At 39.4% G+C, this 72,089-nt stretch overlaps 1 protein-coding gene across 2 annotated transcripts; it reads left to right on the forward strand.

The window, feature by feature from the left end:
• Positions 1 to 3,941: 3,941 nt before the first annotated feature.
• SLC36A4 (solute carrier family 36 member 4) lies at positions 3,942 to 58,659 on the forward strand. 2 transcript variants are annotated; one of them, XM_082682685.1, is made up of 11 exons: positions 3,942 to 4,129; positions 21,320 to 21,443; positions 22,707 to 22,754; positions 24,076 to 24,164; positions 25,211 to 25,306; positions 27,152 to 27,236; positions 32,183 to 32,410; positions 34,380 to 34,478; positions 41,301 to 41,470; positions 50,198 to 50,367; positions 54,461 to 58,659. In XM_082682685.1, exons 4-11 carry the CDS (start codon positions 24,124 to 24,126, stop codon positions 54,766 to 54,768), a joined length of 1,197 nt encoding a protein of 398 aa, XP_082538811.1. In that variant the 5' UTR covers positions 3,942 to 4,129; positions 21,320 to 21,443; positions 22,707 to 22,754; positions 24,076 to 24,123; the 3' UTR covers positions 54,769 to 58,659. The 2 variants fall into 2 exon arrangements, with proteins under 2 accessions (XP_082538811.1, XP_082538812.1); XM_082682686.1 differs by lacking the exon at positions 22,707 to 22,754 and adding an exon at positions 22,560 to 22,650 and having other exon boundaries at positions 3,947 to 4,129.
• The last annotated feature ends 13,430 nt before the right edge of the window (positions 58,660 to 72,089 follow it).

Consider the following 72,089-nt stretch of genomic DNA (forward strand, 5'->3'; position numbering starts at 1 on the left):
CTTTCACCTGATGGACTGTTTGGCTAGATACAGAATACTAAGTTGGACATGTTTTCCCTCAGAAGTTGTAATGCAATGTGCTCCCTTATCCTCTAGCTTCTGGTATTGCTACTGAATTTTAGTATTGAACTGAACGTGAGCCCCTTCCTTTTAGTTTTTCATTTCAGGAAGATTTTAGGATATTTCTGTTATTCTCAGTGTTCTAAAATTTTATAATGATATATCTTTGGCATAAGTCTGTTTTCATCTGTTGTATTGCTCATTCAATCAGTGGATCCTTCTAATCAAACGTCCTTCAATTGTGAAAATTTCCATTGTATTATTACCTTGATTTTTTCGCCTTCTTTGTGTTAGCCCTTACATTTCTGAATTAAGATCATAGATCTGCTGGATGGATCTTTAATTTTCTTACTTTTTCTATCTTCCTTTCATTTTGACTCTTTGTTCTATTTTCCTTCCCTAAACATTTCTTTTTCTATGGCATCCTATTCTTGTTTTATGTTTATTCATGTTTATGTCATCATGTTTCCTAAGCTCATTAACAGAATAGAGAAGTCATTCAAGCACATGTTATTTAAAAGATGATGAGAAACTTGTCTCCCTATCCTCTGAAAGCATAGGGCTTAAACAGCCTTAAGATAATAATGGGTAATATTTTAAATAGAGGGGAATCAAAGTAGGGCAGACACCCAGGATTTGGTTTGCTCAACTTCTCCTTTTGAAAACCGTTCCCGTTTCTGCACTGTCATCCACATGGTTCTATCAGCACCTACTGTGACCCTGAGGTATGACTTTCTCCACCACTCACTTGACTAGTCTGGGGTAGGGACCTGATTCAGAGTGATGAAAATTTGCACATACATAAATTTAAAGAAGTATGGAGCAGTGTTTGGTTAAGTGAGTATGTTTTAAACCTATTTTTACACAGAGAAAAACACAATTTTTCCTCTGGGAAAATTTTAAAATCAGAACTGAGAAAAAGAGGCCAGTATTTCTCTAAACCATAAGATATAGAAAATGAGAGTTCTTAGGAAGCATGTTTGCTGTCAGGCAAACCTGAGAAGCAGTGGAATTCTGCTGCACAAACTAACGCAGATGCCCAAGCAGCTGCACAGAGAAAGGTGATTAGTGGAGAAGGAGGTAAGAGTCCCAGAGCAGGAGGATCTGCTGTTTCTGAGCGAAGGCACATCTCTGCCCTAGGGATTTCAGTATCCCCATTAAATTCTTCTTTTGGCTTAAGCTAGTTTGAGGTGGCCTTTCTCTCCATGGTAACAAAACCTTCCTAAATCACACACTTGGCTTATTGACGCTTTTATGAACTAGGCAATGTATAAGTGCTTTATATGCTTTATCTCATTGAATCGTCACGACAATCTGTGAGGTTGGTAAAATTTTACACATAAAGAAACTTTATACATTCAACTGCTGTATAATAGACAGCACTAGCTAGATGTCCCGTGGTGTAAATCAGCATGTCAAAAACATACCACTTCTCCATCTGTAAAATGGGGAAAGCTGTTCTCACAGCCGGAACCACTCATTTTCCCTACATACACCTAGCCAAGTCCTTCTTACCTTGAGATTCCAGCTTAAATATTCTCCGAGGAGACTGTCGTGCCTCCCCAGTCTGCAGTACGTTTCTCATTAGCACTTGATGTCCTTCTTCAACAATGTAATTACACAATATTTTGTGTAGTTCTTTTCCTTTGCACTCTCCTGCGTTGAACTATGAAGTCCAGGATGGTGGGGGCTATCCTAGAGTTGTTTGCCATTACAGCCCCTACATCTAGCACCATCTCCCTGGCACATGGAAATTGCTCCATCAACACGTTTGGAGACATTAAATATTTCTAAATATTTTCTTTTATGTATTTATGAGGCTAGAGTCAACAACTTTCAATACCAAACGTGCAGGGCACTCTGCCAGCCCCTAACTGAGCCAAAAACACATACAAAGATATGGCCTCTCTCTTGCAGGGGTTCACAGTATAGCTGTGAACTCAAACTGAATTTGACTTATTTGAGCTGAGACTCAAAGAATTATAATACAAGGGGAGATGATTTATAACAGAGATATAAACAAGGTGCCATGGTCATAAGGGAGGAAATAATCAAGATATAACCTAGGAAGTTAAAGTGAGGAAAGAAAAGAGAAAAGGCCAGGGCTATTCAAATGGTTAGATTCTTTATGTCTCTATCCAGATACAGCTTTCCCCCATAACCTCTTCCAATCTGTAAGACCTGGAGAAGAAGTGACAGTATCTTCTCAAGTAGTGGTATATGAAAACCATCATTTTCTTGAGTCTTGGGATCACCCTGTCATTGGCTGATCTCCATATCACTCTGCAAAGACACCGAGTCTAGCTGCCTGCCTCAGCCCAGTCTTCTTCAAAGAAGCCCAGGTCTGTATTACGGGTCAGGCCTTCTCCCCCGACTCCCCCCACCCAATCAGATCTGCTTTCCTGATGCTGAGATTAGAGGACAATGGCTTTGAGCCCCCCATCCCACCTTTTTTTTTTTTTTTTGCTTTGATTCCTTTTAACACTCAAAGAATAATGCTTCTCTGTCACAACACTGTCCCAAGTATTCTCATCACAATGGGTGGTTTTATGGACAATTACCGGTCTAATGACTGTTTTATTTTCCACTCATCTCTAACCTAGTCCTTCATCAATGCCGTTTAGGGACTATTCCTCTAGCCATGACCTAGAATAGAATTCTTATTTCTCTGCCTTCATCTGTGTTACTTGTCAGGGACATTTCAAATCAAACCTCTCTTTGGGGTTTGCATGTGGATGTGTGTGAGTGATTGGGGTTGATGTGAGGGAAAACAAATATTTGTGGCAAATCATCGTTATCACTAGTAAAACCTACAAAGGATGCAGCAAGGAGGAGAAATTGGATATTATGTAACTGTGTACCTTTTTAATATTAAAATTTTAAACATTTAACACTGTCACCATGTACTTACAGCAGTGGTCTTAGAAATTAGATGCCCCCCCACCCCCTGCAAAAGACTTTCCCAAAAGACCCCACTGAAATGGAACAGACCTATAGAAAAAGTTTGACTGACTTTAAAGAACAATGAAATGAAAAAAAAAAAATTGAAAGCATTTTCGAAATTAAAATATTTTCCTTTCAAACCCAAAGCTTGCTTCATCTATTATTCATCAAAATGAACTGGTACACACCTGCGAGGTCAGCTTTGTGTATTGGTTGAGAGCCCTTTCTCTGGCTGCAGTTAGAATTCCCTCTTTGCCATTTATTAGTTCACCGTCCTTGGGCAAGTTACTTAGCTTTGTGTGCCTTTAGTTCCCTCATCTGAAAAATGGATATAAATACTAGAATTATCTCACAGGATTGTCATCAGAATTATGTATAGTGCTTAAGGATATTTGACAGCACATCAATATAATTCTTAATCTTAATTTTTTTTCAGCCCCGAGTGAATGTCAAGTATTTTTGAAGGGCACTGAAAAATCCTTGAAGTGAAACTATTTGATTAAATTAAATCCTAAATGGGAGTGCATCCTGCATCTCTTCTAAAAAGGGGCACCGGAAGATGGATAACTAAGGAACAGTCAGAACTCCAACACGGAGAGGGGACAGTCTCCTCCTACTCTGCGTTCTCCCAGGTACCATACAGAATGCTAAAGCCTTGCAAGTAGATGGGCTCCTCAAATTTAAGTTCGTGGTCATCTTTAAAGTCCTCCAGGGAACGAGAGGCCTGGATTCCCGCCAGCTCTAGGCTCCCATCCCGGAGATCTCCGCAGCGCCCCTTCTCTCCGGTTATCCCACCCCGCTCCGCCCCGCCTTCCGTCACTCGGGTCTCCCTCCCCAATGCTGCTCGCCCGCAGCGCCCCGCGAGCCCCAGGGGGGCCCTTCGCGCCCCAGCTCCGCGGCGGGCCGGGCCGCGTCACTGCGCATGCTCCTCGCCGCGCGGGTGGGGTGCCCGGGGCCGGGAGGCGGGCGCTGGGCGTGGGTCCCGCTCGGCTGGGAAGGCCTCCGCCTGTCGCGGGCCACGCAGCGGCGGGGGAGCGCGCTCCGGGGCGACGGCGTCCTGGAGACCCCGGCGAGATGGAAGCGGCGGCGCCGGCGGCGGCCGAGGCGGCGGGGCGCGAGGAGCTCGGTGGGTGCTGCGTGCGGCCCGGACGCGGGGCCGCGTGTCCGCGGGATGCGCCCGGGACTCGGTGCAGGCGCTCGGCCTCGGCCGGGGAGGCTGCTGCTGGCGCCGGGCCGCCGCCGCCCCTCCCCCTGCGCGTGGCCGGGCCGCATCCGGCGCCGAGCGGCTGGTCGCCGGACCCCGACAGGGGCGGGTGGCCTTCTCGGGGCCACTGGGTGTTTCTGGTCGGGGCTCTTGGGGTCGTGGGTCGGGCACGGGTTTGGAATAAAAACCCAGCCGAGCAAACCTCCCCGAACAGGGGGTGAGTTGAGGCTGGGGAGGTGACCGACCTGGGGACCGCACCCGCGCAGGAACCCGCTGGCTGGGGAGCTGGGCCGGTGACGAGAGGGGCCTACAAAGGGCATCAGATGGGCGCGCGCGCGCGCGAGTGTGTGTGTGTTGGGGGCTGGGGTGCGTTGTGTATGCAAAGGCAAGCGAGAGTCTGCGCTGTGACTCTCACTGTTTTCTCCAGGGGTGCTTGACGGCTTTCACACGCCGCAGCCCCATCCTGAGTCCTGGGTGACTCCTTCATTTACCCTATGCCACCTCCGAAGTGGCGAGCGCGTCGTGCGGACCGGACCCGACGGGAGATACCTGTAGCTACCTCACTAGCCGAAGTTTGTTTTCCTGCCGTCCTGCGGGCTTATCTGGTCTTATCTTCCTGGCCCCTGGGAATGCAAAAGCTTGTTTATGGTTTCCTGCCATCAGCAGGGAAACAAAAGCAAGGGTCAGGGCAGTACAGTCCTTTCCCCAGCCAGTGATACGCATTCTATTTAGGAATATTTTGAAATCGGCCCTGAGTGTTCAAATGGTTTTTTAAAAGTTGAGCTTTTTAAAGCAACACTTCATTTTAGTGACTAATAGGTTGGTGGTCCCGTAATAATGGGCAGGGCACTCTGCAGGTAATTTCTTTCAAATCGTAATAAGGGTAGAAATAAACTTAGCATTTTCTTGATTGCATACTGTGTGTCAAGCAGCCAGCTAAGTGCTTTACATATGCATTGTTTCTTTTAATCTTTAACACGATTGGGTGAGGTAGATGCTGTTATTATCCCCATTATGGTAATTTTAAGTTAATTAATAGCAGAACCCAGATATGAACCCAGGTTTATCTGACTGTTTGAAATTCCTTAAAAACACATCTTAGGATGTGGAGAAATGTGCATTCTCCTGCGTTACTGGTAAGAGCAGTGTAGTGTCTTTATCCTTAAAAAGGCACATATCCTTTGACCCAGCAATTTTACTTACAGAAGTATTTCCGAAGGTAATAAGTCAGGTAACAAATACTTAACATTGAGAGATGTTCACCACATTCTTTGTAGTTGAGAAAATATAGTAACTATCTAACTGTCCAGTTAAAGGAAGATGGGTGAATTGTGATAGAGCCGTATGGTCATGTGCTGAATAAACATTAAAAGTAGTGTGGGAGGGGGCGCCTGGGTGGCTCAGTGGGTTAAGCCTCTGCCTTCAGCTCAGGTCGTGATCTCAGGGTCCTGGGATCGAGTCCACATCAGGCTCTCTGCTCAGCAGGGAGCCTGCTTCCCCCTCTCTCTGCCTGCCTCTCTGCCTACTTGTGATCTCTCTCTGTCAAATAAATAAATAAAATCTTTAAAAAAGATTCTAAAAGAAAAAAAAGTAGTGTGGGAGGATGTTTACCATATATGTTTTTATTAACTGAGAAAGGTTCCAAGTTATTTCTTAAAAGTTATGTCTGTTCATTCAACACATATTCAACAAGCTTCTCTTATGTGCCAGACGCTGTTTTAGGCACTTGGGATACATCTGTGAACAACACAGATGTATATATAATAAAAGATCAAGATTCCTGTTCTTGTGGGTTTGTATTCTAGTAAGAAGACACAGACAATGAAGAGTAAAGACAATAATCAACTAATTATATATTATGTTAAGTGAAAAGTGCTGTAGAGAAAAGGACAGAGTAAGAGAAGTCAGAGTCAGGGTGGAGGCTGGACAGTTACTGTATTTTATGAAATGGACAGAATGGATCGTATTGAAGAGGTGAGGTTTGTGTAAAGACTTGGAAGAGCTGAGGAAACTAGTCAGGTGGTATCTGGGGAAAGACATTCCAGGTAGAACGAATGGCTGAATAAAGACAAATAACACAGAGGCTAAGATGGCTGAAGTGGGATGATCAAGATGGTGATGTGGCCAGGTTATGTCAGGTTTTCAGGGTTGTGTAAAGACTTTGGCTGTTACTCTGAGAGAATGGGGAGCCAGTGCAGGGTTTCGGCGGAGAAATGACATGATCTGACTTGAATTCTAAAAAGATTACACTGCTGCTGTGGGAAGAATAGACTGTAAGGGGCAGAAGTAGCAGCAGATGGGTATTTCTGAAATGCAAGAAAGAAATGCACATGTTCCTCACTGAAGTATGCTCGTAGCAGTGGGAGTGGAGAGAAATGGTTAGACTCTGGATATACTTAAAAGTAGAACCAGCATGATTTCCTAACAGATTGGGAAAGGGTTGAGAGTGAAACAGGAAACAAAGATAACTCCAGGGACCCGAGTATCCAGAAGAATGAATTTGTCACCAACTCAGATGTTACGGTGGTTTTGTAGATACTTGTTTTTGATACTTGTCTCATCCAAAGGAAGAACTTGATTTTCTTCCCTTGGAGTGTTGATTGGATTTAGTAATTTGCTACTATTGGATAGATTATGGTGGACATGATAATGTGTGACTTCAAAGCCAGATCCTAAAAGACATTGTGCCTTGCTCCCTTTTGGATCCCTCACTTGGAGGGAAGGCCAGCTGCCATGTTGTGAGGACACTCAAACAGGTGTTGAGTGAGCAATGGGATTGATTTCTTGAGTTAGTGAAAGGTCTGGTCTAGAGATACAAATTTGGAAGTCATCAGCATGTAGATAGTATTTAAAGCCATGGGACTGAATGATAATGTACAGGAGGTGGGTGTATTTGTGTATATTCTAAAATGTTACCAGTGGTTATTTCTGGGTGGTGAGGTAATTTTAATTTCAGAAATGTTACATATATATATATATATGTATATATATATATATATATATATATATTCTGATCTTCTACAGTGACCAAATATTATTTAATTTAAAAAAGATTTTTTAAAAATTGAGCATGTGTGTAAAAGGCACTGATAGAAATGTTAAGATACAGGTTTCCTTAAGCTATACAAATGTTATTTGTATAGCATAAGAACTATACTTTATTTCATAGGCAGTGAGGACCTCTGGAAGTTTCTTGCTGTGCATGTTTTTCAGAAATGAATAAAATAGTTACTGTTACTATCTTATATATGTAGTAGTTTATAGATTTAGATAGCTACATTATGTTGTATTAACAAAAAACTTTTCTACTTTTAATTTGTCCATTGTCAAAATAGAAGTGATTTCCTTTATTTTGCTATAATAAAAGTAATATGTTTATTGCTTTTTTTTTTTTTTTGATTAGCCAGAGAAAGACAGTAAAAAGTACTCATGATCCCTTTGCCCATCTCCATCCTTGTTAACTTATTCCCACTAAAAAAAAAAAAAAATGTTTATTTTAGAGAAAGTGAGAGAGAACAGGGGGGGAGGGCAGAAGGAGAGGGAGAGAATTTCAAGTCAGCTGGGCACTAAGTGTAAGCTTGACACAGGCTCACATTGATGTCCTTGAGATCATGACCTGAGCTGAAATTAAGAAGCCCGTGCTTGGGCGCCTGGATCGCTCAGTGGGTTAAGCCTCTGCCTTCAGCTCAGCTCATGTTCTCAGGGTCCTGGGATGGAGCCCCACATCGGGCTCTCTGCTCAGCGGGGAGCCTGCTTCCTCCTCTCTCTGCCTGCCTGCCTCTCTGCCTACTTGTGATCTCTGTCGGTCAGATAAATAAATAAAATCTTGCCCATTCACCCCTTATTCCCATTTTTGGTATATTTCCTTGCTTCCATTTTAAATTGACTTTTTAAAACATCATTGAATTAATACTGTTGTTATCTAGCACTTTTTTTTTTTAAGATTTTATTTATTTATTTGACAAAGAGAGAGAGATCACAGAGAGACAGGCAGAGGGTGGGGGGGGGAGGCAGGCTCCCTGCTGAGCAGAGAGCCAGATGTGGGGTTCAATCCCAGGACTCTGAGACCATGACCTGAGCTGAAGGCAGAGGCTTAACTCACTGAACCACCCAGGTACCCCGTCCAGCTTTTTCACACTCAGTATGATATACCTTTCCCTGTTTTACTCAGACTTCAAAACTATAATTTAGCATCACTGTAATACTTTATAAAGTGGAGGTCTGTAGTTAATTTTGCAATTTCCTGATTGCTGCACATTTTGGTTGTTTCCAAATTTTCAACATTTATGATGTTTCAATCAACATCTTTGTGCAGAAATTCTTTTTTTCTATATATTGGCTTGTCAGAAGTGGAGTTAGTAGGTGAAAGGATAAACATTTTTAAGATTTCAAGACCTGTTGCTAAATTAACGTGGTTTTCTTGAATTCTAACTACAAATAAAAATTTAGGTTGATTTTGGGTTAGGAGATTGAGGTTGAGACAGTTGTCTGGGCAGGCAGTAGAAGAGATGAAACAAGTACTGTCTAACCTAAGAATGTTCCAGTTTTATGCCACAATAATGTATATATATATGTTATATCATGTATGGTATATAATATTAAATTAAGCTAGTGTCTCTTATTCATCTGTAATTTTTCCATAGAAAATAGAATATAAATAGAATAGAAATAACTGTGTTTAGGTGGTTTGGTGGTTTGGTTTCCGTTGCTTAATAGTGTTTTATCATATAAGGCATTCATTATTAATTCTTACCTGTAGTGATCACATAGCACTTTTTAGAACTGCCGGTTCAGTACTAAGTACTAAGCGAAAAATTACAGCAAGACATGGACAAATAGTAGACTTTGTGTGTAATGTAAATTGTATTTTGTAACTTTTAATTATGTTGCATAAGTGTTCAGATTTTTATTCCAAACCTTCTTAATTTTGTTAAAGGTTTTACCATGCTAAGTTTTTCAGTGTTTGTGTCTTCCCCAGTCTGTGTTTCCTTCTGGCTGGTGTCACACATTTTGCCTACTCAAATTTTGCCTATTATAGCAGTTTGTAGGTTCATAAATGCTCAGAATTATTAATCACTGACAACTTCTTGTCAACAGTTAAAATCCTATACAGCATCATTTGCTTATGATATGTCATCGTGGGGGCGCCTGGGTGACACAGTTGGTTAAGCATCTGACTCTTGGTTTCAGCTCAAGTCTTGATCTTAGGGTCCTGAGATTGAGCTCTGTACTGAGCAGAGTCTGCTTGAGATTCTCTTTCCCTCTGCCCCTTCTTCCTGAACCCCCTGCACATGCATGCACTATCTCTCAAGTAAAAATAAATAAATAAATCTTTAAGAAAAAATAATCTCTCAGGGTACCTGGGTGGCTCAGTAGGTTAAGCCTCTGCCTTTGGCTCTGTCATGATCTCAGGGTTCTGGGATCAAGTCCCACATCGGGCTCCCTGCTGAGCGGGGAGTTTGCCTCTCTCTCTCCTTCTGCCTCTCCCCACTGCTTGTGTGCTCTCTCTCTGTCTGTCTCTCAAATAAATTAAAAAAATCTTAAAAAATGAGGTGCCTGGGTGGCTCAGTGGGTTAAAGCCTCTGCTTTTGGCTTGGGTCATGATCTCAGGGTCCTGGGATCGAGCCCCACTTGGGCTCTCTGCTCAGCAGGGAGCCTGCTTCCTCCTCTCTCTGCCTGCCTTTCTGCCTACTTGTAATCTCTGTCTTTTAAAAAAATCTTAAAAAAAAAAGCCAAAAAACTCTCTTTGTGTAGGAAGAGGAAGAAAACTAGTATTTATTAAAGACTTACATCCCAAGGATTAGGCTCTGTGCTTCCTGAATATAACCTCATTTCATTACTATAAAACCCCTGTGAGGTAGAAGTTACTACTCCCATTTTACACATGAGAAGATAGGCCCTGGTTAAAATACAAATCAGATTGCATCACTCCTCTGCCCAGAACTCTCTATTTCTGTGTTGTCCAGTGCCATTGTCCTTAGCCCTGTGTGCATTTGAAATGTGGTTTGTCCAAATTAAAATCTGCTGTAAGTGTAATGCACACGGGATTTCCAAGACTTACTATGAAAAATAGAATGTAACATTCTGGTTAGTAATTTTTTATGTTGACTGCATTTTGAAATGATAATACTTTGATTTATTGAGTTGCATAAGACCTGTTATTAAATTAATTTTACCTGCTGCTTTTCCCTCTTTTTAAAAATGTAAATATTAGAAAAAGTTACTTCCGGTTCACATGATGTTTCTGTTGTACAACACGGCTGTAGGTGGCTTTCCTATCACTCGGAATGGTCTGCAAAGTGGTGTGCCGTCTGTCTTCTCTAACCTCACGCCTTCCTCCTCCTCGTCCTCTCCTCTCTGATTACTCTGGACTCCTTCCTACTTAAACACACTGGGCTCTCTACACCCGTGGGGCTTCTGCCTTTGTTGTTCCCACTGCCTAATTGCTCTTCCCCTAGATATCCACAATATTTACCAGATCTTCGGGTCTTCTTTAAAATCCTTCTTTCTCCAGGAGAGCTAATTTGACTGTCCTAACTGAAACTACGGGCTCTCCCTCCCAATCCCTAGTTTCCTTGTGAGTATCGAACACTAGCATGCTCCCTATTTACTCACTTAACTGTCTCTTCCATTACTAGAATTTGAGCTCCATGAGGTTAAGAATTTCTCTTAGTTGTAGGAATTGCTTTTTTCCCAGCATCTTTGAATGCCTGACACATAGGTGTTAATACTTGTGAAACTGAACTGGAAAGGATGGCACCCTCTCGCGTGAGTATGTTCCATCAGGAGGCACCGGGCTTCTGTGATGGGGGCTCCTGGCAGTAGATGTTGGGGAGAGGCCATGCCATTCCATTCGTGGAGCCTCTTGAGTGAGCCGTGCTCGTGCCTCTGCATGGCCCCTGCTCTGTGCTCCCCCGGCGGTGCTCACATGCGCAAAGCTGTCCTTGTGTTCACCACCACTCCCTTCTCTAGCAGACCCAAAGGCAAGGCCTTCAGAGTTTATTGTGCCAAGAAAGGCAACTCCCTTGTCTTACTCAGCTCAGGCTTTTAGAACAAAATACCTTCAGTTGGGTGACTGAAACCACAGACATTTCTTTTTCAGGGCTCTGAGGGAGGAGGAAGTCCAAGAGCAAATGCCTGCTGATTCAGTTCCTGGTGAGAGCCCTCTTCCTGGTTTACTGATGGCCATGTTCTTGCTGTGTCCTCACGTGCTAAGAAGTGTCCTCTTCTTAGAAGGACATGTTAGGATTTTATCTAACCCTCATTACATGCCAAAGGCCCTATCCCCCAATACTATCCCATTGGGGGATGGGGTTTTAATGCATGAATTTTAGGGGGACACAAACATTCAGTCTAAAACATCCTGCTGATGGCTTCCACATACACATCTTTCTGGTTTTCTGCAATGGAATGGGTCCAGGAGCGATGAGGGACATGGTTCTACCCCCTGTCCCCCCCTCTACCTCTCTGACGTGGAGTTCAGAGGAATGAGCGGTGGGAAGAGTAGTAGGAGATAAGATCAGAGAGGGTAACAGTGACACCACAGTGTGCAATAAGCCAGGGAAGGACATGGTGGGTGGGGGTGCCTTCCTTGACCCTGAGCTAGAAGCTGCTCACTGGAAAGGGGTTGCAGATCTTGACAAGACTGATTTGAAAATTTTAATCTTTTGCTTACTATTTTGAATATCTCTTGTACCAAACTCAGTGCAGCCTTTGATCATTCCTTTTCAGTTGCTTTTGCCAACTTTTTACTTGAATTTAAAATGTTAGTGTATCTCTATTATTCGGTGTTCAGTTCTGTTCTCCATACAATCTCTGAGTGACGTCATCCTGCCTTTTGATCCCAGTTATTTCTTAACTACCTTCTGATGTAATTCTCAAATCTTTATATTTAGCCCCAGGTTTTCTTCTTACTTCTAGACCCTGTTCCTGACTGCTCATTCAGGATATAATTTCAGTTTACATGATTTAAAAATTCAACTCGTATTTCCTCCTTAACATGCTGCTTTCTCTTTTATGCATTTATTTGTCCCTCATCTCCTGCATTCCAGATATCGAGGGTCCACTAGCAGACAAGTCGAACATCACTGCTGTCACTTCATGGAGAATGCAGACAAATAGAATGGGCCATTACAATACAGTGTATTACAGGAGGGTTGTAGGGTGCTGTGGGAACACCCACAGGAGAGACTTGAGCCAGGCTTGGGGTGAGGGAGGCTACTGGGAGATGGTGGTGTCTAAACTGAGACCTGAAAGATGAGCAAGGAATAGTTAGACTAAGTGGTTAGACAAAATTGGATGGGAAGAACAGGGAACGGGAAAATAGAGTATGATTCAGGAGGGAACAGCATATGTGAAGGCCAGAAGCAAGAGAAAAAAGGCCACGGAGGGAAGAGAAATCATTCCTTATGGCAGAACTAAAGTCACCAGACTAGCTTAGATTCCCAGAACTAGTGCTGGTAGGATTGGGATTCAGCTCAGGCTTCTAAATTTGAGATCAGGGCTGTGGATCACACGACACTGTCTCCCTGTGTTTCTTTTCTCAGGGACATTAGCATCCATTCCGTTTTCTCCACTGCGGTCACCTAGGAAGCATCCTCTGCTCCGTTATCTTCCACGTCTAGTTGGTTAACAGTCTTGTTGTGTCTCTCCTCTGAATAACCATTCTCTTCTCTTCAACCAAGCTAGCTTAATTCATGCCCTCACCGGTCTCTTGCCTGCACTGTGTGCTGACTGGTCTTGCTGAGACCAGTCCTGCCGTTTTTCCAGTTGTTGCTGACACTGCTGCCAAGGTGATGCTACCCAAATGCACATCTGACCGCTTCCCCTTGAATTCTTTCTCTGGCTTTTCACAGCCTCTGAGATCAAGTCCAGAGTCCCTAGTACGGTTCAGAAAATCTTTTCGAGCTTTCCAGCTGATCTTCTGCCATCTACATATGCATTCAGTAACTCTGAAGATAACCAAGCAGGTGCATATGCTCCACTCGTTCTCATGGCTTATGCCAGTGTTAAAACCTCTCGCAAAGAATTCAAGAGTTAAATATAAGAAGACAGTATTACTGCATTTTCCTATACTGTATGCTAAACTTTGGAACAAAAATACAATTTCTTATTTTTTATTGAAGTATTACCTGGAGCTTCTGAAAGTCATAAGTGACTGGTTGAGACTCTATTTATTAATAAATCTCAGCCTCAGAAATCCAGGCCTCAGTGGGCTCTTGTCATTTAAAGATGCAACTTCTTGGGTAGTTAGGTGTCTTTGAATATATTCTTTAGAGTCAGTAACTATTTTATATCATTCAAGTTAATGTAATCAGGCCTAAAACCCAATTTCTTCACCTACTCTTAGTTTACTTCGTTTAACAGATGTGTATTTCTTAGTATGTAATGTCAACTAAATAATATAGGTGAAGTCGCAGAGAAAAACTTAGAGAGTTTTTTTTTTTAAATGTAGTTTTAAAAAATACGTTTAAGCATATACTTAGAACTTAGCTAATAATGTTTCACAATGCTTTAATGGTCTATTCGAAACAGTTTATAAATGTGTACTTCTTAAATTCCTAACATTGTTAAGAATTATTTTTATTTCAAATAGTTTCAACTTTAAAAAAATTGACTCTTTAATCTCATTGTTGTAGTTCAAGAAGCTTCCTGGAATTATTAAATTTTATTAAGGCTTTAAAGGTGAAAGGTGAGACAAATGGATTTAGACCAAAGAAAGAAAAGTTACTTTTCAAGTAAGTCATATTTAATGTTTCCTAGAGCACATAAAGTTGGGAAATAATGAATTTAAGAAGTGAGGAAAAGTTTAAACCATAAGGCATTTACACTGTTAAAATTAAACAAGACAGTTGCTACTCAGTGTAAATTTGTTAAGAGTGACTGGGAGCCCAGCCAACTTTTAGTTGGGAATTTGAGGACACCTTATAATCCCATTTTAAAAACTTGATTCTGGGGCACCTGGGTGTCTCAGTGGGTTGGGGCCTCTGCTCAGGTCTGCTCAGGTCATGGTCCCAGGGTCCTGGGATCGAGCCCCGCATCGGGCTCTCTGCTCGGTGGGGACCCTGCTTCCCTTCCTCTCTCTCTGCCTACTTGTGATCTCATGTCTGTCAAATAAATAAATAAAATCTTAAAACAACAACAACAACAAACAAACTTGATTCTGTGAATTATGGAACTAGTAGAACTAGTACTATAGATTATTTTAACACTTCTACAAATTCAGGCTTAACTAAAAGATATGACAAATTATCTGGTGATGACATTAAAAGTAAACTTATCCTTCAGAGTTCATATTTTTTTAAGTTGCGAGAAAACGTTTTTCCTGACTTGCCATTGCAAGTCAGTACTTCTTGGGAAGTATGCTTCAAATAACAGATTGTTCAGTTTTTGAGATGTTGGTAGTGATAACTGTCTTTATGGAGAACTTAAATAGTGTGCTTAGTATACACAAAACATACTGTACAGCCTCTGGCGGAAAGAAATTAGTTCAAATAACTGACAATTTGAATAACTGAATGAATAAAAATGCAAATGAACTCAAGAGTCAGCAAGGGCAATGAAATGAAATTTGGAGTGAAAATATTAACATGATTCTATTTAAAGATGATGTAACAAATAATGATGATTGTTATCAATTAAATTTGTATTGAAGTCCTACTCTTCAGTCCGTAAGTGACCTTATTTGACAGTAGGATCATTGTAGATGTAAATAGTTAAGATAAGGCCACACTGGAGTGGGGTGGGACACTAATCCAGTATGACTTGTGTCTTTATAATAAGGGGAAGTTAAGACACAGACACGCGTGCTGGGAGAATGCCCTATGAACTTGAAGACGGCCATCTCTAACCAAGGAGAAAAGCCTGGAATCGATCCTTCTCTTCCAGCCCTCAGAAGGAACCAACCATACCAACATCTTCATTTTGGACTTTTAGCCTCCAAAGCTATTAGATAATAAATTTCAGTTCTTTAAGCTACCCACTTTGAAGTACCTTGTTAGGCAGCCCTAGTGGTTTTACAAGATAAAGTATCAATTTTCTTTGTACAGAGCATAACAGAAAATGATAAGAATCTGTTCAAACCAAAGATGACCTTAATTTGTAATACTAAATAACACTGGAATAAATGTGACATAGCTCCCTAATACTGAGAATCACTTAATTTTCACTGTGTGCAGGTTTAGACTGAACCACTTTGAAATCCCACAATGTCCGGCAGGTCAGAGGGTTAGAAAAACTACCCAAAGATGAAGTTGGGGAATTTGAATTCTAGAAAATACTCATTAATTTACACTCCGGGCATTTGGAGTTTTTGATAGTTCATTGGATTTTACTTCACACATATTAGTAATATTATTAGAAGAAGAATATATATTTTTAAGAGATTTCTTTATTTATTTTAGAGAGTGTGAGAGTGATTGGGGAAGGGGCAGAGGAAAAGGAAGAGAGAGAATCTCAAGTACAGTTGCTTCTGAGTGCAGACCTGATGTGGGGCTTGATGCCAGGACCTTGAGATCATGATCTAGCTTTAATTAAGAGTCAGATGCTTAACCAACTGAGCCATCTGGGTGGCCCTAGAGGAAGAATATTTAAATGACTTAAGCATAGACTATTTTCAAGCATTTTTTTCCCCAGTGGTTTATTTTTTAAATTGTAGTATGAACACTTAACATGAGATCTAGGCCTCTTAACAGATACTAAGTGTACAGTACCGTGTTGTCATCCATCGGCACAATGTTGTCTGTCCAGTCTCTAGAACTTACTCACCTTGCATGCCTGGAATTTTACACATGTTGATTAGCAGCTCCCTGTTCTCCCCTCCCCAATGGCAACCACCACACTAATCTTTGCTTCTATGAGTTTGACTATTTTAGATCCTCATATAGGTGGAATCATGGTATTTGAACTTCTGTGACTAGCCTGTTACATTTAGCCTAATGTCTTTAAGGTTCATCCGTGTTGTTGCATATTGCAGAATTTTTTTGAAGACTATATAATATTCCATTGTAAGTAGACCTCTACTTTCTTTATCCATTTATCTGTCAGTGCCCATTGTTTCTACGTGCTGGTCCTTTTGACTAGCACTAAACTAAGCATGGAAGTAACTAGCCTCTCTTCAAGTTCCTGATTTCAGTAGTTTTGGATGAATATTCAGAAGTGGGACTGCAGGTCATAGGTTCTTCTGTTTTTAGATTTTTGAGGAATCTCTGTACTGTTTTCCTTCATAGCCACAATATTTTGCATTCCTACTACCTGTGTGCAGGCGTTCCTGTTTTGCCACTTGCTCACCATTACTTGTTGGCCTGTTTTTTCACAATGACCACCCTTAGTATGAAGTGGTATTTTATTGTGGTTTTAATTTGCATTTCCTTGATGATTAGTGAAATTGAACATCTTTTCATAAACCTGTTGAGGATTTGTATGTCTTCTTGGGAGAAATATATCAGTTCAAATCTTTAGATAATTTATTAATTGGTTCTCTAGGGTTTTTTGTTTTTTGTTTTTTGGTCTTTTTTTTTTTTTTGCTCTTGGGTTGTAGGAGTTTAATATATATTTTAGAAATTAAAATTTCTATATATAAAATATATATATGAAATTTATATCTCATATAAATGAAATTTATATGAAATATAAATTTCATATATATTTTAGAAATTAAAATTTCTAGAAATAAGAGAAAACCCAAATCTATCCTTTATCAAATATATAGTTTGCAAATATTCTCTCCCATTCTGTAGGTTGGCTTTTAACTATGTTGATTGCTTTCTTTGGTGTGCAGAAGCTTTTTAGTTTATTGTACTCCCACTTGCCTATTTTTGCTTTTGTTGCCTGTGCTTTTGGTGTCCTATCCATGAAATCATTGCCAAAACCAACATCTGAAGCTTTCTCAAGTATCCAAGTCTTGAATACATTTTGAGTTGATTTTTATGTATGGTATGAGATAAATACTCACTTTCATTCTTGTGCATGTGGATATGCAGTTTTCCTAGGACCATTTGTTGAGGAGACTTTTTTCAGTTGTGCATTCCTGGCACCCTTGTCAAAGATCAGTTGACCATAAAGATTGATTTCTGGGTTCTCTGTGCTGCGTCATTGGTTTGTATATCTATCTTTATGCCAATGTGATACTGTTTTGATTACAAAAGGCCCCAAATACCTAAAACATTCTTGATAAAGCTGATCATACTTCCTGATTTCAAAATGCATTACAAAAATATATAATACAAAGCTAAAGCATCTTCTGGTATCTCAAAGAATAACATTACTTTTATGAAAAAATGCTGTCATGTGTTCCAGTTAGTACCGGGATAATGGAGGCTACCTAAATCCTAATTTCTTCACGTGTCCCTTCCCCCAGAACCTGTTAATTCAAAAAGAAGCACAAGTAAACCATTCATGAAGTTGTTCTTCTAGCATTAGTAGGAGACAAAGCTACCACAAACCTCACATTATATGTAGAAAAAAAAATAGCAAATTTCAGAGTTCCTGCTGCTGCTGCTGCAAGAACTCTTTAAAGGGAGTTGTTTAGAATCTCTGGAAGAGAGAAGAGGGCATTAGGATGTGTAGTCACACAGCAGCCTCGGCAAAACATTGCTTCTGGAGGAGGAGATAAAAGGAGCAGTTGAGATGTCCCTCTAATACTTGGAGGTGAAAAGAAAGAAGGAAGTAAGGAGCAGGGGGTGGAGGGTGAGTAGGGAAGTGAATATCCTGCAGAAACGAAGAGAACTAACGATACACCATTTGCTCCCTGTAACCCCAGTAAGTCAGCATTATTCCTATGCCAACAGAAGGCACTACTCTCAAATTAGGATCCCTGTCCATGAACTGCCTAGCGGTAGGCAAAATCATAAGTAAATAATAAGGTACAAGGTGTCCAAGGGAAAATGTATTGAAATGAAATTTTAATAAGATTCATTTAATTTGGAAGGAGAATTTAAATGAGGTAAAGGCAGACTTTAAAAGGGTCAGAAAGTGGTTGAAGTGGAAGGTGGGCAGAGGAGATCTGACATACAATTGGAAGCTCTAAAGAAGAAAAACAATATTTGAACTAAATAAATAGTCAAAGCCATAATCCAAGAAAAATTTCTAGAAATAAGAGAAAACCTAAATCTATATATTAAAAAGGCCCACTGATCCCTGGGAAAATTGACTCAGAATGCTTAAGCCCAGGACGTATCATGGTAAAACCATTAGATCTTAAAGTCAAAGAAAAATTCCTCAGGATCTCAAGCAAAGAACACAGTATGTAATGGCTAAAAAAATTGGTTTGGCATTAGACTTCTCAAATGTAACTTATACAGCAAGCCAAGAGTGGAATAGCATTTTCAAGAAACTGAAGGATAGAGAGTGTGAGTCAAAGGTGTTATATCTAGCTGTCCATCGCAGCAAGGCTATAGAAAAACAATTTAAAGTGTTCGAGAACTTAGGGAATGCTGTGTTGCAAGCGCATCCTCAAGGATCTACTAGCACAGTGGTTCTCAAAGTGTGGTTCCCAGACCAGCAACATCAGAATCACGCAGGAACTTAGAAATGCATCTTCTCAGGCCCCCCGCAGGCCTGCTGAATCAGAGCCTTCTGGGTGAGGCTCATCAGTTTGTATTTCATCAAATCCTCCAGGTCATTGTGAGGCACAGTCCACAAGAGAATGGGCTTCTTCCAGCCAAAGAATGAGAACACTTTGACAGAGGACTGATAATAGGCATTTAATATACTGATGGTAGATGTAAATCTAAGACATGGGTGGGGACATGATTGGAGTAGCAGTGTGTAAAGCATCATATATGTCGCCAAAATAGAAAGAACACAACAACTAAAGTTGTTCTCTCACAGAAGTGAGAGAATAGAAGAAGGGCATATGTGGGGGTGGGGGGAGCCGTGTGGTTTTCTGGGAAATAAATAAATAAATAAATGACAAAAGTAGAATAAGACCATTAATTATTGTATAGGTAATAGGTAGAACTCAGATGATACCATTTTTTAAAATTTATTTTTGCTTAATTAATTAATTAATTAATTAAAATCTTAAATTTATTTATTTTTTTTAATAGACATATAATGTATTGTTAGCCCCAGGGGTACAGGTCTGTGAATCACCAGGTTTACACATTTCACAGCACTCATCATCGCACATATCCTCCCCAGTGTCCATATCCCCACCCACCCTCTCCTGTCCCTCCTCCCCCCGGCAACCTTCAGTCTGTTTTTTGAGATTGAGTCTTTTATGGTTTGTCTCCCTCCCAATCCCACCTTTTTTCATTTTTTCTTTTCCTACCTCCCAACTCTCCCACATTGCATCTCCACTTCCTCATATCAGGGAGATCATATGATAGTTGTCTTTCTCTGATTGACTCATTTCGCTAAGCATAATATCCTCTAGTCCCACAGAGGATACCATTTTTTAGAAAGATTTATTTATTTTGTTTTGTGGGGGCGGGGGGGCGGCGAGGGAAAGGGTGGGAATCTCAATCTCCAAACAGACTCCCTGCTGAGTATGGAGCCCAGAGTGGGGCTTGATCTCATGACCCTGAGATCAAGACCTGAGCTGGAATCAAGAGTTGGACACTTAACCAACTGAGCCACCCAGTGCCCCCAGAGACTGACAAACCTGACAAACAAGGATAGTAAAAGATTAAGGAAGGAAAAAAAGGAGGATTAAGGACATCATAAAAGACATAATGGCAAAAGTCACCAGTAGAATAAGTCAGCTAAATCCAATACATGATCCTGCGGTGAAAACAATTACTGAGAGAACTTCGTTGGTACAATTGATGAAGTTAGAATACGGAATGTAGGTAACCATACTGCATCAACATCAAACTGAGTGTTGGCTGTGATGTGAACGTTCAAGAACTTCCTGTTCTTAGAGAGAAAGTGTTGACTGTGGGGTAAAGTGGTGTGTATATGTGTAACCTACTCAGATAGTTCAGAAAAAGTGATACACAGTTGAGAGAGAAAAGGCAAACATGGCAGAATGTTAAAAATCGGTAAGTCTGTAAAGGGTGTATAGGAGTTTTTTGGTACTCTTGCAAATTTAATGTAAATTTTAAATTATTGCAAAATAAAAAGTTTGTAAAAATTCCGTGTCAGTCAGTGATAGTTACCCCAGTTCTCTGGTTCACAGGTTTATTGTATTTGAATGGAACAGTCTTCCACTTCTTTAAAATATTCTATATTTCAAACCTTGCTAATGCATATCAGTCATCTCAATAAATTTGAGTTTAGTGAATTTTATTAGAACAAGGCAGACAGTGATGACTAATGTCATCATAAATCTTGGCTAAAAATGAGAATACATTTTGGCGGGGGCGTGGGGGTGCCTGGATGGCTTGGTTGGTTAAGCATCTGACTCTTGATTTCAGCTCATGTCATGATCTCAGGGTTGTGAGCTCAAGTCCCATGTTGGGCTCCTATGGAGCCTGCTTAAGATTCTCTCTTTCTCTCTCTCTCTGCCCCTCCCCTCATCCTCACTGTAATTTTCTTAAAGTATTTAAAAACATGATTACTATGTATGTATACAATATGATTGAAACTAAAAGAGCTAAAAATTCATTTGGTTATTCAGATTTTTAAAAAAGATCATATTGATTTATTTGAAAGAGAGAGACAGGGCACAAGCAGGGAGAGTGACTGGCAGAGGGAGAGGGAGAAGCAGGCTCCTCGCTGAGCAAGGAGGCTGATGAGGGCCTTCATCTCAGGATCCTGGGATCATGACACCCACCAAAGACAGATGCTTAACAGCTGAGCCACCCGGGTGCCCTGATTATTCACATTTTTTAGTCTCATAACTCTGTGATCATTTGCTAAAAACCTCATGTTGACAAAGCAGAAGAAGATTTGCATTGAATATTTAAGCTTTGCCCTTCTTTGTCCAAACAAAATAATCAGCAAATGAGTCTCATTTTGTTTTTTGTTTTTGTTTTTGTTTTTTTTTAATGAGTCTCGTTTTTTAAATACACTAAAACTCAAAGCATTAATGAGAATTAACTTAGACTGGAAAAATTAAGTGACTTAACTAGTACCAGTGGTAGGCCCTTCTTTAAAAAAAATGCATTTATACCAGCTTTAACTCAGTGTTAAAAGTCATAATGAAGTACTTTGTTTTTCTTTTTGAAGATATGGATGTAATGAGGCCCTTAATAAATGAGCAGAATTTTGATGGGACATCGGATGAAGATCAGGAACAAGAGCTCCTTCCTGTTCAGAAGCACTACCAGCTTGATGACCAGGAGGGTATTTCGTAAGTGTTACGGGGTTAAATGTCTCCTTTTCATTTAGTATATTTTAACCTTCTGTAGGTAAAGCACAGGTACTACACAAGGCACACAGATGAGTAAGATATTGTCCCTACCCTCAAGGTATTTGTAGTCCATTTGGGAACGAAGAAATGCATCTAAAAGACAGAGCAGCACATGGAAATTGCTGCAGTGATGGTCCCATGCTTTGGATCTTGCAAGAAGGGAGATCTGATTGAAAGGATTAGAAATTTTATGAGCTGTGGCTTCGAAATGGTTAAGAGTTAGACAGTGGGAGGTAGTAAACACTTCTTCATGCTGAGTGAATGGTATAAAACAAAGTCATGGTGGTGGGAAAGCAGTGGAACCTTGTAGAACTGTTTTTGTTATTTTGTCATCATTAATAGATTTGAGTAAGTTCTTACTCTGACAGTTAAGCAAAGTTAGATTTTAGTTGATCAAAATAGTATAAACTGAAAAAAATTTAGGCAAGCATGTTTATTTCAATCCGTTTAAGATTTGCACTATCCTTCCTAGTTGAACTTATTTTTTCTTGGCTAAGAGACTTTCTTCTGATGCCTCTTGGAAATTTAGGTGGAATTCCTTAGGGAGTACATGATGTCTAAATGGTAATCAGTATTTATCTTACCTGGTGATTCACATATTTTTAAGACTTGTGTGCTTTTTCTTTTAGTTAACTTGCTGTTAGGTTGATAATCATAGATCAAATGTGTTTAGTACTGTGTTTCATAGACAGTGTCAATAAATTGCTCTGTTTTAATAGCCTAGCCATATATAATCTTCAGCATTATTCTGAATGTCATAGCAGCCAGGCATCTTATGAGAAAATTACCTTTTATGTATTTCTTTAGTATGTACAAAAATAGTATCACTTAAATATCTCATTTACTCTCCATAATAACCCTCTGTGTCTCCTTTTTTGAATGGCAGAGGTAGCACATGAACCCATATGACCTCTGGCCTGTTCAACTTCTGGTTGAGTAGAAATGTTACTTGATTCCTTGCCGAGATTGATTTTCAATTCCTTTCTAATGCTAAAACTGTGATCATGTGATTTTATTAGCTTTTTTCCTAAAATCTTAACAATGTTTACTTTTCAGATTTGTGCAAACTCTTATGCATCTGCTTAAAGGAAATATTGGAACGGGCCTGTTAGGGCTTCCACTGGCAATAAAAAATGCAGGCATAGTGGTAAGAATTATCTTTGTGAACTCTATCTAACTTACAGTTATCTCTCTTAATTACAGCAAAAATGACAAGCTAACCGCTGGCCTAGTCACATATGACCTGACCAGGTAACAATGAGATTGTACTGATAAGATTGTGTAAACAGTGATAGTAATATTCAGCAAAAATGAGAATTAATTACTCTTTTCATTTCTGTTTAACTACTTAAGTTTTTGTTTAATCACTTAACTTTCAAATACTTCATAGTGTTTGGCAGAAAGCCTAAAATAGTATTTGATTTTTCCAAGTATGGTTTTATCTTATTACTTTTTTAGATTTCTGGGGATGTAAGCCATGTACTCATATCAACAAATATATTGATAGAGTAGATTATTTGAGTTGGTGAAATTTTATGGTTTTTTGGATTCAGAATAAAATATGCGGTTTTCAGATTTAAAGAATATTAGTAAAGAAAAGGGATAACAATACTGTTTGAAAACAAATGTGCAAAGTGTTATTAGAACTAGTTATTGTCATTGCAGAGAATCTTAGGGAGAATTGCCTTATGAACTAATGAAATTATATTTAGTCTTTTTAATTTTTTTTAAGATTTTATTTGAGAGGGAGCGAGAGAAAGAGCATGAGTGGTGGGAGAGGCAGAAGAGAGGGAAAAGCGGGCTCTGCTGAGCAGGGAGCCCGACGTGGGGCTGGATCCCAGGATCCCGAGTCATGGGTCATCTCAGGTCATCTCAGGTCATGAGATCATGACCTGAATTGAAGGCAGAGGCCTAACTGACTGAGCCACCCAGGTGTCCCTGCTTAACCTTTTATTAGAGGTCTAAAACCTTACCAATTTGCTAAGAACAGTTTTAACTATCCTTTCTCTCTGCATTTGACTTGCCCACCCTAATTTAGAGAAACTTAAACTATTTCTGATTACAAAAATAAATTCTGACAGTATTTTTCTGGGTTGCAATAATCCAGGCATTACTTCAATATTAGTAAACAAATACTTGAAATTTTTTATGTACCACTTTTAAAAATAATCTTCATCACACATAGCAAGTGCTCAACAAGCACAGCCCCAGATGGGTACAGCAGTTTTTAGTCATTCAGATTTAACTATCACGATGGGACACTGATGGTCATAGGCTTACCATCGGATGTTACTGGAAGTGAGGTCTATCCTACCTTACTGCATGCCTGTAGTCTGTGCTCATAGGGTCGGCTTAGCAAGCCGTGGAGATGGAGTCATACGCACTTGTCTTAAGTATTATTGAAATTGGTTCAGTATCAAGTTCGTGAATTTTCCTGTATGCAAATGACTAATCATTTTGTCCATCAAAATTGAATCACACAGATGAGTAGTCCGTTGTCTCATTCATAGTAAGACAGCTTAATTTTTGTTAAACTTAAATATTTAATCCTATACATTTTTTCCCCCCACAGCTTGGACCAATCAGCCTTGTATTTATAGGAATTATTTCGGTTCACTGCATGCACATTTTGGTACGCTGCAGTCACTTTCTGTGTCAGAGGTAAATGAGGATTTGTTAAGTGTGCTCTGTTTCCTTTAAAGCAATGTATTTATTTAAAGCATCAGCTAGTCTTAACTGTGCTTTGCAACTAACAATTATATTTCCTCTAATCTGGTAGTAGTCAAGTCTAAAATAATGAATATGGAAAAAGATAGTATTTCCTGTGATTGAAATCTGGTCAGAATATATTCACTTCTTTTAGAATACAGCCCTGTTTAGTGAAATGGCATGGTTTCTTACCATGTAAATTTAAAAAAATCCGGATCGACATGGAGGCCTCAGCACTACTTTCAGTTATAGAGTGATGGTCTTCTGTTTGGTAGAAATTCATTTTAGGGTATGGTGCCTTGGTGTTCTTTGCTGACCTGTGGATTGGCAAATAGTCAGTAAAATTATATTCTTTTTTCTTTGTTTTTGTATCATGAAATGTTTCTACTTACACAATGGACTATTTAAAAACTAAATATTGCCTATTCTAGTAAACTAATACTCTAATCTTAAGTCTTTTTGTTATTGTTGTTAAATGTTATTATAACTTTGGGCAAGTCATTTACGATCTTTAAATAACAATGATACCTGAAAAAAAAAGTGGGGAATAGAACAAGGGGAAGTAATGCCTATCTCAGGGGCTGAGTATTAGGTAAGATAGTTTATATGTAAATAAATTGTAAAGCCCTGCGCTGATGTATAAAATAATGCCCTTCTAAGAATAAATAATCAGGCAGTGAATAATGTAGTTGAAGCTTTTTGCAATTGAAATACTTACATATTTAAGTCAGTGAAGCACAAATATTACATTATATGACTTCTACAAATATGTAAACTTTGACAGTAGATAAAAACTAATATATTGGTAAAAATAACATTTAAAATTTCATGATACATATCTTTGAGTATGCAGTTCTTGAAATTTTGAAAACTCCTCTGTCAGTGCATGGCCTTGCATTTATTAATTCCTATTTATTTGATGTTCTTTTCAAGGGTTGGATTTATAGGCCAACTTCAAATTTTCCTTTTTCATATGCACATGTGTCCTTAAATTACAGGTTCAAAAAGTCAACATTAGGTTATAGTGACACTGTGAGTTTTGCTATGGAAGTAAGTCCTTGGAGCTGTGTTCAGAAGCAAGCAGCATGGGGACGGTAAGTACTTGTATGTTGTTAATATCTGCTTACAGAAATCACATCATTTTTTAACTATTTTAATTTTGGCAAGATACATGAATAGAAGTATGATAAAGCTGGGGGAATAAATACAATCTTTAGAGTTAGACAGACTTGGGTTCAAATCTCAACTCTACCATTTTTCAGTTTTATGACCTGAATCAAATGATTTGTCATTTTGTTTTAGTTTTCTCACCGTCAGATGACTTTATGGTGATACTTACTTCACAGGATTACTATAGTATTTTAAATAAAATGACATTTATAAAGCATCTGGCTAACCTATGACATAATCGTGCTAATATGTTTTTAAGGAAAGGAGCAAAAGCAAGAAAAATGTTGCAGTCTCATTATTTTAGATTAAATTGTGGTATTTAGCAATATGCTTATGGGATATTTGAAGTGTGTATTTTAGCATAATCTTAATTTTACTGTCTTATTGTTTAAATGTAACTTTATCATTGGTATACATGACTGATCAAAGCCAGATGAATACAGGACTGGAAAAATAAGCATGGGTAATCAACAAAATGCTCACTGTAGTACCAGTGATATGTGTAAGGGAAATTAAGAGCAGGGGGGGAAAAACAGTGCTAAGAGACTTTATGGTTCAATATGGCCTTTCTGGAGATTTGTAGGAAGTGAGATTTGTTTATGAACTGCTCAGAGTTCTTGATATGCCAAGTAGAAGAAGAAGAAAATGGCCTAATGCTCTAGGATTTGCCCCAGAACCCTATCTTCTTCCTTTTTCTGCCCCAGAGTAGACACAGCTTTGTCCGTTTTTTTCTATCAAGAAGAATGACTTTCCAAGTAGATGTGGCTGGAATGATTGTTAGTAGGATACTAAAATCCAAGGTGGATGAAAAGATCTTAAGGGAATACTTAAATGGAGCTCATCAGAGAAAAGAGACTTGAATTTGTTATAGGGTACCAAGATTATTTACAAGGGAGATCCCCGAAGAACTATGAGAGCTGTAGTTATGACAAGAGTGAAGATAGGCAAGGGCCCTTCCGGTTTCAGATGAGAGAAGGAAGGTGTATAGATCTGTGGACCAGGTTGTTTGACACGTTAACATCCGTGGTCAGATAAAAGCTGTAATGAATTAGTAGGTGCATGCTGTTGTAACCACTCATCGTTCTCCAAACAAAATAGAGAAATGTGGGCTGTGTATTATTACTAGATATGCAGATTTAGAACTACCATTCCCAAACTATGCTAATTTGACTGGTGACATTCCCTTTCCACTACTGTGCACTATTTCATGTAGCTAGAATTTTCTTAAGTATCTCATTAAACAATAACAGAGCTAAGCTACTGGAAGGGTCTTTGGTCTTATGATTCAGGGCCATGCCCCCAGTCCTTTCCCATTTCGTGTTCTTATTGGTGATTTGGATAATGGAGAGCTTGCTCACTCATCATACTTGCAAATGATATGCAGCCGGGAGGGCTGGGAAGTACCCTGGGTTAATCAGGAAAAGTTCTCGAGAAGCAGGAGAGACAGGCCTAATCTAAAAGATGAAATGTTTTCTAAGTATTGTTTTATAAGCAGATACTCAGACTGTTGAATTTCAGAAATAAATGATAGGGAAATTTTCACCTTTTAACTTAATGGAACATCTTTTTGCTCAATAATAATTCTAGTGACCTACCGATTATAAATGTGTGCCGTTTGTAGAAAAATACATATTTTGTTTATTTCTTATTTGAAGGAAGTGAAAAGAATGTAAGCTGTAACAAAATGTTTTAAAATAGTTTAAAAAGAGAAAAATATATTGATGTATCAGCAGCTCTTAGTGATCTTATTTGTGGGTATCTCTTTTCAGGAGTGTGGTTGACTTTTTTCTGGTGATAACACAGCTGGGATTCTGTAGTGTTTATATTGTCTTCTTAGCTGAAAATGTAAAACAAGTAAGTATTTTCCTCCAGCTATTGAGATCAGTTTCTCCCACTTCTATAGTTATGGTATCAGATCTCCTCTGAGTAAGCCCTGGTTGAACACGGAAATGTGTTCCTTTCATAAGCCATGTTCCTTTATAAATTTTCCTTTAGTCTCCTTTTTTGTAAGCTGGATTTTCTACTACTGTTGTTGATTTTACTTTTCTTGCCATTATGTATCAGTAGTGTTTGTTCTGTTAGATCTGAACTGGACATAATTTAACTGACTCTTAGATACCTGAAATTTAGCAGAAACACAGATGTTTGGGGAACATATTGGGGAGCATATTGCTTTTTCATAAATAAATATATAAGGCTTTAGCCAGTAACCTAAAAAGTAAAGTAAAAAGTGGGTATTACTAAAATCTAGTAGTTACTGCTGTTATCTGGAAAGATACTACATCCAAAAATGTGCAGTGTTCTGAAATTGTCTCCATACTTTAAGGATTTGCTTTACAAGCAAGTGGTTTGCAGTCTTGGTAGAGACTGACTGTCAATTTGAACAAACATGCAAAGCACTGAAATAAAAAAAGCTCCTCTATCCAAACAATGCCGAAACACATTTCCTTATGCGCTCTAACTTGTAACTAGTACATTATGCCCTGTTCTTCTTTAATCATTATTTTCATCAATAACGTTCATTAACTGTCCACGCGTGCATTTTGCAGTAGTAGACATCTTACATAGTAGTATGTAGAACTTGTAGGCATTTTAATGCAAAATGATGATGTAAATATGTTTTCTAAAGAGTCTGTATGTAGCAATATAAGTATATATTTGGCTTACTTTTTCAAGTATAAAATATGCTTCATTTTGTAGTTAGAGCAGGGATGGCACACTTTTTCTGGAAAGGGCCAGATAGTAATTATTTTCAGTTTCACAGGCCATATGGTCTTCTCAGCTTAGCCATAGACAATAATATATAAACAAATATAAACTGTAATATTCCAATAAAATCATATTTACAAAATTAGGTGGCAGACTGGATTTGGTGTATGGGACATAATTTGCTAAAGCCTCTAGCTTAGATTTTTAATATTGGAAAGGCTCATTGAGTCAGCCTTTCTTTATAAATAAGAGAGTCAATGCTTTCATTAGCATTGCTTGTTACAGTTGATGTGCTTTTGATTTACAAGTGTTTAATTCCACAAGTTGCTTATTCTTTGGACTATTAACTCAGTCAAGAGGCTATCTGGTATTAAGAACTGATAAGACACATCATTTTACCAGTCATTTATGTGGAATACAAGGGAAATGATCCCTTTTTAGGATTGTGCAACTTGGCAATAATGTGTCTTTTCTAATATTTCCCAAGAGAGCTTCCAAAATGCTTGATTTGAATTTATGGATAATGCTAATAATGCCTTATAATTTTATGTTAATAAAGTATGACATTTTTTCATTTAGTCTTTACAACTACTCTGTAATGTACAATGCTCGTTTTTTGAATGCGTAAATTGACTCTCACAAAGCATGGGCAGTGTGCCCTAAGTCGTGTGACTCAAGCTGAGACCTAGGTCTGTGACCCAGCTGCCACCCGTCACTGGACAGGATCATGTCTGATTTTAGCTGTGTGTGCGTGCAGTATGACAGAATAGATGTCTGTAAGCTTAGGGCTGGTGACGTTTTCCTGCAGAATAGAATCAGTTGCTTCCAGAGTTGACTGGAAGAATGTAAATCATTTGCACATATTCTAAGCAGACCAGGTAGAAAAAGTGAGTTTCTAGGAGGAAGGAAATTGCCTACTGTAGATAGAAGGACAAAAGTCCTTTTGAGGCATAAGAAGCAACATGGAAAAAGATGCTCAGACTTGAGAGAGGTTTTGAAAGCAATAGTGAACCCCTCGCCTTAGCAGAGCAGACAGATGGTCCCTGAGACAGAGGCTTCAGAGAAGCCCGCATCTGACGGCAGTCTCCAGCAGTAGACACGCTGGTGGTTCCACCTTACCGACTACTACTCTTACAGTTTAAAACTCTTAAGTTTATTACTGCATTAATCCACATAAAATCAAAGATGCAATATTTTATCAAATCAGAGAAGTGGGGGTTTAGTTGCCATACAGGGAGATGGGAGTACATACAGGGAACCTCCTGCTCTGTAACTGCCGCAGGGCTGTTTTTAGTCCCATTAAGTCATTGAGCATTGGGGGGAGGGAGGGGGAAGGATGGGTAGTGCCTCCAGGATTCTAGCCCATTGTGGGTAGCTCCTTTCTGTTCTTACTCTAAGATACTCTAGAAAATTTCAGAAGGATAAAAATAGTATATATGGGCATGAAGAGTGGGGAAAGGATATTACACTAACAGAAAAAATACATAATGTTAACCTAAGACCATGGACTTCAGAGACAGAAGGTCCAAATTCAAATCCCTACTCTCTCAGTTTTAAGTCATACATGGGTCAAGATCCCCTTATCCTTGGTCAAGCCTTAGTTTCCTTACTTGTAAAATGGGAATAGCAACAAAATCTCCCATTGTTCCTCCTAAACTTACCATGAGGCTCAGCTGACAAAAAGTTTGTGAAAGCCTTTGCAAAATGTGAAGTAGTTTAGAAATACAGGGTCTTTAGTTCTGCATTTATTTTCGCTTTGCTGAAGAACATAATCTACTTTGGGAATTCTAACCATTAGATTACTGAATCATTGAAAACTCATAAGTAGTAGATGTTAGTAAATTTAAGCTTTAAATGGAAACAACTGAATTTAGTAATTTTATTTTATAATATTTATTTCAGTGTTTTGCATTTTGGTAAACATGTGAGATCATAGGAAGTCCTATTAGATAGCCAATATCTGTCTCTAGAGGGCATCAAAGGACTCAAATGTTTACCTGAATCTTGCTCTGGGTATGTATCTACACTTTATTTTATTTTTTAATCCTGACAATTTTTATAACTGTCTTTCTGCCAAAGAATACTAAATTATTATGAGATATTTGTGATAGAATTAATTTCATATTCTCAACCATCTCACCATTCAAACTACCCTTTTTAAAATCGGTTATGTAACTGATTTTCTCTTGCCAGGTATCCTTGTTAGAGCTTAATTTTGATCATTATCTAATCTGATTATGGGCAGTACTTCTTAGATACAGAAGCATTTGGCTATAAATAAATTTGCAATTGGGAAAATTGAGTCAACAAAAAATTTATAATCTTAAAACCAAGTAACGTGAATTACCAATCTTTTATTTCAAATTGTAAAATATAAAATAGAAAGTTGTGATGACCAGTCACAAGATAAATATGAGGTGTGCAGTTTCTTAAGTGGTTTCTGATGTAACCTGAGAGTTTGTTAGCACTGTGTGAGTTACAAGTTGCCTATCTAGTTTAAACTCGTAAATATAGTCCCTGCAGTTTAAGATGATGTATACACTAAACATTGCTTTTCATAAGTTGTAAATATAAAATTAAAATAAACACTTGAATTGTTAGTCATACTATAATTTTTGTTCTAAACTTCTGACCTGCAGGCCTCTTAATACTTAGTATATTTAGAGAGAGGGATGTCAGAGTAGAGGCCAGGCGGCTCCTTGGGCAGGGCCCCCTCTGCAATGGGGGTATTTAGTCCAGTGAAAGCATGCAGTTGTCACAAGCTGAATTCTAGTCTCATGCCTGGGCTGGAATCCTAGAACTACCACTTACTGACTTGATACTACGTAAGCTTTTTTAACCCTCCTTAAACCTGTTTTCTTAAAACCCACCTCAGAGAGAGTTGTTTTGAGGATGAGATGAGATGTTGTGTACCACGTTAGTTCAGTCCTCAAAAACTGCTTCCTGTTATTACTGTAGGCTGTGGTTCTTAAAAATTGATGTATCTGGAGACTTGATCACGTTCATGTGTTCAGTGGGGAGGGGGTACAGTGTTTGGGGGCAAGTAGATTTTCACTAGTATTTAAATTACAATATTATCTGCCTCTGCTGTGAGTTTTTAAGAATGTTTTTAAAATCCTTTATAATTTCATTTCTAGTTTAGTAAATTGGATCACAGAATTAATTGGATAAGAGACCATTTTTAATATATATAAACTATAAGTTATTATATCTCTCTTGAACACTAAATGTTGGTTTATAGAAATGGCTGAATAAATTTTAAGGTAAAACTGATTTATTGAAGTGTATTACTAGCAGAAATTTACCTACATCTAACACATGGCCATCAATGAATTTAGTGGATTCTTATTAAGTATTTATTGATAGTGATGATAATTTATAAACAGTTGTTTTATAAAACAGTTTTAAAGTTAGACTATGATTTCTAAACTTTATCTTGACAACTGTACATTTCCTAGAGGAACTTAGAGCCTGCTTCCTCCTCTGAAGAAAATAAGTTGTAGTAGGATATGGTCATTCTTTTTTTTTTTTTTTTTAAAGATTTTTATTTATTTATTTGACAGATCACAAGTAGGCAGAGAGGCAGGCAGAGAGAGAGGAGGAAGCATGCTCCCCGCTGAGCAGAGAGCCCAATGCGGGGCTCGATCTCAGGACCCTGGGATCATGACCTGAGCCTAAGGTAGAGGCTTTAACCCACTGAGCTACCCAGGTGCCCCAGGATATGGTCATTCTTAACAAGTATGCATCCACTTTTGATTATCTCAAAAACAAATTGAACCTTTGCAGGGATCATGAGTACAAAGCTTCAAAATAAATTAGTAAATTCATCCTCATCATTTTCTAGTGAACCTTCTTTTTACAGTATGATAAAAGAAGTTATTTTGCAAAGAAGATTATCCTATTTAATTATCCTTAAGCTTGATAAATATATATTTCTAAGAAGCTAGACTATCTTGAAAAAGGTAAATATTTGACTAATCATAAAGGAATTTAACATAGAGTGTATAGATAATAATTTTCTTTATTTTTTTTATTTATAAGTTGATGGAATTTCCCCCCCTCTTTCTTATTCTCCTGGTAATGCTATATAGGTTCATGAAGGATTCCTGGAGAGTAAAGTATTTCTTTTGAACAGTACCAATTCTTCAAACCCTTGCGAGAGAAGAAGTATTGACCTAAGGATATATATGCTTTGCTTTCTACCATTCATAATTCTTTTGGTCTTCATTCGTGAGCTAAAGAATCTGTTTGTGCTTTCATTCCTTGCCAACATTTCCATGGCTGTCAGCCTTGTGATAATTTATCAGTATGTCATTAGGGTAAGTATAATATGTTTTTAACTGTCATATGTGTTTCTTAATAAGTAAATTCTTTGTTTACTTTGGAGGTGAAAGCAGTGGTACGTAAAGACCCCTGCCTCATTATGTGGCATACCGATCAACTTTGAGTCAACTTTGGTCTCTGGTTGGGGGATACTGATCAGCTTGAAAGGTGTGTGCCATAGAGCACAGGCTTAGTGTTCAGGTCTGGTTTTAGATTTTGGTAAATATGCTTCTGGGCTTTATGACTTTGCTGCAGAAAAGAGTAATACCCACCCTAGGAAGCTGTGAGATTTAAGATCATGCCTCAATACACAGTGCAACATGAAACAAAGACCTCAGAACTGTTTTGTTTACTCTTTTAAGATTTGAACCAGCTTCCAGATGGAGTATAGATATAATTTTTAAATTTTCTTTTATTTGCTTTTATTTTCCTATTTATTTTATTTTTTAATTTTCCTTTATTTGCTGCTACCATCTCAGTTCACTGCCACTGCCCTAGTCCGTTCACTGCCATCGCCCTAGTCTGTAACTTCTTAATCAGAAGACCTCGGTTGATTTCATTGTCCATTGTCTGGGGAGCCCAACCATAAAAGAAGTATTCCTTAAAATAAAATTTTTTTTTGATTGATGGGATTCAGGGGATCTGCAGATGCAGTCAAAATATTTGCAAGATCTAATGTTTATGTATATATGCATTCTTCTACTGAGCACTGTATAGCTTTCATTTCTCAAAAGGGGCCAGTGACTCAGAAAAGGTCAAGCATTCCTGTTCTCTTCTTTTCTCATCCAACCCATTTTGTATATTATTGCTGCAGTTGTTCTAAAACCTCCACTGGCAGTTTATTACAAACTCTGTTTCATACCTGCCTCCCCCACCAAATTCCAAAATCTGTCGACATTTTCTTACTGTACATAAGAGTGGAAGGGGACAGGCCGGAAGGTCTCAGAAGGCTTTCCATAGTTCATGAATCCTTAGCTGAGCTTGTAAGAGTTAGCGGAGCAGAAAAGGAGGCTCCTTGGGTAGAGGGAACAGTGTGAGCCTTGAGTAACTGTTGATGTTATCAAATGACTCAGACACTTACTACCCTTTTCACTTTGACCATAGCTCGTGTTTTCCATCATGTATCATCACTATAGCAAACATGTCTCCCTGTGCTTCAGATGTTCTAGACCTCTTTATTTCCCAGATTATCCATGTGCATTCACACTTCAGTTTCTTTTTTCATCCTGTTTCCTTTGTCTTGAATCCCACTTCCAGTTAGGTAGGGCAGAGTGAGAACCAGTCTAGGTGTAGCTGGAAAATAGAGCCATTGTGGAACCAGAGCTCTTGAACAAGATGTGCATTTGTGAGTTTCCAGATAGTGAAAGTTGGAACGAGGCTATGCGTCAAGACCAAGTAATCAAAGCCAAAGTCAAGGAATATGTACAAATAATGAGGGTAATGAGAACTGTCAAGGTAAAGTTTAAGACACAGAGACCAGGAGGAGACCTGTACTAGGAAGCAGCAGAGTTATGATGTAAAAAAGCCAAAGTTAGGAGCAGGTACCTTGGAGACTGAAAGAGCAATGGAAACAAAGTAGAAAATGGATTTCATTGGACACCGTGAGTGGGGTTTGACACCGTGGCTCTCAGTTCAGACTGAGGATGCTTGTGTATTTCCTGTCATGCCAGGAGCCATACCTGGAGTGAAGAGCCCGGGACTTGAAGGTAGCAGCAGGTAATCAGAAGCGTTTAGCCCAGATGGAATGTGTGGGCATGAGGGAAACAATGGCTTTTGGCAGTGAAGTCCTAACAGCTTGGCTACATTTAACATAGGATGCTTAAAGTGTTTATTGAAAGAATTACTCACTTTTATAACATACATTTGCTGTTGTAAAACTCAGAACTATATGATTTTGCTCTTTATTTTAAAGAATTTAAAATAAGTAAAGACGTTAACTTCTCTTATTTTGTTTTCTTTCTCTAGAATATGCCAAGTCCCCACAACCTTCCAATAGTGGCTGGTTGGAAAAAATACCCACTCTTTTTTGGTACTGCTGTGTTTGCTTTTGAAGGCATAGGAGTGGTAAGGATTTACTCTTTATTATTATTTTTAAGGCAACACAAAGATTTATGTAGTCAAACTACATTAAAAAATGCATTTTTTCTTTTTTGTTTTGTAGTTTGGTAGCTTATATTTGAATTATAGTTCAGTTTAGATTTTTAACACTTTATTATGGAAAATTTCAAGCCTAAGACAAAATAGAGAATAGTAGATGAACTTTCTTGTCAGCATCACCCAGCTTCAAAATTCAATTCATGGCCAATTTTGTTTTATCTGTCTTCTATCTCGTCTGCCAAGAGCAAATTATTCAGAAAGAGCCCAAGCATCACATTTTATAGACTAGATGATTTTAAGGGAATTGAAATTGTTACAAAGTTGCCATTACATAGAAGAATCAAATATAAATTCTCCCTTTAGATTTATACATATCATGTTTGTTTTGAGAAATGATGTTATCATAAAGCTACTACCAAGAAATACAAGCACCCTGAGGATCCTCAGATATTAAGTATTTCCATTTAAGATGCTTCCAGTTTATTTAAAGCCTGGAATGTGTACATTGGGGAAGGTAAAATATCACTCTCTGCTCTCTCTATGTCTAATGGTTTAGTACAGGAGGGAAAACACTTACACATACCTATATGAACCACAGATGAAATACGACCTAGAAGACAGTTTTACACCATTTTACTTGGGTTCTTGCTCTCTCTTAATTCTTCTTTAGAGAATTCTCACGAATTCTTACAGTTCTGTTTATGACGGTTACAGACATAACTGCAGATTTTCGTTTCCATCTTTAACCAGTAAGTTCTAGTTAACTATTGGACGTACCTAGTTAAGTTGTCCTTTAACATCTCAAGTTCGACAGCTCTGAAGCTGACATAGACTTTCTTAATCCAAAGCTAGCTTCACTTTCTCATTTCCCTATTTCTCTTAGTTTTACTTCCAGTCACTCAAGCTTGAAACATTGGAACGTTTCATTTCACTTTGTCCCTGTTTCCCCCCATTCCATTGGTAATCAGGGCATGTTTATTTTTCTTTCATAGTTCCCCATAAATGAAATTACATTTAAAACACCCACAGTGCTTCTTGCCCCAGAGGGAGCCTACATGGTGCTAGCTGTGCTGGCACCATTCTTAACCATAGTCCCTTATTTTAGGTCTGGATTATCTCCAGAACATCCAGATGGTTCTCTCTCCTATTAACTAGTTAATATTTCCATATGGATCTGACTTACCTAAGAAGTAGAGCTGCTACTGGAGTAATTGTGGTATAGGGCTATTGTGAGGATTACATGAGGTGCTGCCTGCAAAGCATCTGGAAAAATCCCTGGCAGGGGGTGGTCCAGGATGGCAAGAAGGGAAGAGCCTGAACTCCCTTTCTCCCATGGACACACTACAACTAAAACTACATGTGGAATAATGGCCTCTGAGAAGGACCTGGAAACTAGCTGAACAGCTGCTCCACAGCAAAGGAGTAAAAGGTCCACCTCAAGACAGATGGAGGAGACACCATCTGGATGGGGGAGACAGAGATATGTTCTCACCAGAAACTCTGCCCCTGCTGCAGCGACCCAATACAGGGAGGGATCTTATAGGCCTGGAGCTTTTCCCTGAGCAAGGGGTTTGTGCCCCCACATCAGGCATCCCAGCCCTTCAAACCTGCCCTCGAGAGATAAGCCCCCAACTAGGCTTACATTCAAAGGATCCAAAGGGCTGTTGGGATCTGAGAAACTCCTTCTGAAGGACTTGTATATGGACTCAGAAACTGGCATGAAAGCTGCAGTTTGAAAGGAACCTAGACTCTATGTGAAGGGGATTCATTTGCTGGTCTAAAAGCATCTGCTGGAGGGGCAGGGACAAGCTGGGACTTTCCCCAGGGATGGAGGCACTGGCGAGCACCCTATCCGTGGTTCCCCCCTCTCTCATGGTTGTCCAGGTGGACACTCACAAACACAGCAGTTTCCTGCTGCCTTTCTAACACTGGTGGCCGTGCCCTGCCCCCAGTGTCCTTGCCCTGCCTTACTAAATAAAGCTGTGGGCGAGTGTAGTCCACACTGGGGATGCCCCTTGATCACCTGGCTCTGGGGGGTAGGGGGGTTTGTGTGCCAGAGCCCCATGAGACTTGAACAATGGGAAAGAAAGTTCTTGGCAGCCTGCCACACTGAGGGCACTACACAGACAGCAGACTGAAATGCACCACAAGTCGGCCAGTGAAAAAGGCCTATTTGCTGGTGCAGAAGCTTTAACCCGAGGGATAGGCTTTAGATTTGTCACATATCTTGAGGCTGTGGAAATGCTCTCAGGGAATGTAAACAGGGAAATACCATCTTGTGCCCTCTGGTCTTGCTACAGCTTGCTGGTACCCCCCAGAAAGGGGCTTATATCTGAAGCCTTGAATTTGCAACTGTGCTTCCAGCAGACCCCTCCAGATCTCCTGGTCTAGAGGCCAGCAGGATTTACAAAGTCCCATAGGACTGTGTCTTTCCATACTTTAAAAGCTACTGCCTGAGGATCTGACTTCCATCATCCTGAAACTTGGTACTGACTTAAATCCCTACACTGGAACACTGGCAGGCCTTGGCACACCTTCAACTGAAATTTATCAAGAATAAATTAGGCTACTTAGATAATCACAAAGGTCCAAGAGGCAACCAAGAGCTAGGGCAAGGTTGAATGATAGAGTTCGTCTCCTATACAAGGTCACTCCTTCAAGACTGGGAGATGCAGCTGTTTCAGCTAATACATAGAAACAAACACAGAGAGTTAAGAAAAACAAGGTGTAGGAATATGTTCCAAATGAAGGAGCAAGACAAAACTTCAGAAAAAGACCTTAGTGAGATGGAGATAAGTCATCTACCTGTTAAAGAGTTCAAAGTCATGGCCATAAAGATGCTCCTGAAACCTGGGAGAACAATGGATGTTCTTCAAAAAAACAAAAGATAAGTATGTACCAAACAGAAGTCATAAAGCTGAAGAATACAAACAATTACTGAACTGGAAATACACTAGAGGGGTTCAGAAGCAGACCAGATGAAGCAGGACTGATCAGTGACCTTGAACACAGGACAGTGGAGCTCACTCAAACAGAGCAACAGAAAGAAAAAAATTTGAGAAAGTAAAGAGAGCGTAAGGGACCTCTGGGATAACACCAGGCAGCATAGCATTTGCAGGATAGGGATCCTAGAAGGAGGAGAAGGAAAAAGATGCCAAAAAATAATAAAGAAATAATGGCTGGTAAATTCCCTAACCTGGGGGAGGAAAGAGTCACCCAGTTCAACAGGCAGTTCCAGATAAGATGAACCCAAAGAGATCCACACAGAGATACATAATCAAAGAGGGAATCTTAAAGCCAGCAGGAGAAAAGCAACTTGTTTCATACAGGGGAACCCTCTTAAGGCTATTAGCTGATTTTTCACCAGAAAAATCAGAAGGGAGTAGCATGATATATTCAAAGTACTGAAAGGAAAAAAAAAATACAACAAAACTTTGAACCAAGAATACTGTATCTAGCAAGGTTATCATTTGGAATTAAAGGAGCACTTAACCTGAATAAAAATGCGAGAATGGGCGTCCTTGACTTGTTCCTGATCATAGAGGAAAAGCTCTCAACTTTTCATTGTTGAATTAATGCTAGCTGTGAGCCTGTTTTAAAAGGCTTTGTTTTGTTGAGTAATGTTCCCTGTATATAAACTTCATTGAGTGTTTTTATCATGAACAGATACTGAATTTTCTAAGTGTTTTTTTCTGCATCTATTGAGATGATCATACAATTTTTAAACTTTATTTTGTTAATTTGGTGTATCATGTTGATTCATCTGTAGATCCTGACCCATTCTTGCATCCCTGGAATAAATCCCACTTGATCATGATATATGATCCTTTTAATGTATTGTTGAATTTGGTTTGCTAATATTTTGTTGAGGATTTTTGCACCTGTGTTCATCAGGAATATTACTTATAATTCCCTCCCTTTTCTTCCTTCCTTCCTTCTTTCCTTCCTTCCTTCTTCTTCTTCTTTTAAAGATTTTATTTATTTGACAGACAGAGATCACAAGTAGGCAGAGAGGCAGGCAGAGAGAGAATGGAAAGCAGGCTCACTGCTGAGCAGAGAGCCCAATGCGGGGCTCGATCCCAGGCCCCCAAGATCATGACCTGAGCCAAAGGCAGAAGCTTTAGCCCACTGAGCCACCCAGGCGCCCCTCTTCTTCCTCTTGTTCTTCTCCTTCTTCTTGTTCTTCTTCTTCCGTGCCCTTGTCTGGTTTTGGTATCAGGGTAATGCTGCCCTTGTAAGTTAATTTGAAATTGTTCCTCCTCTTCGGTTTTCTGGAAGTATCTGGAAAGAGGAGGTATTTAAATATTATTTGAATTTTGGTAGAATTTGCTTGTGAAGTCACCTGGTCCTGGACTTTTGTTAGAAGTTTTTTTAAATTTAATCTCCTTACTAGTAATCTTAGTGTTCTGATTTTCTATTTCTTCATGATTCAGTCCTGGAAGATTGTATATTTCAAGGAATTGTCCATCTCTTCCAAGTTCCTCAATTTTTTGGCATCTAATTATCCGCAGTAGTCTCTTATGAAACTCCGTGTTTCTGTAGTATCAGTTGTAACTTCTCTTTCATTTCTGATTTTATTTATTTGAGCCCTATCTCCTTTTTAGTTGGTGAGTCTAACTAAAGGTTTGCTCATTTCTCATGGTAACTTCAGGCAATAATACTTTATTGCATATTTAAAAATTGCCAAGAGAATAAATCTTTAAAGTTCTCATTACAGAAGAAAAATTTGTAATTTTGTATGGTGATGGATAGTAGTAACTAGACTTATTGTGGTGATTACTTTGCAGTGTATATAAATACCAAATTCTTATGTTTACACCTGAAACTAATGTTATATGACTATTTTAACTTAATTAAAAAAGAAGAACCCCTCGCACATTGTAAGTGTGCTTGCTGCTGCTGTTTTTCTCTTGCTGCTCCTATTTCTTAGTATCTTTAACTGTATGGTCAAATCATTTGGCCAAAACCTCTGAAGATTTGCCTAAAAAACTTAACTCTTCAATTAGCCTTTCTTTCTTTTCTTTCAAGGTTTTTTTTTTTCCCTGCACATAATAAAAATAACTTTTTCATCTCACTGCACTGACAGACAGTAGCTACAGGTGGCTAGCTGTAGAAGCAATTACAGACATGAGTATAGCTGGGATAGTGTGCACACACTTATTTCCTATCACATCAGCTGAGAGTTACATAGTAGCTACGGGCACACCCAGCACCCTGATCTTGACTTCTAAGTACCACTTTACAGCAAAAGAACCCAAGTTCTTTGGAGAAACGTCTGATTCTAGGGCTGAAACAAGGACATTCAAGATGAGTCTGGAGTATCTTGTAGTTCTAGAAAGTATGTAAATGCTGAAAAGAAAACAAGCAAAAAACCGAAAGAACGGAGGCATGCAAAGGAATACAGGAAGCAACCTGATGGCATTCTCAATGACCAAAGCTGGAACAACATGAGCAACAAAATGAATAAGTGTCTTGGATTCATATCCACAATATAAAACAAATACACGTGAATGTATACTAATATAAATAGGTGGTTAAATAAATACATATATGGGGGGATTCCCACATAATTTATGTAGGCACTTCCCTTTCAGGAGGTGTGGCTTACTCTCCCCAGTCCCTGGAGTACAGGCTGTGTTCAGTGACTTGGCTTGTATTGAACAGAATATGATGAGAATGAAGAGAAGACCTCTATAAGCAGAGAAACCTGGCAAACACAGCCTTAAACCAAGTGATCAAAGTTAGTTTCACCAGTGACAAATCATATTGGTAGAAGGTGTGGTAAGAAGGACATTTCACCTTTATGGTATCTTGTTCTAAAACCTACAACCCCAGTGTGCAGACATCAGACAACATCGGACAAACCCTGCCAGAGAGACATTATACCAAACACCTAACCACTGCTCTCCAAACTGTCAAGATAATGAACAATGAGGAAGGATTGTGAAACCATCAAAGATCAGAGAAGACCAAGGAGGTTTATGGTAACAAAATGCAGTGTGGCATCCTGGAAGGCACCTTGAAAAAAAGGGCATTGTAGAAAAGCTGATGAAATGCAAATAAAATGTGGAGTTTAATAGTGATGAACCCATGTTGGTTCTTAGTGGTAACAAACGTACTTTGGTAGTTTAAAATGTTAACAATTGGGCAAACTGGTCGGGTGTATGAGAGTTTTTTGTTTATCTTTGTAACTTTTCTGTAAATCTAAAATTATTCCCCCCCAAAAAAGTTTATTTTAAAAAAAATCTGACAGGTTTGCCTGCTAAGAGCTAATTTCAGATGTTTTTATTTTAAGGATTTGAAAAATCTGTAGTGTAAAAATATATATAACACCAATAAAAATATTCAGTAATTATGTCTTATTTTATTTTTTATTTTTATTTTTTCATTAACGCATAATGTATTATTTGCTTCAGGGGTACAGGTCTGTGAATCATCAGGCTTACACATTTCACAGCATTCACCATAGCCCATACCCTCCCCAGTCTCTATCACCCAGCAACCCTCAGTTTGTTTCCTGAGCTTAAGAGTCTCTTACGGCTTGTCTCTCTCCTCAGTCCCATCTTTTTTCATTTTTTCTTTCCCTACACCCCACAACCCCCACCCTGCCTCTCAAATTCCTCATATCAGAGAGATTATATGATAATGGAGTTTCTCTGATTGAATTAGGTCTTATTTTAAAGGAAATAAAATGTGCATATAAACTCTAGAAAGATTAATATACATATATGTGTAAGATGGAATACTAGATTGTTTTCAATTACTTGTATTACCTGCATCTCTTCTTAGGTCCTTCCACTGGAAAATCAAATGAAAGAATCAAAACGCTTCCCCCAAGCTTTGAATATTGGCATGGGAATCGTTACAACCTTGTATATAACCTTAGCTACCTTGGGATATATGTGTTTCCGTGATGAAATCAAAGGCAGCATAACTTTGAATCTTCCCCAGGATGTATGGTAGGTAGATACGAGTTTGTTAGCCCTTAGATACAGCTTACCGATATTTGGTGATAAAGGTATATTTTTGGATTTATGGTTTAAACATTTAAAAATTTTATTGTGCTTTCTTATTTGTGTAACCTTGAATTTTTTCATAATCTTCAGAATAGACCATCTGTGATTTTACAGATTTGTTTGGGATTCTTTAAAAAGATGAAAAATTGTAACATATTCCAAATTTGAGTAAAATATAAAAGTAAAATGTGGATTCTTTTACTGTGGACTCACTGTAATAAAAAAATGTAATACTTGTATTTGTTGCCAAATAATCCAACACCCTGGATTCCTAATAAAATAATAAAAGCCACCACTTATGACCCTCACTGTTTTACTGGTCAGCCTTAATAGGTATGTAGCCCAGATCCTTTCAGAACACAGATGGGACACATTACTAAAAAAATAATATGGTGCCTCTTAATATTCTCTTAATATTAGAACCATATTCTACAAAATGAAGTAATGGGGTTTTTCCTTCTTCCAGAGTTTAGTCTCTGGGGATTTTAAAAAGATTATTGGCAGCAATTACCATGTTGACATGCTTCCTTATTTATAAAAGGGAAAGTAACTCCTTAGTTTTGATAAATACAAAGAATAAATGCTAAAATGCTGATTCAATTAATGCCCCACTGCTCCTTGAGCTGCTTGGATAGAAGTCAAACCTGCAGTGTTTTTAAGTATTATGTGTTCTAACTGGCTTCCTATTGGTAGCTGGGCGTTTATCCGTCATTCAGTAGTCCTCTGAGCCCGGCTTTTTACTGGAGTCAAAAATGTTGTAAGAACAAATGCATATGGGAAGACAGTTGTGATAGAATGTACCTCGAATAGTTCCCAGATTCACAAAGGGCAAACATGCAGTGTGTTCTTCAACTATAATTCTACTTTAGCTGTGACACATTTTTATTTCATGATGGAAACGTGTCAAATGTTATACCTTCATTTCAGACTAGAGACATGATCACAGACAAGATATGTAACTTTAAGCATTTATTTCATTAACTTACATTATAGTTGATTACATAATTGTGTTTCTTCCAAATATGTCTCTTTTTATAATAGTTTAATACAGGCTAGAATCTTAAACAGATTAATATAAGAGATGATCAAGGCTGCTAAAAAGTATGGTATCATAGTTCTTTATTTTTTTCCAATACTATATGATGTCTAGAAAGTAGTATTTTTCCCTACTAAAAATAATATTTAGAATAAATCTGAAGAACAATTTCAGAAATAAAATTGACAAGTACTTCTAATGTCAAATATAAAATATAGGTGGAAATAGTCTCAGAACTTTCTTCCCTACTCTTCCTCACAGAAGTATTTAAAAAGAGCAGGGACCGAAGGGGGAGTTACATTGCATGTCAAGTTAAGATGTGCCTATCCCCAGAGAGTTCAGAGCATGGCGAAGCAGTGTGGGGGAGACAAGTGGGGAATGCTTTGGGTGTTCACAGCTGAGTCCTGAGGGAGCCGTGTAAGCCCTGGCAGTAGCTCTGTGTAATCCTTGCCTTTTCTGCATCCCCTTCCCGCCTCTCCCCTTACCCCTCTTGGCTGTGGCGTTACACTTAGAACAGAACTAGTTGCACGTCTCCATTGAAAAGGGACCATTACATCATCATCTGTGTTCAAGAAAGCCTAGCTAGTCACCTGCTTTTCGTTTAGAGGAAAGGATATAGTACACATATCCTAAGAAACAAAAATCTGGAATAAAATGGAAAGCAAGTCAAGATACATAATTCTCCTTTGGCGAGCGAGCTGGTGTTGGCTAGTTCCTTCTCCTTGTGGGAGGTGTGGGAATCGTTACAACCTTGTATGTAACATTAGCTGCCTTAGGATATATGTGTTTCCGTGATGAAATCAGAGGCAGCATAACTTTGAATCTGCGGCCTGCTGTTCATTTCTTTGTGGTCTGTGCATCTGGGCCGGTTAAAATAACAGCCACGACTGAGGGATACTGCGGAGGAGAAGCCCATCTCTTCACAGTGATAGTCTTCTGTAGAATGAGAAGTTTGGACCGGCATGATCAAAGAAATCTAAAATTTCTTTCTTGATGTGCTATGTCTCTTCCTTTCCCTCTTCCTTTCCCTCCCCGTGCTTCAGGCAATAGGCCTAGGAAGTCAGAGAAGGGGCAGGGTGCTGGTTATTGTGGGTATAAAAGCCGACGGCTGTCACGGAGCCTGGGGCGCTCTCAGCCACTACTGCTGGGATGCTGTGCAGGGCTCTTAATGCCCTGTGACATAGGTTCTCCAAGTTCATTGGGGTCGTCCTACAAGAAAAGGCTGGGTTATAAAGCAGCGCAGGATAAAGCGAGTATGGATTAGAGAAGCTCCAAGTTATTTACTGTTTATTGACTGAGGTGTCATCTTTTCAAACCAGTAATGAGTAGTAGTATTCAGTCTGTCTCATTTAGACTTTGAAGCAAAGAGTGTGTTTGAAAGATGATAAGTAAATTTGCATCATTAGCACCTTGAGAACAGGAACCCCGCAGCTTCTAGGCGTAGGATATACCTCTGTGATCTAGCACGTGGCTCGGCGCTCAAGAGGCCTTGGTAAATGTTTGCTACCTAGCATTCTGAGTTGAAGAGCATGTCCCTTGTTACCTGATAATAGAACCAGGGCACTGATAGGGGTCCAAGTTGAGTGATGTTGTAGCAGCGTTTTTCCAGGACTTCCACTAACAGAACCTAAATAACAGCCGAGAGGGAAAAAAAAGCATTCTCTTGGGAGTCTTTAGACCTGTCAAGTAGCCTGTTTCACGCATAGCATGGAGGAGTGGGAGTGGAGGATGATTATTGAGCATGAACACTGCTGTAACCAGTTCACAAGAGGACCTAAGATAGCAAACGTATTTATTCTGGGATCTGTCTTGCTGAGTGACATCTTAGGAACAAACATCTTTCGCTTTTGTTGTGATTTCCTTTGTTCAGTTGTGTTGTGTTGCTTACTTTCTACCGGTCTGAAATACAAGGTCTGTTCCATACCCCTCCGCCTTTTCCCCATCACAGTTTCCATGCCTTCTTGGTTCCAGTTAGTGGCTTTTTACCTTTTTAAACTACAACCCATAATAAAAAAAGGGAAATGTTTTAAAACCTTCTAGAAATAAGAGTGTGTGTGTCTGTATATATGTGTTTTTGTGATGCCCACTGCCCACACTCCTATAAGTCACTGAAGTAGGGTATAAGTAAAAGGTTAAATAAAAACCCATATTTTCTACATACAGTGTCCCCTGGTATTCTCTGTTCCAGTCTGTATCTTAGGGAAAATGAAGAAAAAAACTTTTCACAACTCCCTCAATTGATACCATAACCCACTAGTGGGTCATGGTTAGTTTGAAAAATACTGGCCTGGAGTGAATTCATATGTTACTCATTTAGTCAGCACACATAGCACTTCTAAAAAATATCAAGGGTATTAGGTTTTCACACACACAAAAAGGCTAAGAAGCAGAAAGGTGTTTCTGCTCTCACACATGATGTTCTTTGTGAAGCATGTGTTGGATAGGAATAATTCAGTTAAAAAAAATAGAGAGGAACCATGTAAGAACAGGGAAGGAATAAGGTAGCATTTTAATTTATTAAGATAATTGAACTGGCCCTTCATCCGCCCCCGCCCAAAGTAACAGAAACAACCCCAGGTCTAAGCCCGCGTTTGCAGCTTACCGGAGCTGGGATCCTGAACGTTCTGCGAATAAAGCTGATGAGTAATGGCAGGTAATCGCTGAACCTACTAGGCAGGCAGAGTGTTGAACTCTGAGGAGCTCGTTACCTAAAATGAAAATATTTGGGCAAGAACAGACTCGCCAAGAGGTAAAATAAAAAAGCAGTTAAGAGAAATAAATTTAAGGAAACTGGAAAAATAAGGTTCCTATCTCTTGAACTATTCCCTTTGTTCTCTTTCTGACAAACTCTGTTTGTTTCTTTGTTTTTTCTCATTAAACTTTTGTTTTAATGGGTCTCAAAATTCTAGGACAGACTTAATTATCTCCTTCCAGTATTAAAGTTGCCTGTGACTGGGAATCCTGGGCCAAACTGCCTCTGACTCTTCTCTCAGAATGACTGTTCTTTATTATATTAAATTTAGAATGAAAGGCATCTAGCAGATATTTATCGTATGCCTTTTATGTGCTTGCTGCAGGCACTAGAGAGACAGCGGTGAACAGGTGAGAATCTCTTCCTCACAGGACGTAGAGTCCGGCAAACATGCTCTACCAGTTGAGTGGGTCACAGCCGTCAGTCTAGTTGTGAATACTGGATAACGCTTGTGGTGGTATTTTTCAGCTTAGGATGAGGTGAGCTTGGTAAGGATTATAGCTAGGCCTCAGACAGACTCCTTCTTAACAGAACTAAGCTCAAGATTTTTAACATGAGTATCATGAAGGGTCTAAGAGGGCAAGTTGAGTCATCAGTCTTTCCAAGAGTAGCTGCTGTATTCACCCTTGAGAGGAGAATCAGCAGCTTTCTTCCCAGATGGGAAATTTTGTGAGATATTCATATCTGTACATTTCGATTAAGTATTGTTTTATTAGGGAGCGCCTAGGTGGCTCGGTTGGTTAAGCATCTAACTCTTGATTTCAGTTTAGGTCGTGATCTCAGGGTCAAGAGATTGAGCCCTATGTCCAGCTCTGTACTCCGCATGGAGCCTGCTCCCTCCCTCTCCCTCGCCCACTGCCCCTCTCCACCTAAAGTAAATAAATAAATAGAATCTAAAAAATAGTAAAAGAAAAGTACAGGAGATGCCTGGGTGGCTCAGTTGGTTAAACGTCTGCCTTCAGCTCAGGTCATGATCCCAGGGTCCCGGGATCCAGCCCCACATTGGGCTCCCTGCTCAGCGGGGAGCCGCCTTCTCCCTGCCCCTCTGCCATCCCCCTCCAACCCACCCACCTCCACTTGTGCTCTCTGGCTCTATCTCTCTGTCAAATAAATAAATAAAATCTTAAAAAAACAAAACCCTTTGGCAGTGATTTTTAGAATGCTTTTTAATGTGCATTAGATGTTACTTAAAAGTTATTTATGGGGGCGCCTGGGTGGCTCAGTGGGTAAAGCCGCTGCCTTCGGCTCAGGTCATGATCTCAGCTCAGCAGGGAGCCTGCTTCCTCCTCTCTCTCTCTCTCTCTCTGCCTGCCTCTCTGCTTACTTGTGATCTCTGTCTGTCAAATAAAATAAATAAAAATCTTTAAAAAAAAAAGTTATTTATGTTTTCTATCTTCAAAATAAATTCTTGTGACTTTAAGAAGGTGTTTTATCCTTTGGAGAGAGAGTTTATAGGGTAGATTCTTCGTTCAACTCTTCATTTCTAAAACAGTACATAGATGCGTGCTTCACACCAAAAGGAGAACCAAGGTTGATAATAACCTGTAGAAAACCTGATTAGAGAAAAACAGAGTGATTGAAAATATAGATGAAACTAGTATTCTTAAAACAGAGAAGTCAGAATAGAACAATTGATTTCAATAGACTGCAATGCTTTTCTTAAACATCTTTATTACTCTTCTTTGTTGATAAATAGCATGTATATTAGCTTTTAAAAGTCTCATACCATTTTATTTCCCATTTATTCTCTGTGTAATACATAATCTTACTGACTTGTGTTAGTAATAACCAAATTCTTAAGTCTATAACTTGTTTTAAATCAATAGAAAAGTAATTATACCTACATGCATAATGATATATTTTTAAGTATATTGTTAACCATATTGAAAAACATGTAAGTTAAAAGATAATTAGGAATGTTCAAATAATAACAAATAAACAACAAATAAACAATAACAAACAACAAAAGGAATGTTCAAATAATAAACTGATAAGAATATTCATTTAATTATCTGCTGTTACATATCAGTATATGAGGCAGGAGTCTTTCAGTTGTTTTGTGCATTGCAATAACTGACCATTTTTATTTAAAGATTTTATTTATTTACTTGACAGACAGAGATCACAAGTAGGCAGAGAGGCAGGCGGAGAGAGAGGAGGAAGCCGGCTCCCCGAGAAGCAGAGAGCCCGATGTGGGGCTCGATCCCAGGACCCTGGGATCATGACCTGAGCCAAAAGCAGAGGCTTTAACTACTGAGCCACCCAGTCGCCCCCTGACCATTTATATTTCAACTTTAAGCCTCAAGCTGAAAAATATATCCTGAAATCGTTTTAAAAATTAAGATTTTATTGTTGCTAGCCCTAAGGAGTTCCTTCTTTCTGTAATTATGTTTGTAGTATTTTTGAATCTGATTCTATTCAACTTTTTTCCTTTCTCTTACTCACTTCTCTAATGCATGTATCATAGGTGGACACTTACAGAATTCCTTCCCGCGTGGCCATGGTTTAGAGAACTATTTATATAATCTTCGCTACTTGAAATCTTAAGACATCAGAAATAAGCTTAAAGTTCAATTAAATGTTGAGGCCTTTCTCTACCAAAAGTGGATTATTTCACCTCTCTTTAAAAGGATTGCATTTTTTTTCCTAAGAAGCACTCTTCCCTGGCATAGATGGGCCTTGCAGGTGGGAAAGCAGGACTCTCACACGGGAAGACGGGGCTGTCAGGGATGGTTCTGCCTCAAGAGGACGTGGGTGTTGACCACTACCCCTGATGCTGCGGCGTGTTCCCTCCTCAGTCTCCTCTCCCGTTGTTTGGGGTTTCCTATTTTAACTGTTGTAAAATACTCGAAATTTCAAAAAACAAAACAGTTTTATTACTGATAATAAAACTGTTTGTACATTAACCCAGGAGAATAGTTTCTATAGTCTGAGTCCTCTGATACTGCATTTTCTTTCTGTGCCACTATCAACATTTAAAAAGCCAGACAAAAGGAAGTTAACCAAAGACTCTATCCAGACATGGGTACTGATTTTGACAAGAGACTATCTACCATGTAGAAATCTAAAGATATTTGTAAAACTGAACATTGCTGTGCTGTTTTGAAGCACTGGGCATCAACCCAACTAACAAACTTTATTTCCCTACTAATGCAACTTTAACATAGGTGAAATTCCTATAGAATCTGGAGAACTCTTTAAGTTGAAACCATTTAAATGCTCTCCTTTTGGACCTAAGAGTGATGGTGTTTCTGCAACTAATGACATACCTACCAAGTTTTTTAAGGAGAACTGTAACTCAGAGTTCGATGTGAAGTTTTCTTCTATATATAGATCAGTAAGTTATCAAAGACGTAATAGTATTTCTAGTTTTTAAAAGAGAGTTGAGAAAACATTGATTCTTCATGAGACACAGTCTAGCCTTTAGAACACTGGGTTAGCCTAAAATGAAATCTTTGCAGCAGTATTCCCAAACTGTTGCATTGCCACATTTAAGCCCTCTGGACTTGTCAGAATGAACTGTCCACCAGTCATCTAGAAATTCTGTAGAGACCTGCTGACTTTTTTTTTTTTAATAAGCATCTAATTAGTAAGATACTGGCCTATGTTTGTGTTGGATTTCTTAACCTATGTTAACATTAAAGATAAAAAGAAGAAAGCCAGATTCATGTCAAGACCACAGTGTAGGGGCGCCTGGGTGGCTCAGTCATTAAGCATCTGCCTTCAGCTTAGGTCATGATCCCAGGGTCCTGGGATTGAGCCCTGCATTGGGCTCCTTGCTCAGTGGGAGCTTGCTTCCCCCTTCCCCACTCCGCCTGCTTGTTTTCCCTCTGTTGCTGTTTCTTTCTCTGTCAAATAATAAAATATTTTTTTAAAAAAGACAACAGCGTAGATGAACCTGGAAGCCATTATGTTAGGTGAAATAATCCAGGCAAAGAAAGAAAAGACAAATACTGTGTGGCATTCGTCATAAGTGGAATCTAAAAAAATACATATGGGGCGCCTGGGTGGCTCAATCGGTTAAGTGGCTGGCTCTTGATTTCAACCCAGGTCACGATCTCAAAGTCCCAGGATCGAGCCCCCCATCCGGATCTGCATTCAACAGGGTCTCTGGTTGAGGATTCTCTCTCTCTCTCTCTCAGCCCCTCCCCCTGCTCACTCACATATGTTTTCTTTCTCTAGAATAAGTACATTTTTTAAAAAATTGATTACTTAAAAAATATGTGGGGTACCTGGGTGGCTCAGTCTTTTAAGCAATTTGCCTTTAGCTCAGGTCATGACCCTAGGGCTCTGAGATTGAGCCCCACATCGGCCTCCCTGCGCAGCAGGGAACCTGCCTCTCCCTCTCCGTCTGCCTGCTGCTCCCCCTACTTGTGCTTTTTCTCTCCCTGTCTCTTTCTTTGTGTCATGTCCATGAAGTTAAAAAAAGATTCACTCACACACACACACGCAGTTGATCTCACATTGACTTTATGTGAAATATATATATCTCTCTCTCACATAAACAGAGTCAACCAACGGTTGCTAGGGGGCTGGTGAATGGGGAAAAAGAGGAGAGTTTGCTAGAAGGGTACAAACTTGTATTTGTAAGATAAAGAAATTCTAAGGATCTGATGTATAACGTGGTGACCACAGTTGGTGACAGTGTAGCATATAACTGAAATTCACTGAGTAGAATCAAAGTGTTCTCACCAAAAAGAGAAAAAAAAAAAGCAAATATGTGAGGTGATAGAAGTGTTAATTAACTCGATAGTGGGAACTCTGTCACAGTGTATATTTAATATTATGTTGTACACTTTACCTGTTTAACGGTGTTGCTTGTTGTACCTCAGTAAATCTGGGGAAAAAAGAATGACTGAATTTTGAAATTTTTTTTTAATAGGTTGTATCAATCAGTAAAAATTCTATATTCCTTTGGCATCTTTGTGACATATTCAATTCAGTTCTACGTTCCGGCGGAGATCATCATCCCTATGATCACATCCAAATTTCATTCTAAATGGAAACAAATCTGTGAATTTGCCATAAGGTCCTTCTTGGTTGCTATTACGTGTAAGTATTACTACACATTTATAGCATCATCAGTTTTTCTTGTTGAGTGTCCTATAATGAAGCTACTTAAAGTATATTTTTTAATATTTTAAAATCAGTTTTGTTTACATAGCTGAGATACTTTTTGAGTTAAAATTCTGTTATTCTACTACTGTAGAAGGAAAACATAGAGCAGATCTTATTACATTTAAAAGAACTAATCAGTTATTATTTTGAAAATGCATCAGTGGTTAAAAATATAAGTATATTTAAATCAGATACATAAGGGACTCTTACATTGTTGATAGACATTTTACTTTGGTTCTAGTTTTCCTCAGGTTTTTTATTTCTGCTAACTTCTGTATATTTAACTGCTTAAATCTCCATGACTACCTATAGAAATGGGTTTTGTTTTGTTTTGGTCTTTAATAATTTCAGTGTCTAATTTTACTTACGATTTGAAGGAATGTGTGTAATCTCCTCCTAAGGTTTCACATTATAAAATGCCTCACCAGGGAGCAGTAATCATGGAGACCTGTGGAGAAGCAGCTTGATTTTGGTACAGTGGGAAATAGTGTGCGTTTTGGGGCCACACTGACCTGACAGTTCAAACCTACCAGTTACCTGCTGGTGGCTTTAGACAAGTTCCCTACCATCTGTAAGCTCCTCTTTTTTCAACTGTGGAATGAAGAAAGACTTCCTTTTATGGCATATTTTGTAGGGTTTAAGAATATTAACAAAGTAGCCAGCAGTTATAATTGTCACTGTTATTGTTGTAACCACAAGTATAAGATGACTGAACTGACGATTACTTAGAGTGATACCAGGGGCCAGTGGAAATGGGTCAGCTTTCTGCGGAAGATATGAATAACCACCTTGGCCCAATCAAGGCGAGAGAATGAGAGAGTTAAAAATTGGGGACAGACAACTGTAAATTTCAGGGAGCAGCTTGGGGTGGAACTTATGCCGAGATCTAAAGAAAAAGCTGGGAAAAGTAAATGAGACCTATTTTCCAAAGTAATCATTTAAATGAATTATAGCAACAATAAGATAAATCATAATGAGTGAAGTCAATGAGCTCATACTCTGATGACTAAGAAAACATTCAATAGGAAAAAGTCACTTTACGACATTTTGAAATACTTCTTACACATTGTTTTTACTGAATTTTGACAACCGTACTAAATATAAAGGCTGATTTCAGTACGAGTCCTTTTATCCTAGATGTAAGACTGCTGTATTCTGAAAGTGTGTCTCCTTTGAAAATTAGTAACTAAAGTTTACTTGAAGGAGCTTGAAGAAAATGTTACAGGGATTTAATAACTTCTGATAGTTCAGTAACTGCACCCATTTCTGTGCACTGGCCGCCATTGTTATATCGAAGTGATCCGTCTGCACATCTGCTACCAAGAGTCTGTTCCTAGAAGCCTGGGACTCTCCTCAGGAGCTGAGTTCATGACACACAGAATGGCTAGTGTTTCTTTGCTGCTTCTCTCTCTCCCTCTTTTTTTTGTTTTGTTTTTTGTTTTTTAAAGATTTTATTCATTTATTTGACAGCAACACAGTGAGAGAGAGAACACAAGCAGGGGTTGGGAGAGGGAGAAGCAGGCTTCCTGCCGAGCAGGCAGCCAGACGTGGGGCTTGATCCCAGGACCCTGGGACCATGATCTGAGTTGAAGGCAGATGTTTAATGACTGAGCCACCTAGGTGCCCCCTACTTCGCTCTTTTACTTAAAAATACTTAAGAAATTTAAAATAGAGCTACTCTATGACCCTGCAGTTGCACTACTGCGTATTTACTCAAGAGATACAGATGTAGTGAAAAGAAGGGCCATCTGTACCATAGCAGCAATGGCTACAGGTGCCAAACTTTTGAAAGAGCCAAGATGCCCTTCAGCGGATGAATGGATAAGGAAGATGTGGTCCATATACACTATGGAGTATTATGCCTCCATCAGAAAGGATGAATACCCAACTTTTGTAGCCACATGGATGGGACTGGAGGAGATTATGCTGAGTGAAATAAGTCAAGCAGAGAGAGTCAATTATCATATGGTTTCAGTTACTTGTGGAGCATAAGGAATAACACAGAGGACATTGGGAGATGGAGAGGAGAAGTGAGTTGGGGAAATTGGAGGGGGAGACAAACCATGAGAGACTGTGGACTCTGAGAAACTGAGGGTTTTTGAGGGGAGAGAGGCGGGGTGTTTGGTGAGCCTGGTGGTGGGTATTAAGGAGGGCACGTATTGCATGGAGCACTGGGTGCGGTGCATAAACAATCTTGGAACACTGAAAAAATTTAAAAAAATAGTTGAAGTTACTCGGCGGTATATGAGAGCTATAGTTACAGCACGCTTTGGATGAAGAGAACACAAAGCAAGGAATATCCCCTTTGTGCTTTACTGGGACGCATCGCCAGATGCGGACCTTCATTGGAATCTTCAGCTCGTGCTTCCCAATTAAAGTCAAAGCCAGCCTACATGCAGGACAGGACTGTTTTTTATCTGCCCCGGGGGCCCTTGATAAGCTTTGGGGGCAGGCTCCTGATGGATGCCTGTGTGGACAGCCAGTGAGACCGTCGTGTCCATAGAGCAGGCTGTGTGACGCTGGCAGTGAGAGCGGAGGCCCAGCTGGATGTGAAGCTTGGGTATCTTCAGGCGTTCCACAGTTCTCTCCAAACACTGAGTGCAAGTTGGTAGTACTGCTGTTTAGAGTCCTGAGTTCATCAACTTGCGTTATATTCCTTATACCTGTGCTCCAGTTAGCATTTGAATCATCCTTTTAAACTGTCTTCTTAGTAGGACTCAAAAGCTTGGGAAGATGGGTCAGACTCACAGGGATTGATGTGTATATGGTGGCCTCTCAGAAATGGATGTTGTCCATGAAATTTGAAAGGTCCTATTTTTGTTCGGGAGTTAGGATTATGGTTCCCTGGAGAAACATGTTACAAGAATGTGGCAAGCATCTGTTCAACAGGGAACCCACTTTATCAAGCATTTCCAGTTTAGAGCTGCAACTCCTTCAAAGTCAAGTGTCTTATTTAGGAAAGCTTGCCGCACTTCAGTCCTCTAGGTGTGAGGCTAGGTTTATCATTTCAAAATAATTTTTAGCGTTTTAGCTTTCAAAAGAAATTAAATAAATAACAAGTACTTCTAAGAAACCTAGTAGTTCCAGATTAATACCATATCCTCCTGGAAAGCATTGAGGCCACAAAAAGAATAGGGGAAGGAAAAAACCCATAACCTAAAAATAAAGGAGTGGAAATGGAAGAGTTCATTCCAGAGCCCAAGTTCAATTATATATACACCAGGAAAGTTCAGTAAGAGACAAAGAGGCTAGAAATGAGGAAAGCAAAAGTATGTAAACTTAGGAATAAAAAGAGAGGAATAAAGGCCCCTGAGTGGCTTAGTCCGTTGAGCGCCCAACTCTTTATTTTGGTCCAGGTCATGATCTCAGGGTCTTGAGATCAAGTCCCACATTGGACTCCATGCTCATCTGGGAGCCTGCTTGACTTTATTTCCCTCTGCCTCTCCCCCGCTCACACACGCATGCTCACAGTCTCTCTCTCTCTCTAAAAATAAATAAAAATCTTAAAAAGAGAGGGATAAAAAAGATCAGAGAGGAGATGATAGCTTTAGGAGACAAGTTAGGGAGAGCCAATGCACGTGTCAGTGGAGTCCCCAAAGCCAGAACTGTGGTGACGGAATCCTCATTGTTTGGCGGGGGCGGGGGAGCGCATAGCTGGCATAGCTTGCCCATGAGCAGACTCTAGGGTTATTTCTGGTGGCTGCTCCAAACCCTCAGCAAGTCGATCGGTAACGTCGGAGAAAGGAATCTGAGTCTTAGTTTTCACAAACTCTCTGTTGATACCTTCAGCAAAAGAAGGGTAAGTAGGACTAAGAAAATACAAGATCAGAGCTTTTCAGAAAGCTTGCCAGTAGTTTGGAAGAAAATCGGTCAGAAGTAGTGGTACTTTTTTTTTTTTTTTTTTAATTTCATCTGGAAATAACTCAGAAAAGTTGTAAAAGAAAGTAATCATACCCACTGTCTGCATTTAGTTTTCATTTAAGTATTAGGTATTTAATTAAGGATTATATGTATTTTCATTTTCTAGGTGCTGGAGCGATTCTGATTCCTCGTTTGGACATTGTGATTTCCTTTGTTGGAGCCGTGAGCAGCAGCACGTTGGCCCTGATTCTACCACCTCTGGTTGAAATTCTTACATTTTCTAAGGAACACTACAATATATGGATGATCCTGAAAAATATTTCCATAGCGTTCACTGGAGTTGTTGGTTTCTTCTTAGGTACATATGTAACTGTTGAAGAAATCATTTATCCTACTCCTAAAGTTACAGCTGGCGCTCCACAAAATCCTTCTCTAAATTTGAATTCAACATGCTTTACATCTGGTTTGAAATAGTGGAAACAGAACTGTGAGTCTTCTCCTTTTCTCTTGACTCTGGAAATGATACAAATAAGAACTAATAGAATACATTGCAGTGAGCTTATAAATAGAACCAAATTTTCTTTTCTTTTGGTACAATAATGGCATTTTAGTAGTAAACTAGAGTTCTTTACTGATAGTGGTAAATCATGACAGATTATTGGTTTTAAGTATTTGCAATAATTTCAAAATACTTAGTTTTGAAATTTTTAAAAATTAAAATGTAGAAAAATTCAAGGATAAAAAGACTTCCACTGTTCTTCATTCAATCAGAAATACTCTAACCAAGATTCTCTTTTTGACCCATGCTCCTCTTTCCCCACCCAGCTGAGGAGGGAACAGGGATCTAACAATAAGAGAATCAAAGAAGGACCTAGTTAACAGTCTTCTCACTATCTCGGTGAATATCAAAGTGTACTTTGTGTATAATGTAAAAATGTCTTAATCACGTTTTTACTAGAGAGCCAAATACTTATGATTTGTCCCTGGAAGGATGGAAAATTTATTAACCCTAATGTAAGCATCAGAAGTCTCTACAACCGGAATTATGCTGCGTGATTCTCTGATGGTCGTTGATCTGCACAACGAAAACTCTTGAGGCACTGTGTGGGGTCCCGACTCTGTGTCTCAGTCAGATGTGGAAGAGACTTTAAGGGTTATCCAGCATAATTCCCTTATTTCTTATCTAAGGAAATTCATGCCCAGAAAGGTTCAAGTAACTTGGTCAAGACCACTCAGCTTTGAGGTCAAGCAAGAGAACGTGATCTTTTGATCCCCAATCTAGGATTTTTTGTTTTTCACATCACATCCAGGAAAAAGAATAAATGAGGTCCAGTTTAGCTGTTAGTGTTGCATCTACTTAGTTATATTTTACTACTCGGAAAACCAGGGATCTCTGTACTCTGTGTGACCTGACCATAAAGATCAGAGAACTCTAGAAAACCTGTGTTACAGCCATATAAACCCCAACAAGAGAAGGAAGTTTTCTTTTGTTTGTTTTGTTTTTTAAAGAGAAACCACATGCTGGTTTAACTGCTGGCTGGTAGAAGGTACCCAGTACTCTCTGGCTCAGACTCTCCATATTAGTTCCTCCCTCTTTGGGTTTTGTATGCACCATCTTTCTCAATAGCAGAACATAGCTATCTGACAAAATACAGGATTTGTGTATTCCTTCCAGCCCTGTGGCTTGCTTTGTTATAGCCTTTTACTGATCTGAATGGGCAGAATAAAAAAAAACTATAAAGAAATGTATGCTGAGGAAAAATCAAGGCTGTGATAGATTACTAAATCTTGAGACACTCCAGGTTTCTTCAAAAGAAATGCCTTTTATTACCCCAGATTTGTCAATCCCGGTTATTAATCAAAACAGTCTCAGTTGACTTGAAAAATGAAAAAATTTTACTTTTAAAACATGAAGAATCTTGACTTTTTAAAAAAGTCATACTTTCAAACATGTTGAACTTTTTAATCAGGCTGATGGGACTCTTATTTGTAATATATCATCAAGATCAGTGTAGTGTATGTATTCTATATTTTTATATGTAAATGTTAACTTAGTTAAGTAATTTTTGCTTTGCATCATTAATGAGTCATCAAATACAATTCTAACAAAATATCAGAAGCTTTATTTTTGTACAAATTCATAAGAATCAAACTTTTTTTAAACATTTACATTAGATGTCACCAATAATTGTTTGTGATACTTTTATATCAAATCTGTTCTATTGAGCTTTTAGTCATACTGAGAGAATGTGGAAGAAGTTATAGGAAGAGTAATCATCATTGAAACTGTTATATAATCGTGTTTCTAAGAATAAATTAGGGTTTTTTAAAAAATGTATAACTTGGTATAAAATGACTTGAAAACCATTGTTTAATAGAAAGCACTATTATTTTGTCAGCTGTCCTCAGATATTTCTAGTCTATGCGTGAAATTTTATTTTTATACTTTGACCTGTTTATTTTCCTTATTAATTCATCAAATTCAATAAATTCTGAATAGTTGATCATTGCAATAAATAAATTCGAGATTGAGCATGAACGAAACATTGAGTGCACTGTCAGCCAGGCTTCCTTATGCAGCGGGTGCTGCTCCACAGCCAGTACTTAGTCCCCCTTACTCATCGACACTTTAAATACCAGAGAAAAGTGGAAATGGTGAAAGCAGGGGCTAAAACCGGTAGAGACTAGTCTTAATCCTTAACAAGAAACTGTTTAGGTATAAAGCATAAATGCGCCCTTACTTAAGTGTTTTTGATGATGTATTTTATTTGGGAAAAAATCAGTGGCAATATTTTTCCTCTGAAAAATTTAGTTTTAATGAGTCACAACGTTTTTTTAAAGATTTTGGGAGAAGATATTTTGATGGGGCCAGCTGTTGCTTTTATTTCGGGGCCTGGAAAATGAGAACGATTGCACCTGTGAAATTTTGTGTCTGGTATCTTGGTCCGTTACATTATGGCTCGGACGACTGCCACATTTCATCTGGCACCATGAAAAGCCCTCTTCTTTGAAAGCGGATCGGGTGCCCGAGAGCCTTTTCTACCACTGACATGGGGGAAGGAAAGGAAAGCTTCATTGACTTCTGCTGACCTCTGCTGACCTTTGTCCTAAGTCAGTTATCATTAGTCCCTGACCTTCAAAACCGCGTCACCAGTTTGAGTCAACTTGTCAAAACACTGGTTCTTGGATTTTTTTTTTTTATCAGAGGATCTTCTTTTCCCCACCTGGTCACATCTCTCCACAATTAAATAAGAACTAGGGTTTTTCCTCGGTGAAAGACCAATTTGTATGATGTTATCGACTAAAAAAAGTATACGGGATCAGCCAGTGCCACATGATGTTTTAATTCTCTCCTTGCTGGATTCTCCTTTCTTAAAACCATTTTTGCCTCTCATCTAGGCAACGCACTGAATGTTTTTATAAGCATTTTATGCAATGTGCATGTTGTAAATTTCCTAACAGAGCCGAATTTCATTCAGTATTTTCAGAATAGTTACAGGAAAGCTGTCTACCTGCAAAGCACTATAAAAATATTAATGGGACAATGAATTAAAGTTCCGCATTGGGGCCACATCTAGCTGCGGCAGACAGGTGGCCCAATGGGTATTTTCTGTTGAGTACGATTTGGTAAATGTACAGACCATTGATCATGTAAAATGAGTTTTATTTTTCTTTAAATGAGTGTGTTTTGTTCATTTCAGCTGTACTAGGTTCCCCCTTCCTAAGAAAATCTGAGAACTTTGATCTAAAAGGTGTAACGAGAACCTTCCTGACATTAAATGGCTGACTATAATAGTTAAGACTTTGGAAGTATTATGGATAATCTTATTTATGCCCCTAGTGCTTACTTGGCTAAACGCCTTAATAAGAGTGATTGGTTTTCGCCTAGGAGATGAGAAAACATGCTTAAGAAATGACTGGAAATGCTATTACCCTATGATAAATGAAATGACGACTTATTCTCATTCTTGAAATGCCATATTAAAATTAGCTAGTTCTTACGTGTACATACACACACACACACACACACACACACACACACCAGTAATCCATGTGAATTAGATACTGATATTAACATACCATTTAAACTGAGACTGAAAGATGATTGTTGAAAGATCACTCCCAAGATGATTCCATTAGCGTTTTATTGATAACAATTAGGAAAGTAAATGCTTATACCGTGAATAAATTAAGCTGTGGATTTTTGTGTTTTTCAAAATGATTTTGTGAGTTTGAAAACTAAAAATCATTGTACTTGAGTCAATTCTTTTTAAGTTATTTTTCTTCACACTATGGAAAAAAACCATCTTAAAGTACTGTAACTCTTCTGAATTTTCAATAAAATATAATTATTTTGCTTGCAAATGCCTTTTTAAATGAATTCGTCTTCTCAAGATTAAATGATATTGACAAATGTCATAAGCTGAAAATGGCACTAGTATATTCTCATCTTAATCAGTCTGTGTGATTCTTTGTCATGTGATCTTCAGCCTTCGAAGTTGGTATCATGAGCCCCTAAGATTTAAGAGGAGAGGTTGATTAAAAATGAAGGGACATAATCAAAACCGTGATCTGATCTTCCTACGGAGTAAATGCAGAATGAGCAGGCAGTCTGCAGATGTTACGTCTGTGATTTAATTTACCACACTCTTCACTTCAAGAATATGTATCAGTTACACTTTGATACATTTTGCTTTATGCCAGCTCACCAAATCAAAGATCATAAAGATTTGTACCTTTATATCAATAATCCTCTTCTTGTGAACCTAGCCTAAGGGCATGCCATAGTTCATGAGAAGAGAAACACTCTTTGCCCAAAGGTGCATCGGCAACATTTTAGTAGTGAAAAGTTGGAAACAACTATAGTTCAACAATAAGGAAATAAGTTGTGACGCAGTAACCTAGAATATAATGAAGATCATATTAATTACATTGTTGTTAATAATTCAGGAAGAAATACATAAAATTAATTTTTGATTGCAGCTCCATAAAAATAATGCTTTTGAATTGATACAAGGTACACAGAAAGTGGAACCATAATGTTAGGAAAAAGATAGGTTTTGGACAACCTGGATGCCTCAGTCAGTTGAGCATCTGACTCTCGGTTTCAGCTCAGGCCATGATCTCCTGGATGGTGAGATGGAGCTTTGCGTCAGGCTTCGTGCTCAGGAGGGAGTCTGCCTCAGGATTCTCTCCCTCTGCCCCTTACACATTCCTGTGTGTGCTCTCTCTCAAACTGGAAAACAACAACAACAAAAAACACACACACAAAAAAAACCACAAGGGTTTTACTATTTGAATATGAATAGTATTTACTGTATTTATTATATGAATAGTAAAGGGACGACTGTGAGAGAAATAAAGGGGAATAAAATTAAAAAGCCATAGGGGTACATGCTTTTAGCAAGCAACAGAAGAAATGGAAAGACAAAGACAATAAACCAGCAGAGAAGGGCTAGAACTCGGAACAGAGAGAGAATGCAATGAAAAGACCCACAGAATGCCAGCTGAAGGAAAACAAATAGAGCCACTTTGTAAAATTAATTGTAGATTTTTTTTATGCAGAAGAGAGTGGTGGTTCTAACATGCACACATGGGTCTCGGAATTTTGCACATACATTGGCGGGGTTCACACGTTAAAAACTGGCTTGATTCGAATTTTCCTTTTAAGGATGGATTTGTTTGAAGGCTTTAAACGGTGGGAGAGAATCAGGTCTTTTCCGAAGGTCTTCAAAGTCAAAGTTTTCTAGTGCCATGAAGCAAAGGACCACGTAGTTTGGGGGAAGCCCCTCACAGAGGTGAGTATTCTCAGCTGTTCTGAGAAGCTACCCATTGTCAAAGTGCATCACAGTACACGCCATAAAGGGAGCCCAGTAAAAATCAAGAATGAGCATCTAGAACTGTTGGGAGGGACTGTCAAGATGATCGTTTTGCAGAACTAGCTAGGAATATTTAACTATGGACATCTGGAAATTGGAATTAATTTAAGGGAAGAGCCACTGCTCCCTACACTGTCTTTCACGAGACCTCCCCCACGCATGTTATCTGCAGTGTGCTCTCAGACCACGGTCCTAGTTTTCACTATAAAATAGATGAACTTTGTCATTGGGGGAAGACAAGATCCCTCAGGGTTCCAGTCCTCATGTTGCCCAGGTCACCATCTTTAGGTGTGTGTAGTAGTGGTATCACCCAGTGTTGATGACTGCTCTGTATTAAAAAATGGTGTCAGAAATCACATAGTACCGGTGGGTGTGGTGTGGAAGACAGCATCACACGTGGCATGCGGGGAGCAAGTTCCCCTTTCAGCTAATGCTGTATGACACATGTACAAAGGAAATGCTGGTTGACTTTCGGTTATTGTACTACAGAAAACCCATAACAGAAGAGGTTTTTAATTTTTGGGGGGGACACCTGGGTGTCCTGGGTGGCTCAGACAGTTAAGCATCTGCCTTTGGCTCAGGTCATGATCCCAGGGTCCTGGGATCGAGTCCCACATCGGGCTCTCTGCTCAGCAGGGAGCCTGCTGCTCGCTCTGCCTGCCACTCCCCCTCCTTGTGCTTGCTCGCTCTCTGACAAATCAATAAAGAAAATCTTTAAAAATTAATTAATAATTTTGGGGCCATTATATAGACAGGAGATGTGTCGTGCTCAATTCTGACAGATGTCCAGATTCTTGCAAATCTAGAAGAGTAGCCCCCAAAGGTAGACCCATACTTGCTTGGTTTTCAGAGATGAATTAGCCGTCTAGCATAGCCCCTCCTGATTGCAATTTTGAGTTTAAGGAAGCAGTGAAAATTATACTGTAATCACCTTGCAGTTACTGAGTGTAGATAGACATTGTTAGCATGTTCTGTCACCAAGGGGGCAGGGAATATAAGACCCTGCTTTTCCCCCACTGACAAACGCTGGTTGGCAGAGATAAATGTGCTCTCAGGAGCTGGGAAATAGGGGTGGGGAAATCCCTCCATGACACTGATAATGCCGACAGAGGTCATGTCTAGCATTTCAAGCACATGGGGCATCTCAGCAATACCCTCATTTGTCCTGACAAGCTTGGCTTTATCACCGCAGGGATGGACTACTGCCAGTTTTCAACGGTGAAGATCAGGTATAAGCATGAAGACAAAGCAAAACAAGCTGGGGGCCAAATGCCTTGGTCATTAGGAATTGGACTCATTCCCAATATTTGATGATTTTCTTTTTCTTTTTTTTTTTCTTTTTTTTTTTTAAAGATTTTATTTATTTATTTGACAGAGAGAAATCACAAGTAGATGGAGAGGCAGGCAGAGAGAGAGGGAAGCAGGCTCCCTGCTGAGCAGAGAGCCCGATGCGGGACTCGATCCCAGGACCCTGAGATCATGACCTGAGCCGAAGGCAGCAGCTTAACCCACTGAGCCACCCAGGCGCCCGATGATTTTCTTTTTCATTAGAAAAAACAAAGTGGGGGTGCCCGGGTGGCTCAGTGGGGTAAAGCGTCTGCCTGGGATCCTGGGGTCCTGGGATCGAGCCCCGCGAAGTCTCTGCTCAGCAGGGAGCCTGCTTCCCTCTCTCTCTCTGCCTGCCTCTCTGCCTACTTGTGATCTCTCTCTCTCTCTCTGTCTAATAAATAAAATCTTTAAAAAAAAAAAAGAAAGTGAAGAAATTGTGGGTATGTTTAAAAGCTGCAATGAGACACGAGGAATTGTTCAACAGAACGCAATGCAATCAGAGCAGATTAGGAATTACCATCACTACCCCTAACTAGACCCAGTCAATCTACCAGGTCTCAGTTTCCTTGTGGACTCAAGGGTTTTCAAGGTCCTGTCCTCATTAAATCTCTCCAGTAAGTTCTGGGTCCATGTTTGACCCGGATATCCAGAATTATCAGATGGAGACTTCAGACATCTGCTGAAATTCTCAATCACCCATAATTTTAATTTTAATCCTTCAATTTACTAGCAATAAAGAAGCAGGGAAGAAACATACCGCATATAGAAGCTGATGCTTAATTTATTGAGCCAAAGCTTAGTGACAGGTTAGCAGTGATATCATCTTTCTTCCACTGACATGAAACAATTATCTTTATCATTAATATAATGTTCCACTTTTATAATTTAAATACGTATCATGTCTCTTTATATTCACTTAGAATTAATGGTCTAAGGGTACACTGAGTAAGCCATTAAGTAGTTTGGGGATAACAAAAATTTGAGAAATGCTGATGAGAGGTTGTTGGAGGAATGAGTGGCTGAGGGAACTGTCTAGGATACACAAAGCCTGAAAATGGCAAGAGAGAGCCCTCAAGGGTTTCATTCTTGCCATAGCCATAGAAAATTGGGAAAAATTTTGATAACTGGCATAAGGGAAAGAGTGTTACAAATCCTAGTTTTTGTGTTTGATAAATATGGTGATGATTGACTCCTTTAAGACTCCCGTACCCTCACCCATATCCATGAAGGATATGTTCCAAGAAAAGAAAAGAAAGAAAAGACTAATAATTTTTGATATCCACATATTATTGTGAGCTTGAGGTCTAGGAGTCTTGTCACAGTAAGAAAGAAGGGAGAGATGGCCTAGATACTAAATCTGATAAGGCTGTCATTTTTCAATTCAGTCCATTTTCAAAATTAACCCCAGGAAACGGCACCTGGATGAGAACAGCTGGCACCAAAATATGGTTCTCATATTAGTCGAGACAAGTACTATAGCTGCTATAACAAACTATCCCTAAAGTCTTAGTGATGTCACATAATGAAGTTTATTTCTTGTCCGAGTCACAAAGTCCCATACAGTGGGCCCCCTCCCCCAGGTGCAGACTCCAGGATCCTGGCTCTTTGCATCTTGTGTCCCTATCATGCTAAACACCTAACTTCCATGGTCGCTGGAAGAGAAAGAGAAAGCATGAGTAACGTTGTATGCAGTTTTATGGCCAGTCCTAGAAGAGGGGGACATCACTGTCATCCACATCCCTTTACCTGGGGCCTAAATCAATTGGCCCTATACTATTGATTGCAATAAAGGCTCATGAATCAAACTTCTCTATGCCCAGGAAAAGGAGGTAGGATTGGTAAACAGTTAGTCAGTCTCAGCTGGAGATGGTAACTGAAAATGCTACTTGAGATTTGAAAAAATATTATGCTGTAAGATCCAAAAGACCACGTGAATTTTTAAAATATAGCACAATGCCTTCGGGAAATTTTGAGCTTAAGGATTTCAAATGGGGTTATACTACGGATCTCTGGGAAAACACACTCTGCTGTCCTCAAAGGTGTCTTGGTAAAGAAGTTGGAGAAGTCGGCAGCCATGTTTTCAGACAGAGCTAGCCACACATCGTCATTTCCAGCTCGGAGATCCATGTCGGAGACTCAGATACACAATCTGCAGACATCGGACAGAATTTCTTCTCACACATTCCTCCCCACTCCCTTAACACCGATCCTTGACTCCTGTGAGGGACCCAAGCTGCTGATCTGATGAGCACTGTGCTTGGAACCAAGGGGCCTTGCCTTGCCTAGACCTAAATCCCAAGGACTTTCTCCTACCTTTTAAAGAAGTTTAAAAAACAGGGGCACCTGGATGGCTTAATGGGTTAAAGCCTCTGCCTTCGGCTTAGGTCATGATCCCAGGGTCCTGGGATCAAGCCCTGCATTGGGCTCTCTGCTCAGCAGGGAGCCTGCTTCCTCAGCCCCCGCCCCCACCCCCTGCCTACTTGTGATCTCTGTCTGTCAAATAAAAAAATAAATAAATAAATAAAAACCTTTAAAAAAAAAGTTTTAAAATAAATAAATAAATGAGTAGTAAAAAAAAACAAATTCTACTTTTACTTTTAGTTAACTTTTGTTTAAGGTGCGACACTTAGGTCAAGATTCATTTTCCCCACATGGATGTTCAATTGCTCTGGCACCACCTTTTTTTTTTTTTTTTTTTTAAGATTTTATTTACTTACTTGAGAGAATGAGAGAGAGAGAGAGAGCTTGAGAAGGGGGAGGGCCTGAGGGAGAAGCAGACTCTCCGCTGAGCAGGGAGCCCTATGCAGGACTTGATCCTGGGACTCCAGGATCATGACCTAAGCTGAAGCCAGTCGCCCAACCAAGTGAGCCACCCAGGCACCCACTCTGTCACCATTTAATGCAAAAGCTCTCTTTCCTCCATTGACTTGTTTTTGCACCTTTGTCAAACACCATCTGGGGTTACCAGTGGGTCTACTTCTGGGTTCTCTGTTATACTCCTCTATGAGTCTATTCGTCCCCCAGTGCTCACACTGCCCCAATTACTGTAGCTATGGCATGTGTCTTGATATTTGGTCTACTAATTTCCGCCATTTTATTTTCTAGTACAAAATTGCTTTAGCTATTTTACTACCCTCATTTTCCTATGCAAATTTTAGAATAATATTGTCTGTGTCTACTAAAAATCCTTTAGTAGAGTTTTTGCTCATTGTCTGTTCACAATTTCAGAAAGAGCAAATGTGAGAGGTCATTGTATAATCATTTTATGTTTCGCCGATTATGTTCCCTAGTTTCTGGAGGGTTCCAATTTTATCCTCTGGTGTCCAGCTGGGTAGCTGTTATTCTTAGAGCATAAGCAGCCCACCTCTGTGAGAGCACAGAGTGGTACCAGCAGAAAGATATGGAGGTTTCATTCTTGCTTCCAATGGTCTCTCACCCCCGAGAATTTGCCTCCTTTGGCAGCCTGACTGTAGTGCTCCCTCTCTCATCCCTTGGCTTTGTATCTTGCTTGCTATTCTATACTGCTACCTTGCCTTTCTACTAGGCTCCATTAATGGACATCCAATGCAGAGAAAAAAAAATGTTCTAAGAATTATTCCAATGACTTCCGAGAGCCACTTTGCCAGTGGTAGTTGAGAGTTGCCACTCAAAAAGCATCGTTGTCTGAATATCTTTCACAGTGACCCTCAGCAAGAATTAAGGTCACTTAACTTTGTAAAAAGAGCAGAGCCATAGGTAATTAAGAATAAAAATTGCTTAAACTTAAAGTTTGGGTCACCTGGGTGGCTCAGTCAGTTAAGCGTCTGCCTTCAGCTCTGGTCATGACCCCAGAGTCCCAGGATTGAGCCCCATATGAGGCTCATTGCTCAGCAGGGAGCCTGCTTCTCCCTGTGGCCCTCCCCTTCTTGTGTTCTCTCTCTTGCTTGCAAATAAATAAATAAAATCTTTTTAAAAATTTGCTTAAAATTCATAAAGACAATGTATTTTCTTTTCTTCTGGACTTAAATATTTAGAAAATAAATAAATGAAATCCTCATCATTGCTTTCAAATTTGGCCACATGGAGTAATGGGAATGACAAATTTTCTCTTAGATAATTCAAAAGGATAATTATCTACTATATAATATCTCATTGCTCAGATTTAATAAAATAGTTAATAGTTAGTAGTATTGTAGTTAATAAACAATAAAAACAAATAGTTATAGGACACGTAGTATGTGTGGGGCCAGTATCTTGTTGAAATCCCACAGCCATACAAGGGAGGCAGCATTATTCTCCCAGTCTATAAAAGAGGAAACCAAGTCCTAAGAAAGTTAAGCAAAGTACCTCAGGGGTCCTAGCTAGCAAGTGGTAAAGCCAGGATAGAGACTAAGGTCTGACCAACATGAAACTGCATGCTCCCAACCCGTATAATACACATTATATTTGATTGCATCTTATTGAAGGGAAATGACACTGAACAGTTAAGGATCAAATTAATTATCATCCTATGACATTATTCAACTTTAATGATAATAGCTCTTGGCAGTTTTCAAAAGTCAGACAATGAAGTAGTAACTTCTTTAGGTAATTATGTGAATGCTTCCAGGTTGTTCCACTCTCCTTAAAAATGTCAGGAGACAAAAGAAAGAAGACAAGCTCAGAGTGGAACAGGTCAGATGTAAAAAAGAAATTCCCAACAGTATAATAAGTATGGAAATGTTCTACTGAGGGGGGAAGTGCATAATCTTAAGATGTCCACAAAAGGTTGAAAGATTTCAGCCCAGAGCAAGAGGAATTGAGTTAATTACTTCTGAAAATCTTAAAGGGCTTTCATTATTAAGGACATTGTGAACCAAAGTTCAGGTCCTTGAAAACATATGCCTAAAATCTTTTTGGTTTTTTTTTTTTAAAGACTTATTTAATTTATTTATTTGAGAGAGAGAGAGAGAGAGAGAGCGAGCACACGTGAGGGGGAGGAGCAGAAGGAGAGAGATCCTTAAGCAGACTCTCCACTGAGCAGTGAGCTCCAGTGGGGGCTCGATCCCAGTACCATGAGATCATGACCTGAGCCAAAATTGAGAGTTGGAAGCTCAACCGAGTCCGCTACCCAGGTGCCCCTTTTTTTTTTTTGGTTACAATAAGGGAACACCAAACAGTCCCAAATCTTTCTGAATTTGAGGACTATTTAGACAACTAAGATTTTGGTAACATTTATTACTAATTAAGACCTCCAAAGAAGAGTAACAAGTAAGTTTTGCAATAAGAATGTCTTTTTTGGGGGAAACTTCCATCTTAATGAAAGAAGATATTAATTGAAAGAAGCTTTCTACACAGTGTTGTTTCAAAGCGTTAAGCATTTGTCCTTTATATAATAAGAATTTCAATGTTAATTCAATATGGCTACCTCATGTTGGATGCACACACAGAAGAAAGAGAAGAATTTCCATAAATAAACTGAAGGAACTTCCTGGAAAGAATACGGTTGCCTCGGTGTAGTCCTCTTCATTCTGATACTTGGTAAGCAAGACAAATAACCAGATCCTTGCCCAACAACCCCAAAATCAATCTTCTCTAATTACTGCCCTTCTTAGATGGCCTACCCACATACACAGAGCTCTTTTATAGTCTTCTTATTCAAGGGAGACACTTACTAGAAAAATCAATCTCCTATACAATGGCAAAGAACCTCACACCATCCACCTCCAATAAGCATTCTTCCCATCCAAGTACTAACCAGGCCCGACCCTGCTTAGCTTCCGAGATCAGACGAGATCGGGCGACCAATAAGCATTCTTAAATATAAATGGACAACCAAGAGTCATCAGACAAATGAGGAAAATGTCAAGATGGAAGAGGAAGTCCGATACAAATAAAAGGGGGTAAAAATGAACCTAGAAGACATAGACCTAATTCTGAGAACAGGTTACATATATATTTAAAAAAAATTACTCAGTGTTCTTTAGAAAGATTTGATAAAAGGCTGCTGCCGCAAATTGAGAACAGGATGTTATGAAAGATGACAAAGAAAAAATAAATTCAAAAATGATTGCCAAAATAAAATAATTCATCAGAAGAGCTGTTAAAGTCCAGTAAATCTTGTACTTATTCAACTTCCCCCCAACTCTCAGTCTCATTTTGAATGACTTTTTGTTGCATAGTCTCTTTCCAGCTCCCCAAGACAATTGTTGCCTACTTAGCTGTTACCATCACTGGATGGTATCATAGAGTTAACAGATAATAATTGAATTACTATCAAATAAATTGGAAATTTAGGTGAAAAAGACTCGTTACTACGTGGACTGGATTTTAGGCCAGCGTATCCCAGCTTTCAAGTTCTAAATATTTTGTGCTTATCTTGCTGTGCCAACCAAAATGGCAAAAGGACTCATTTCTATTTTATGCCTTGCTAATTACTGAACTCAGAGTTCAGTACAATTACTAGTTAACTAAAAATCTGTGCAAATTAAATGTGATGTCAAAGGGTAATTTTCAAAAATTGATAAGAATCCTGGTTTTCAGATATAAGATGAACACGTGTCAAAGATTTGAACTCATTTTATACACAAATTATAATGAAGTAAATAAATGTTGAAATGAGTTTGCAAAACTTGTTCTGTGCATAGAGCAATAGTCAATTTTATTCCAATGAGGTGTATCTAATTTACAGTCTTACAGACAAGAACTGTTCCCATTGCTGTCAATTTGCTACTACATTAACTTCTACCTCTCCAAAGTTGTAAAAGAGCCTAGTCAGAGTCACCTCCATAAGGAATTAAATAATTCTGGAGCCTTCAGCCTTTCATTAAAAGTATATTCAGTAGTCTTTCGCTCATTCCAAAATCTTAAGTTTTTCTCTACAGTGATAAAAACTATTAATGCTGCCTTAGCACTGTTAGGGAAGGCAGAATGAAGAACATATTTGCTAAAAGTACACAGAAATCACACCTCCTTTTTTAATTTCAATTTTTAATTCCAGTATAGTTAACATACAGTGGTATATTAGCCTCAGGAATATAATATAGCGATTCAACAATTTCATGCATCACCCAGCGCTCATCACAACGGCCCCTTAATCCTCATCTCCTATTTCACCCATCCCCCCACCTGCCTCCCCTCTGGGAAATCACATTTCTTTTATCTCTGGTGCTTAGCTGCTTTTGTTTTTTTTTAAACACATAAGCAGAATAAAACAAAAAAATGTTAATAATCCTGAGCAGGATATTGTAAATATCACCTGACCTTGGTTATCTAAGATAACAAATAGAAATGCAGCTATTGACTTAATGCTAAATGGAAATATGGTAAATATTGTATAAAGGGCATATATCTAGCAAATGAAAATTGTGATTTTTTTAAAAAGATATGAATTATTCTCATCAATAATTACCCCCTATAATGAAAAAAGCATGGTCTGCCATGTCGGGGAGTGAAGATAGACTGGGAAGGTGGGCCAAATATACGTGGCCTAAAAGAAGACATTCAAAGGCATCTGAGAAGCAATTTCTTTAAACTACTGTCATGCATTTGACTTACTTGCTTTAGGATGAATTTATTCCTTTGTCTGCAATACAAGTCCAAAGCATTTTAATTTTTCAAAGAGTAGTTTTACAGAAAGCATTTCAGCATGCCCAGAACCATGCCAACCAGTATTATCTTCTATCATTCAGTACTCTAAAAAAATCCTAAAAATATCCTCTTCTCTTCCCAACAGCACTGAAGGTCAAGTTCAGATGACCGTCTTTAACATTATCTCAGAGGCCTGTGAAAAAATGCCAAGGAAAGGAGAACTTAGGTCCACACAAGAACTTACACATGAGTGTTTGTCCATAGCAGCATTATTGAAAAGAGGTGCAAAGTGCAAGCAGCCTACACGTCCATCAACTCAGGAATGGATGCGTGAAATGTGGTGCGGCCTGACAGTGGGGTATGATTTGGCAACAATAAAAAATGAAGTCCCCGGCACATGCAAGGATGAGCCTTGAGCACATGACGCTGATCCAAAGAAGTGAGTCATAAAGAGTCACATACTGTACGATTCCATTTGTACAAAGTGCCCAGAATAAGCAAACTCACAGCAAAGACAGTAAATTAGTGGCTGCCTCGATCTGTGGGGACAGAGGAGCCAGGGGGATGACGATGAAGGTTCGAGAGGTTTCTTTTGGGGGGAAACCCAAATGCTCTAACATTCACGGAAGGGAGGGGTGTACAACTCTGTGAATATGCTGAAACACTTGTAATCCTACGCTGCAAAGGGGAGGAGTAAAAGTAGAGAGTGTGGGAGTTTTAGCTCAACAAAGCTGTTGGAGGGAATGCCCGTGGGGGGGGGGGCTCCTTAGCACCTTCGTTCTGGCCTGCAGTGGCTCTCAGGCCCCAGGACCTTAGTCCTTGCACGGAACCCCGCTGGGCGCATCGGGAGGACAAGTTGTGTCGCTTCCCTGGCTGTGTCTCCTATGTGACTTGGGGGTGGTGTTATGCCTTCCTCCTTGTGAGATAACACATGACCTTCTCAGAGTGCCTGGCAAGTGGAAAGACTGGGCTACATGCAGGCTAGCATTATTAGATGTGAAATGAGCATAACGACGCCTCCATGAAGTTGCTATGATGACAGAATGAGTTAACGTAAGGACAATACGAACTGTGCCTGTCACATAGACGGTGATCAGTAAATGGTGGGTAGGAGGAGTAGCAGTCATTAGGGTTGATCAGATTATTGTTTTCGTGTGCTTTAGGAACAGGGAGCTTCTAAATTTCAGTCCTCATGCACATACACAAAATCTGTGTTAGTGGTCCCAACAAAGAACCATGGCTGTCTTCAGCTTTAAATCAGGGCCCCAGCATCTTCCTGCCCCCCAGAGTCATGGCCTATCCTGAGTGCTTCTGGCTGCCCCTTGGCCCAGGGGCAGGAGACACAGTGCTGAGGGTGCTTCCTTCTTTAGTGGTTGTTGGGTGGGAGCAGGGAGTGAAAGCCTGGCCCTCACCTGGCTCCCGTTGCCCCAGCCCAGATGAGCGGAGCTGGCCTGCGGAGCAAGGAGTGAGAGCGCCCTCAGAAGGCCCTCGAGGGGCTCTGACCTTGACCAAGTGGCTCTCCAAGGTGAGGCTACCTCGCTTCCCCTCTTGAAGTTGTTTTAGCTGTGTTGGTTTGGAGGGTTTGTTTTGGCTCTTATTCCTCCTTCCTCATGTGGGGCTTGATCCCAGGACCCTGAGATCATGACCCACGCTGAAGGCAGACACTTAACTGACTGAGCCACTGGGGCGCCCTTGTATTGTTTGTTTTGGACTCATTAATTCTTCCCTGACTTGCTTCTTTTTCAACATATGTTGAACATTCAACCATGTTGATGCATTTTAAAGCTTAAATCAGATTGTGTCATTCACCTACTCAAAACCCATCAATGGCTGCCCACCACACTTAGGAATTAAGTCCAATCTCCTTTCTTGTACCAGAAGGCCATACGTGACTGACCATTGCTTCTCTCTCTTGCCTCATTTCCTATACTTACACCCTAATTTTTTCTGTTCCCACTCCACTGACTCTTGTTTCTCAAATGTGCCAACTTTGTTCCTGCCTCAGGGTCTTTATGCTTGCTGTTTCCCTTTGTCTCGAATATCAGGACCTTGCATATATTAGGCATCCAATAATAATTTTGTGTTAAATGATTAAAGGAATGAATGAGTGTGGGGGGGCATAACCTCTATTAGCTCACACCTCAAACCAACCAAATATAAGCAATCTAAATGTAAATACTGTGTTTGCTTTGTAAATGCATCTTTAACATAGACACCTACTCCTACCCAGGGCCCACCTGGTATAGTTGTGCATGTTGCACACTGCACAATGTTAGGGGTCACCGTGAATATACACTAGCAATTTTGGAATGGCCATCTCATTATTCACTAGCATATTTGCTAGTTGTTTCACATTCATAGTTCGTATTTATGTTTAGTTGCACATAACAGAAAATGCAATCTAAACTAGGATCAGTACGAAAGGGGAATTTGTTAGTCTGTGTTCCTGGAAAATCCAGCCAAAGAGCAGACAGCAGGCTGATGGATTCAGCAGCTCAGCAAGGTCATTGCACTCTCTCTGGTCACACTTTCTTTGCCCTTCTTTCTGCTCTGTTGCTAGGAGCGCTAGTTCCATTTACGAGAGGATCATGAAGGATTAGAAGCTAATTTGAGAATTGAAGGAGGAAAGGAACAGCTTCTGCCCCAGCATCCCAGCAGGAATCCTGATTAGTCTGGAGGAGATCATGTATGTGCCAAGTCTCAAGAAAAGAAGCATGGTGAACAGAGTTTCACGGGAGCATGTGCTGGTCAGACCTGGTTTCCCAGGCTCACTGTGTCCTGAAGGCTATTCTCCCCAAGTACTGAGTCTGCAAGGGAGCTGGCTACCAGAAGCAAGAAGGAAGGTGTAGAGAGAGCATCTACAGCAGGTGCTGAGTGGACCCCTGTCAAAGTCCACAGAGTCGCCTGTATGGAAACCGTGAGGTTGAGGAGATCCTAGATCTGGGTGTGAGTGAATAAAGCAGTGAGTATAAATAGAATCATGGTAGCTGTGAATTCTGTGAGCATCTCTCCCTAGAGCTAAGGGGAGCCACAAGTGTG

Source organism: Mustela nivalis (genome assembly GCF_964662115.1).
Source record: "Mustela nivalis genome assembly, chromosome: 9".
Classification (NCBI taxonomy): Eukaryota; Metazoa; Chordata; class Mammalia; order Carnivora; family Mustelidae; genus Mustela; species Mustela nivalis.

Excerpts from the sequence above, each read along its gene's own strand:
- SLC36A4 (XM_082682686.1), top strand. The coding sequence starts at position 4,078 with ATGGAAGCGGCGGCGCCGGCGGCGGCCGAGGCGGCGGGGCGCGAGGAG. Across the intron at positions 27,237-32,182 it reads TAGCTGAAAATGTAAAACAA|GTTCATGAAGGATTCCTGGA; the intron begins GTAAGTATTTTC and ends AATGCTATATAG. Across the intron at positions 50,368-54,460 it reads CTTCTTGGTTGCTATTACGT|GTGCTGGAGCGATTCTGATT; the intron begins GTAAGTATTACT and ends TTCATTTTCTAG.